The sequence below is a fragment of the Labrus bergylta genome, chromosome 17 (assembly GCF_963930695.1).
Source record: "Labrus bergylta chromosome 17, fLabBer1.1, whole genome shotgun sequence".
Taxonomy (NCBI): Eukaryota; Metazoa; Chordata; class Actinopteri; order Labriformes; family Labridae; genus Labrus; species Labrus bergylta.
This window is the reverse complement of record NC_089211.1, coordinates 23,643,799-23,715,887: the sequence shown is the minus strand read 5'-3', so window position 1 is coordinate 23,715,887 and position 72,089 is coordinate 23,643,799. Positions and strand designations below refer to the sequence as shown.

Here is a 72,089-nt window from a genome sequence, read left to right as displayed (position 1 = left end):
CGATGAGGACCTTTTACTGTCCCCAGATCTCGAGCTTCCGGTTCAGTCAGCATCATAGCCAGGTCTGTGTGGTGATTTCTGCAGTATTCCCGGGCATCCGTCCAAGTCATTGCTTTTTGAATTAAGACAAATGTTCTCTGGCCTGGAGGACTTGCAGCTACATAAAAGATAAAGGATGGCAAATGTGAGAAGATGGCAGTGTTTAAAAAAAAAACAATTCAGATCTGTACAGATAAGTGGAAATGTTTAAGGGTTTTGGTGAACTTGGCCACAAAAACATTGGCAGCCACATAAATAAACTTGCCTGCCTTGCATTAGTAAGTATTTAAGGATTGTAAGGATACACTTTATTGTCCCCTGATGTTAATTGGTCTTGGACAACAGTGCCACACAAAATTGGACAATGTAGTTGTCCAAGTTAGACAATTTCCAAGACTGGAGTTCCCTTGCATTTTCTGGTAATGAAAAACAAGAAACTGCTCAATATTGGGCGCCAAGGACTTTTTTGTTGTTTTTTGTTTTCTTGTTGTTTTGGTCGAAAAAGAGATATAGTTTGATTTCTAAAGAGACTTATTTAAAGGTCCAATATGTAAGATATCTACTGAAGAATTGAATGATAAAGTGACCTTACTATATGATCAGACATTAAGGACACATGCTATGTTGAAGTGCTGGCTTCTCTGACAACAATGCAGCAGCCAGTATGTCCTCCTTCTAACTTTAGATTCTGCTCCTGAATGCTCTGGATTTGTTTGGACCAGAGAAGTAGGAGGTTTTCAGGTACCCCCAAATGGCCGTTATGAACGCCTCACAGGTTTCCAGGCAAACGGCAAACTGACATGTATTGCATCGCTGAAGAAGCAAGCGAACTGGTTCAGATATAAGTGATTCTACCCAACCTTTTTTACATATAAGCTGCACAATCAGAAACATGACGAATCTATGATAAATATTGGAGAAGAAGAGATAAAGGAGATGAAAGTGAAGCTTCAGTGTACGCAACATGAAAACCTGCATGCATATTGACTCTAGGGAGGAGGCAGCACTCTTCTATGTTTTGAATTTGGACTGCAGTACCAGTTTCAAATGCTAGGTGTCAGATTTACATATTGCTCCTTTAACATTAGCAGTTTGTCATAATGGGCGCAAAACATGGAGGGAAGAAAGTCTCCATAAACATTTTAAACATAAATTCATTTGATAACGTGTTCAGTGTGCCTGGTGTCAGTCTCCACCTGTCAGTCGTACTGGTTAACTTCTCTGTAAGTACATAAACTTCCTGGTTAGTCTTTAAAATTTTGCCAGTCAGGTGATCTGAGGTTTCTCTCTCTTTTGTTTTGTCTCAAGTTTCCCACAGGGGGCATCTCTCGAGGACCCAGACCCTCCCACTTTCAGTGGCCGTGAATTGGTTTTGTTCTTACGTCATCTTCCTCTAATTTGATTACACAACTGACGCTGTCTGTCATGCTCACATTGTTTTCTATTAACTTTATTAACACACTACTAATTCCCCATTCAGACAGACAGATATGACAACTGTAGACAGATGTTAAATGTTACTTTTGATTCTTTCAGTCTTTTCTTCTGTTTATGATACTTTTCTCATAGATTATTTTAAGTTTGGCTGCTTCATGAGGAACATGTGTGTTATGAATTGCAGTCTGTTTTTCAGTTGCTAAATGTATCTTACCGTTGTAACAAACAAAATAAAATTCCCGGTTGCAGTCTTCATCATCCAACGATGTATCTGAATTCATTACCACACAGTTCTCTTGTCCATAAAGGCTATTTGGCTCAGATTGTCTCCAGTTGTGGTTATCTCTTTCAGTGAATTCACCAGTACTTGACCATCTCCAGGAGTTTCTTTCGTTGCCACCAATTCCCTTCCAGGACAATGGGTCATCATGGAGTCCAATCCATGTGAATGTGGATTCTGTTCCTTTGAGCCTGTTATTGTCCGCCATGCTTTCAATGGTAGCCAGGTCAGTGTATTTCTCTCTGCAGTACTGTTGAGCGTCGGTCCAGTTCATCTTTAAGTCGATGTAGTGGAATTCACGGAGGGCATACAGGATGGGTGTGCAAAATCCTGGGGAACATGCTAAAGAGAATAATTGGCTGTTAAACATTATAATGCCTGTAACTTTTGATCAGAAAAATGTGTAAATGCATTTTTCTTTAAGGCTCAGCTATAATTGATCAGTATTGATCATTTGGACCTAAAGAAGCTAATGAGAACATCAACATAAGTCAGGCAAAGTGGGAGTCAGGCAGGGGGGGAGTCAGGCAAAGTCATTGACTGATTATACTTTTATTTCACATTTTAAAGCGTTGGAGTTTTTTTTTTATAGTACAAGCCACAATTTACATGAATACAGGACGAAAAAAGAAAATTATGTCCACTGGGGGCGCCGAAATCAACACAAAAACAAAGGTCCTTAAAGGAGCTTTAAGTTTTATATTTGATACATTGATTAAAAAATATAAGAAACCCAAAATAACCAGTCACTGACGGTTAAATTTAGTCACTTGAACATTTTAAACACACACTGCACACAAAGTTCGGACGGCTAAATATATATTTCTTTGTCTCGATTTTGTGGTTAGTGTGTCGATGTTGTCTGGAGGTGTGGAACTGCGCCCACTCAGGGCATCAAAAAGGTTACACTTGGGTGTGTGGATACAGGAGAACATTTTGAATATTTGCAGAGGAGATACCCACACAGTAATTCAACCATCATGTCACATGAAAAGTGAGATGAAAGATATTTTTTGTACATTGTGCAATGACAAACACATTTTGTTCGATTCTTTTCTATGCACTGATTAGATTAAAGATTTTACTGACACTGGGCCGGCCGCTACTGGGCTGGTTGAGGGGTTAGGTGCCTTGCTCAAGGGCACCACGGCAGTGCTCAGGAAGTGGACTCCTCTACGGCTACTAGATCAATTTTCCAGCTTTAGTGTCCTCCTCTGGCATTTAAAAAAAGAACATGATGGTCTACCATCAGCTCTGTGTTACTCTTTTGAATTATTTAAATAAAGATTAGTGACGGACACGTCGCTCATCAAAACTGGAAACCAAAATCACATCAACACAGAAAGATTTGAAGTTGAAACTCTTACCAAAGAAGGATAGAAGCAAGGGCAATCTGTAATCCATTGCTGATTTCTCTGAAAAAAATAAAATAATAATTGAGTAACAAATCTGAGTCTATCTTACAATGACATCATTAAAAACACTAAATCAAAAAAAATCCCACTTAATAAAATAACTTAACCAAATACTTCATAATCATTATGCAAGTGAATGCATTTGTACGGAAGCCCTAAAAGGAAAAGCCGTCGTCCTGTGATAATGAGATCATTTCAGCCGTTTACTCAAGTTCTCTATAAATTCACTTTATATCACAGGAAATCCAGCATTGTTATGCTGAGAGAAAGACACTAACAAGCCAAGGTTTCAAGAAAACAACAACAAGTTCACTCACTATCACGGGAAACAGAGTTAAATAACATGAGGCGATGCATGGCCACTTACGGCTTTTGAACATTTGGGTTTAAAAAAATGGCATTTTTAAAAGATATGTGAAGATGATGCCTTTTAGAAAGTTAAAACTAAAATACAGTAAAGGCCTTTGCACACTGAGTCCACTGCATCCATTTTTCAATTATTGAGAAAAATCAAAGTATGAGACCAAATGTCTCGTATTCATCACGCAGAGTGATCAAGCAGTGAAGATGATTTTGAATTTTAATAGTATAGAGGTATGAAAAGAGGTCACTCATAATCATATGCCTCCTAATCTATCTTCAAAGATAATGATATGTTTATAATAGATTTACTTACATGTCCAGTGTGAATGAAATCAAGCATTTGCACTCAGAAAATCAGAATCAGAAATCTGATTCTAAAATTAGAATTATCCTATTAAGTGACTATCGGTATTGGCTAATTTCTTTTGCAGATATGCTGATATTACTCGATTTATTCACCAGTCAAATAGCATTTTATGTTTGTATCACACTAGCAGTTCTCTTCCACCAGCAGAGGGCGCTATATGGATTACAACAAACATCACCCTCCAGAGTGCCAAGCAGTGATGCACTTGCATGCACAGTTACTTTCAAGTCGAGTGACCATCTTGTCTTCATTAAATATCTTTTCCACGTTGTTGATTACTACATTTGAGGGATCAAAGCTAAAGATGTCTGTGTTTTATCTATATCTCTACAAATTGAAGATAGATCTAATAAAGATATCGGCCAATATATCTATATCTGATTTCTTCTCTTCCTAATATAGATATCAGTATCTGCCTCAAAAATCTCATATCGGTCGGGCCCTACTTTGGACCAATCTGAACAAAATTCTAACTGCAAATAAAGTGAAGTTCCGAGTTCTTATCAAAACTGAAACACTTTATAACCTGCCAACAGCAGCATCCACAAGTCCACCTACATCATGCTTTTAAAGGAAAATGGTGGGCTTGGAGGAGAAGAGTTTTAAAAATTCTGTTTTTATTATTTATGTCCTCTACACTGTAACTATAACCACATACACACCCATTATAACACCAAAAAAACGTTATTGTTCAAAACCACTAAAATGTATTTCTTTAAATGACTGCAACACAAACAGTTGAAAGAGCTGAGAACAATGAAAACGTAAAGTGAGTGAAAGTGGATTTAAAGATTTCCCCCATCCGCTTTCATTGTACTTTCATTTACCAGAAAAAACGATTAAGATCAACTTAAAAAAGGTGAAAGGTCAACCATGTGATTATGGAGGTGAAACAGATTATGCATGTATAAGCATGGACACAAATGTTCAGGAGAAGAAAAAGATTACAAATGGAAAATAAAACAGAATAACTTGTGACAGTAAATAATGAACCTAATAAACAGCATCTGAATATATTCAATAACATATGTAGATCCTTAAACACAGAAAATGACTCATCATGGAACCATTACCTTCAGATAAGTACTTAATGATGTTTAAATTAGAAATCCTTTTTGAATGCCTACCAGGAGATTTGTCAAGGATGAAATCCCTCACATCCTCCAATGATCGTTTGAAAGTCATCTCCGAGAATCATCAAGTACTTAGCTGCACCTCTGCACATATTTGAATATGCAAATGAGCTATTTGCCTTGGGTCACCTTTATTGGCGACTGTCTCCATGTTATGTAGTCACACGGCTGGGCTAATAATTCATGACATGATTCCAATCAAATAGTTTCAACTTGGACAATATTTGAACAACTATCTTAAAAACTAAGAAATCCAGATCTGTGAGTACGAGGAAGTCTACAAAAATAGCCGATAATATCTGCCGACATGAGCGCATCACGTGGCTATTGTTGTACAAAGAAGTCTACAAAAATATGAAAATATTGGTTAGTTTCATAGGCAGGGTTGATGATTTTCAAAAACTAGCATGATTTTTAAAGTAGCATTCTCTCAGTGCTCCATCTGCACCCACCCTCCTCCCCTCTATGCTCCCTCAAAAGCCAAGGGAGATGGGGAAGGCGTGATTGGTTCATCATATCAAACATCGGTCGGGCCCTAGTTGTTTTAGCTGATAACATGGAGTGAGGGAAGAAACTGCATTTGTACATTTCTTCTTTATTTCTGCTGCCACCTGTTCAACAGTGAGCCATTGTTATGTTATTTACATATTGGATGGATTACTTCATTTTGCATTGAATTCAGATTTCCTAAAGAGATCAATGCAAAAAAAGCATGTGCTACGTAGAATGCAAATGAAGTGAAGTCAGGGTGTGACAGCTGTGCAAGGATTTATCCCTCGTTGAAGGCATTGGGGAAATGTGTGCTTGATTCAAGGACGTGGGATGTAGGGGTGTTGAAGGTGCTGCAGCACCCCCTCAAATCAGACACGTGGTTACAACAACCGGCTTATAAAAACGTTTACACCTTTGTTTGCCACTTTTTATGGGATATGTAGATGGAGCTCATCAATGCCTGCTTTAGTTTTCTGGTTACTATAATAGTCTGTGACTGCTGTGACGAAGCTCTAACACACATAAACACAAGAATTCAGTAAATGGATAAGTCTAAACTATCTTATTTTAAGCACACAGAACACTACAGTTCACACACAATCCTGTCTGATAATAGTTTTAAACACAACTTCTGAGAGAGTTAGTTCAATTCCCTCACTAAGCATTAAATAAACACCTAAAAAATAAATATTCTCAATCAAAACTTACAGTGTTTTTTTTACATTAAAAAGTCCCTTTTTTCCTTCAGAGGGCTCAGAGTAATCAATAAAATGGGAATGGAGCTCAGCGTAAGTTCAAGCAGGAAGACTGTTTTCATTCTCCCACACGTTGATTCTTTTTCCTTCATTCAACATCATTGCTCCATCTCCCTGCTCTGGTGATCAGCTGATTGAGGGTGTTTACTCTATAAGTAATAAAAAAAACAGATTCTGCCGCAACCTCTCTGAACCAATCATCCTGCTGCTGTGAACATTTTAAAAGCAGTTCTTTCTCTCCCACAGTCAGTCTGTCATTTTGGTGCGATCGCTGCAACCCTCCTTCCCAACAGTCACCTCCATACCAGCTCAGCAGAGTTGAGATACAGCCTCAGAAACCCACTCCGCATCACATCCTGCATTCTTCTATCACCACCAAAGTCTAGACTAATTAGGGGGGTATCCTATCCTGCTGTTGGCCTCGCTACCCCTCCAAGTGCATGAAGTCATCATGACAGAATCCAGTCGCCAAAGACATTTCATATTTATCTTTTCCTAAACTGTTAAAGGCTTTATATGTGATTCTTCACACTTAAATGTAGCAGAAATCAAGTATATCCTCTGAAAATAACTCTGTGAGTCATGACTGTCTACAATGGGTGTAACACCCGAGTCCCACTGTCTGTGATGTTTTCCTAGCTTTCCAAGTCCTATCTTCAGTTTGTTTACATTTTTGGCACGGCCGGCCGTTGTTTAATTGAGGGTCTAGAGAAAAGAAGAATGACATACTGTACTCACTGCTTAACTGCGTTTCTAGATCACCTGATCATTTCAGGTTAATTTACATGCAGTGTGAAGATACGAGTATAATAAAGATCGCTAGCATTAGCATGCTAACACAACAATGCACCGCGAGTTGTTTTGGTTTTAATGCTGGTGCTCAAGGGCGACATCTGCTGGATCAAAAAATCACAAAATCTGCCTTTAAATAAATATGAATAAACTCTTCAGTCTCTAATTGAACTATGTTTAGATGACAGCGTGAATGTCTCCATCGTGGTTGGCAGGTTGCTGTTATAGCAACTTTCCGGAATTAACCAAAAGGAATCGGGTATCAAAGTATTGCAGCATAATAATTTCAGTCAAACAGACCAGCACTGCACCCCAATTTCGACTTATCAACTTATTTTTGTTGCTCGTTTGCAGTCAGGCAATGGTACGGACCAAAACACAGAGCTTAAATGGAAACAGCGACAATTGCAGATGCTGGTCATGCAATTTATCTCCAGGATAGATAGTTATGATGGACAATTGGACAAAACTTTCTTTAAACAACCCCTGGAAATTTTGTTTGACATTCTTGCTGACCATAAGTTATTAAACTGAAGCAACAAAAAAAAAAAACCTTCATCACCTGCCATCAATTTGCAGGGCATTCGTTCTTGTCTTCATCTTCCTCTTCCTCTTGTTTTCTGGGTTGAATACTCCACCCCAGTTTTACGTTAGCCAGGTCCTTCTCAGACATCACTTCACCTAGCTGTGAACAAAGTTAGTAATTTGAGAATCTACTTTCATAAAGCACAACATAATACAATCTTGTTTTTCCGACCAAAAGTGACCATACGCAGGGTGGATGTCATAGACTGTAAATATTAAAATATGAAGCCTGAGGTTGGTCACCCATCTGTTACTGCAGGGGGTGTTGGAAGCTCATCGATGGCAGTCGTCGTGCAGGAAATGCTGTCTCAACCTAACTTTCACTCAACCTAACGACAGGCTGAGAGCTGAAGCTGAGGCGGGTTTTCAGCCCCTTGACAAACCATTGCACCAAACCCACCTGTCAATCAGGTCAGCTTCTCCCCTTATTGTGAATAACTCTTATCCTTCATGAAATCAAAACTGATGAGTTATAAACAAAGTCTTCCCCCGTAAGGTTTGTGCTGATTGAGACATGAGCTAATCAGACCTATTCAATCTTTTAACCAGGCTGTAAACATGTTATTTTCTGCTGTAAAAACTGGCTTTTTAAATGGGTGTGTATGTGACTTCAGGTGCCTCTGCTGCCAGCCTCAAGCAGATACTCGACTATGTACAGGATTCTACATCGGCTTAACTTTTCCAACACTGGAGGTTGCTGCTCGGTAGATGCACAATGTTACGTCTGTATCCTCTTTAACAAGTAACCGTGGTTGAGCATATCCTGCCTCATCATCAATTTGACAATAAATGGGACCATAGTTTGCAAAAATGTACATCATGCTTCATGAAACACGTTTTTTGTGATCAAGTCCACATTATGTTAAACATTAACATCACCACATTAAGTTCACTTGGGATTCCACACTTACAGAAAACTCCAAGAGGAGCTGTATATGTGAACGCAAACAGCCAAATATTTCTCCTGCCAGACCCTGAACTCTGAATATTCTAAATTCTCACACTTGCTCACCCCAACTTAATACAGAAAATTTACTAGGGGGCTGACAGGCTCTCCGTCTCCCCAGTTTTTGAAGGAGCTGTTTCTGTTGTCGGACCACCTCCATGGTTCTCGGTACATACCAATCCAAACTTGATGAGGACCTTTTACTGTCCCCAGATCTCGAGCTTCCGGTTCAGTCAGCATCATAGCCAGGTCTGTGTGGTGATTTCTGCAGTATTCCCGGGCATCCGTCCAAGTCATTGCTTTTTGAATTAAGACAAATGTTCTCTGGCCTGGAGGATTTGCAGCTACATAAAAGATAAAGGATGGCAAATGTGAGAAGATGGCAGTGTTTGTAAAAAAAACAATTCAGATCTGTACAGCTAAGTGGAAATGTTTAAGGGTTTTGGTGACCTTGGTCACAAAAACATTGGCAGCATTTGGAAACATTGCCTAAGTACTGCTGAAATGTGCCATATAAATAAACTTGCCTGCCTTGTATTAGTAAGTATTTAAGGATTGTAAGGATACACTTTATTGTCCCCTGATGGAAATTGGTCTTGGACAACAGTGCCACACAAAATTGGACAATGTAGTTGTCCAAATTAGACAATTTCCAAGACTGGAGTTCCCTTGCATTTTCTGGTAATGAAAAACAAGAAACTGCTCAATATTGGGCGCCAAGGACTTTTTTGTTGTTTTTTGTTTTCTTGTTGTTTTGGTTGAAAAAGAGATATAGTTTGATTTCTAAAGAGACTCATTTAAAGGTCCAATATGTAAGATATCTACTGAAGAATTGAATGATAAAGTGACCTTACTATATGATCAGACATTAAGGAACAATGCTATGTTGAAGTGCTGGCTTCTCTGACAACGATGCAGCAGCCAGTATGTCCTCCTTCTAATTTTAGATTCTGCTCCTGAATGCTCTGGATTTGTTTGGACCAGAGAAGTAGGAGGTTTTCAGGTACCCCCACACAGCCATTATGGACGCCTCACGGGTTGCCAGGCAAACGGTAAACCGACAGGTATTGCATCGCTGAAGAAGCAAGCGAACTGGTTCAGATATAAGTGATTCTACCCAACCTTTTTTACATACAAGCTGCACAATCAGAAACATGACGAATCTATGATAAATATTGGAGAAGAAGAGATAAAGGAGATAAAAGTGAAGCTTCAGTGTACGCAACATGACAACCTGCATGCATATTAACTGCATTAACATGCATATTGCAGTCTGTTTTTCAGTTGCTAAATGTATCTTACCGTTGTAACAAACAAAAGCAAATTCCCGGTTACAGTCTTCTTCATCCAACGATGTATCTGAATTCATTACCACACAGTTCTGTTGTCCATAAAGGCTATTTGGCTCAGATTGTCTCCAATAGTGGTTATTTCTTTCAGTGAATTCACCAGTACTTGACCATCTCCAGGAGTTTCTTTCATTGCCACCAATTCCCTTCCAGGACAATGGGTCATCATGGAGTCCAATCCATGCCTCTGAGGGTTCTATTCCTTTGAGCCTGTTATTGTCCACTTTGCTTTCAATGGTAGCCAGGTCGATGTATTTCTCTCTGCAGTACTGTTGAGCGTCGGCCCAGTTCATCTTTAAGTCGATGTAGTGGAATTCACGGAGGGCATACAGGATGGGTGTGCAAAATCCTGGGGAATATGCCAAAGAGAATATTTGGCTGTTAAACATTATAATGCCTGTAACTTTTGATCAGAAAAATATGTAAATGTTTTTTTTTTTTTTTAAGGCTCAGCTATAATATTGATGCCTCATTGGGACCTAAAGAAGCTAATGAGAACATCAACATAAACATTGATTATGTCCAATAGATTTTTCTAATGTCTGAAATCTCTGAAGGGAGGGAGGGTGTCAGACCAATTAGCTGATTACCCTTTTCTTTTACATTTTAAAGCGTTTGAGTCTTTTTATAGTAAAAAACACAATTTACACGAATACAGGACGAAATGAGCAAAGACATAAGAATTACTATTTTGTCCACTGGGGGCACCGAATTCAACATAAACACAAAGGTCCTTAAAGGAGCTAAACTAAAAAAACATCTCGTTGAAACTTTCTCTCTGCTTTGTAGTGATCATTTAGCCTCCTCTGGCATTTTCCTGCCACATAAAATAAAAAGAACATGATGGTCTAAAGTCCACCATCAGCTCTGTGTTACTCTTTTGAATTATTTAGATAAAGATTACTGGCTGACACATCGCTCATTAAAATTGGAAACCAAAATCACATCAAAACAGAAAGATTTGAAGTTGAAACTCTTAACAAAGAAGGATAGAAGCAAGGGCAATCTGTAATCCATTGCTGATTTCTCTGAACAAAATAAAATAATAATTAAGAAACAGATCTGAGTCTATCTTACAATGACATCATTAAAAACACTAAATAAATAAAAATCACTGTATATCACAGGAAAGCCAGCATTGTTATGTTGAGACAAAAACACTAACAAGCCAAGGTTTCAAGAAAACAACAACAAGTTCACTCACTATCACGGGAAACAGAGTTAAATAACATGAAGCGATGCATGGCCGCTTAGCGCTTTTGAACATTTGGGTTTAAAAAAAAGGCATTTTTAAAAGATATGTGAAGATGATGCCTTTTAGAAACTTAAAACTAAAATACAGTAGAGGCCTTTGCACACTGAGTCCACTGCGTCCATTTTTCAATTATTGAGAAAATTCAAAGTATGAGACCAAATTTCTCGTATTCATCACGCAGAGTGATCAAGAAGTGAAGATGATTTTGAATTTTAATAGTATAGAGGTATGAAAAGAGGTCACTCATAATCATATGCCTCCTAATCTATCGTCAAAGGTAATGATATGTTTATAGAAGATTTACTTACATGTCCAGTGTGAATGAAATCAAGCATTTGCACTCAGAATATCAACCAAATTTGGATGGCTCATGTTTACGAGGAAGAAATGGTCACCTCTCTCAGAGAATCCAGTTTTGTTCCATGGTTTGGTTACAGAATATTTCAATATCCAAATGAGCAACCTAACAAAGGTTGTAGGCCAACCTCTGCTCTTTGCTGTGCTGTGCTTGCCAACTATGAATACATGGAAATAGAAACAGTGATGGCACCCATTGGTTTGCTGAAACCTAAAGTTTGGCATTTTGCTGCCGCCATATTGGTTTTAGGGAGAAATAATGAATTTCAAATCCATCACTGTTGGTTGAACTGTAAGTAGATGTTTATCTTTACAGACTTTTTGTTGATTTTATAGACAAAATTACGTTGGCTGGGAAGTGCAAAAAATAATTACAAAGTGTGAAAACCTTTTGAAAAGCTTAATGCAAATTTACATTTTTGAAAACATTTTCACATTTTATAAAAGAGGATTACAAAAGCAAAACATAAAACCAATTAAAAACCAATATGGCGGCAGCAAAATGCCAAACTTTAGGTTTCAACAAAGTCAACAAACCAATGGGTGACATCACTGTTTTTATTTCCATGTATTCACAGTCGACAAGCACAGCACAGCAAAGAGCAGAGGTTGGCCTACATTTGTTTACATCCAGGACAAGGTGACCTTCATTAGGTTGTTCATTTGGATATTGAAATATTTTAAATCCCAACTTGTGAACAAAACTGGATCCTCTGAGAGAGGTGACCGACATCTCCTCGCAAACACGAGCCATTCCAAGTTTGGTTGATTTTCTGAGTGCAAATGCTTGATTTCATTCACACTGGACATGTAAGTAAATCTATTATAAACATATCATTATCTTTGACGATAGATTAGGAGGCATATGATTATGAGTAATGATAATGACCTCTTTTCCTTACCTCCATACTATTAATTTTACTATTTTTATCAATCTATTTTCTTACTTAATGCCATTGCACACTGAGTCTGTTTTTTTTGTCTCGTCTGAAATTGACACAAAAAAGATCTCATTCTGTGTCAATCATGATTGCACATAGACTCTGAAACTTTCGTCTGTCATTATTTGTTTCAGAACAGGTTGAACTGTCAGCTTCTGTTCATGATCAGTGTCTTTGTGGTAATTGGTGCTGTTCTTGTGTGATTCAGGTATAGAAAGCAACGTGTCAAGCTGGACCAATGACATCCTGAAATACACCTGGGAGTGATCGGGATAAATCCGCAGCTCCTTATCAACAGGTGAAACTCTTCTTTGTCAACAGGGGAAACTCTCCTTTATCAATAGGGGAAACTCTCCTTTATCAACAGGGGAAACTCTCCTTTATAAACAGGGGAAACTCTCCTTTATCAACAGGGGAAACTCTCCTTTATAAACAGGGGAAACTCTCCTTTATCAACAGGTGAAACTCTCCTTTATCAACAGGTCAAACTCTCCTTTATCAACAGGGGAAACTCTCCTTTATCAACAGGTGAAACTCTCCTTTATCAATAGGGGAAACTCTCCTTTATAAACAGGGGAAACTCTCCTTTATCAACAGGTGAAACTCTCCTTTATAAACAGGGGAAACTCTCCTTTATCAACAGGTGAAACTCTTCTTTATCAACAGGTCAAACTCTCCTTTATCAACAGGGGAAACTCTCGCTTTTGTCTTGTTTTCATGCTACATTTTGTCTCATACTGTGAATTTTCTCAATAATAGAAAAATAGACACAGCAGACTTTACTGTATTTTAGTTTTAAGTTTCTAAAAGGCATCGTCTACAAGTTCTTTGAAAATGCCTTTTTTTAAACACAAATGTTCAAAAGCCGTAAGTGGCCATTAACTCTGTTTCCCGTGATAGTGAGTGAACTTGTTGTTGTTTTCTTGAAACCTTGGCTTGTTAGTGTCTTTGTCTCGACATAATAATGCTGGATTTTTTGTGATATAAAGTGAATTTCTCGAGAACTTGAGTAAACGGCTGAAATGATCTCATTATCACAGGACGACGGCTTTTCCTTTTAGGGCTTCCGTACAAATGCATTCACTTGTATAATAATTTTGAAGTATTTGGTTAAGTTATTTTATTAAGTGGGATTTTTTTTTTGATTTAGTGTTTTTAATGCTGTCATTGTAAGATAGACTCAGATTTATTTCTCAATTATTATTTTATTTTTTTCAGAGAAATCAGCAATGGATTACAGATTGCCCTTGCTTCTATCCTTCTTTGGTAAGAGTTTCAACTTCAACTCTTTCTGCGTTGATGTGATTTTGGTTTCCAGTTTTTATGAGCGACGTGTCCGTCAGTAATCTTTATTCAAATAATTCAAAAGAGTAACACAGAGCTGATGATGGACTTTAGACCATCATGTTCTTTTTTTAAATGCCAGAGGAGGACACCAAAGCTGTAAAATTGATCTAGTAGCCGTAGAGGAGTCCACTTCCTGAGCACTGCCGTGGTGCCCTTGAGCAAGGCACCTAACCCATCAACCAGCCCAGTAGCGGCCAGCCCAGTGTCAGTAAAACCTTTAATCTAATCAGTACAATACATGGCAAAGAATCGAACAAAATGTGTTTGTCATTGCACAATGTACAAAAAATATCTTTTATCTCACTTTTCATGTGACATGATGGTTGAATTGCTGTGTGGGTATCTCCTCTGCAATTATTATATATATTATATATTATTATTACTGTTATATTTTTTAATCAATGTATCAAATATAAAACTTAAAGCTCCTTTAAGGACCTTTGTTTTTGTGTTGATTTCGGCGCCCCCAGTGGACATAATTTTCTAATTTCGTCCTGTATTCATGTAAATTGTGGCTTGTACTATAAAAAAAAAACTCCAACGCTTTAAAATGTGAAATAAAAGTCTAATCAGTCTAATTTGACCCCCCCCCCCCCCTTTACTGCCAAATCACAAATAGTCCGTGCTAGCCGCGGTCCGTGAGCGCCGCGCACTACGCCGTACTTAGCTGCCACGCTAGTCAATCATTGTGTTCACACAGCGCGCGCGCTGCGGTCCGTGTCCGGCACTCCGTTTCAAATACGCTGCGAGTCTATTTTCACCGGAGTACGCTACAGGCACGCGTCAAGCTGGACAGAATATGACTGCCCGGACAGGAAGTCAGACAAGGGAACGCACAGAGCATCCGGTCAATTTCAAAATAAAACACAACATAAGGACTCGCGATCATATTTTCCATCACTTTGTCAACATGACGTCAAAACAGGCACCGAATGAACAACAACTCATCTTCAGAAAGACAAAGCAACATGTTGTTTGCACGTTTTTGTCTTTATTCCTGTGGGATCTTGTAGTTCTCCTGTGATGTGTGTACAGCTGATCATGGCTCCGCTGTGCTGGCGTTCCAGAAACTGATCCAGTGTGAATGAGTGCGCGCCGTCCGGCGAAGCAAAACCGTGGCGCTGACGGACCACGGCAGGCACGGAGTATTTGTGAATTGGGGGTTAGAGATGTCAGACATTAGAAAGATCTATTGGACATAGTCAATGTTTATGTCGATGTTCTCATTAGCTTCTTTAGGTCCAAATGATCAATATTAATATTAATCAATATTATAGCTGAGCCTTAAAAAAAAAAAGCATTTACAAATTTTTCTGATCAAAAGTTACAGGCATTATAATGTTTAACAGCCAATTATTCTCTTTAGCATATTCCCCAGGATTTTGCACACCCATCCTGTATGCCCTCCGTGAATTCCACTACATCGACTTAAAGATGAACTGGGCCGACGCTCAACAGTACTGCAGAGAGAAATACACCGACCTGGCTACCATTGAAAGCATGGCGGACCATAACAGGCTCAAAGGAATAGAACCCTCACTGGCATGGATTGGGCTCCATGATGACCCATTGTCCTGGAAGGGAATTGGTGGCAACGAAAGAAACTCCTGGAGATGGTCAAGTACTGGTGAATTCACTGAAAGAGATAACCACAATTGGAGACAATCTGAGCCAAATAGCCTTTATGGACAACAGAACTGTGTGGTAATGAATTCAGATACATCGTTGGATGATGAAGACTGCAACCGGGAATTTTATTTTGTTTGTTACAATGGTAAGATACATTTAGCAACTGAAAAACAGACTGCAATTCATAACACACATGTTCCTCATGAAGCAGCCAAACTGAAAATACTCTATGAAAAAAGTATCATAAACAAAAGAAAAGACTGAAAGAATCAAAAGTAACATTTAACATCTGTCTACAGTTGTCATATCTGTCTGTCTGAATGAAGGTCAGCTTTTTATGTCACTGTACCAGAGTTTTTAACTTTCATACCAGTGATGCCTGGTGCATTATTCTCCAGGGGGGAATTAGTAGTGTGTTAATAAAGTTAATAGAAAAAAATGTTAGCATGACAGACAGCGTCAGTTGTCTAATCAAATTAGAGGAAAATTATGCAAGAACAAAACCAATTCACGGCCTTAATGTCTGATCATATAGTAAGGTCACTTTATCATTCAATTCTTCAGTAGATATCTTACATATTGGACCTTTAAATAAGTCTCTTTAGAAATCAAACTATATCTCTTTTTCAACCAAAACAACAAGAATACAAAAAACAACAAAAAAGTCCTTGGCGCCCAATATTGAGCAGTTTCTTGTTTTTCATTACCAGAAAATGCAAGGGAACTCCAGTCTTGGAAATTGTCTAACTTGAACAACTTGTTGTCTAACTTGTTGTCCAAGACCATTTTCCATCAGGGGACAATAAAGTGTATCCTTACAATCCTTAAATACTTACTAATGCAAGGCAGGCAAGTTTATTTATATAGCACATTTCAGCAGTACTTAGGCAATGTTTCCAAATGCTGTCAATGTATTTATGACCAAGGTCACCCAAACCCTTAACCATTTCCACTTATCTGTACATATCTGAATTGATTTTTTACAAACACTGCCATCTTCTCACATTTGCCATCCTTTATCATTTATGTAGCTGCAAATCCTCCAGGCCAGAGAACATTTGTCTTAATTCAAAAAGCAATGAATTGGACGGATGCCCGGGAATACTGCAGAAATCACCACACAGACCTGGCTATGATGCTGACTGAACCGGAAGCTCGAGATCTGGGGACAGTAAAAGGGCCTCATCAAGTTTGGATTGGTATGTACCGAGAACCATGGAGGTGGTCCGACAACAGAAACAGCTCCTTCAAAAACTGGAGAGACGGACAGCCAAATAACTACTTGGCTGTCCAATACTGTGTGTCCCTTTATTTGGATTACACATGGGTGGACGATAAATGTTCAACGCGGTTACCCTTCTGGTGCCAACTAGGTGACAAAATAAATTATTTTCATTAACACATTTCTGTTGTCTATCTTGCCAGTCAAAAATATTATTTTGTTGGTTTGTTTGCATGTTTCTCGGACGGACCAGTCCCCAAAAAGAAAATCTACAAGTTGAAGATGAAGATTAAGACTAATGTTGACCTCTCCAATCCCGCTTTAAACACCCAGCTCCTACAAAAGGTAAACTCCGCCACATTGTTGCTTTCCATTCAAAGTCTCTGTGATAAAAGCAAAACTGCAGATGTGAATACTTGTAGAAATACTTTGCCTCTCAGACAGACTGTATTAAACTTAATAATAGTTAATAGTCTCTGTGATGTCACGCATTGGTTTCTGAAGAGACCTTGAGAAGCTCATAATCGGTGTCGTCATATTAGAGAGGCTATCCCTCCCAAACTGTCGGTGCTTTCACACATGCACAAAACTCCTGAAAACGTCCTAAAGTTTTTGGAGCGAGCTGCATACCCGCATTTTCTTTCTGTCAGCCCCCTAGTAAATTTTCTTCATTAAGTTGGGGTGAGCAAGTGTGAGAATGCAGAATATTCAGAATTCAGGGTCTGGCAGGAGAAACTCCGGGTGAAGTCCGGGCGAAAAATTTGGCTGTTTGCATTCACATATACAGCTCCTCTTGGAGTTTTCTGTAAGTGTGGAAGCCCAAGTGAACTTCAAGTGTGAAATTATGTGGACTTGATACTTTAAAAAAATGCATCTAACGAGCAGCAACCTCCAGTGTTGGAAAAGTTAAGCCGATGTAGAAGTGGAAAATCCTGTACATAGTCGAGTGACTGCTTGAGGCTGGCAGCAGAGGCACCTGAAGTCGCATACACACCCATTTAAAAAGCCAGTTTATACAGCAGAAAATAACATGTTTACAGTCTGGTTAAAAGATTGAATAGGTCTGATTAGCTCATGTCTCAATCAGCACAAACCTTACGGGGGAAGACTTTGTTTATAACTCATCAGTTTTGATTTCATGAAGGATAAGAGTTATTCACAATAATGGGAGAAGCTGACCTGATTGACAGGTGGGTTTGGTGCAATGGTTTGTCATGGGGCTTAAAACCTGCCTCAGCTTCAGCTCTCAGCCTGTCGTTAGGTTGAGTGAAAGTTAGGTTGAGACAGCATTTCCTGCACGCCGACTGCCATCGATGAGCTTCCAACACCCCCTGCAGTAACAGATGGGTGATGTCCCTCAGGCGTCATATTTTAATATTTACAGTCTATGACATCCACCCTGCGTATGGTCACTTTTGGTCGGAAAAACAAGATTGTATTATGTTGTGCTTTATGAAAGAAGATTCTCAAATCACTAACTTTGTTCACAGCTAGGTGAAGTGATGTCTGAGAAGGACCTGGCTAACGTAAAACTGCGGTGGAGTATTCAACCCAGAAAACAAGAGGAAGAGGAAGATGAAGACAAGAAGGAATGCCCTGCAAATTGATGGCAGGTGATGAAGGTTTTTTTTTTTTTTTTTTTTTTAATTCTTGCTGACCGCAAGAATTTCAAACAAAATTTCCAGGCGTTGTTCAAAGAAAGTTTTGTCCAATTGTCCATCATAACTATCTATCCTGGAGATAAATTGCATGACGAGCATCTGCAATTGTTGCTGTTTCTATTTAAGTTCTGTGTTTTGGTCTGTACCTTTGCCTGCCTGCAAACAAGTAACAAAAATAAGTTGATGTCTCAAAATTGGGGTGCAGTGCTGGTCTGTTTGACTGAAATTATTTTGCTGCAATACTTTGATACCTTGAGTACTTTGAGTGGGTTTCTGAGGCTGTATCTGAACTCTGGGGGTTTCAGCAATCGCACTGAAATGACAGACTGACTGTGGGAGAGAAAGAACTGCTTTTAAAATGTTCACAGCAGCAGGATGATTGGTTCAGAGAGATTGCGGCAGAATCTGGTTGTTTTATTACTTAAAGAGTAAACACCCTCAATCAGCTGATCACCAGAGCAGGGAGATGGAGCAATGATGTTGAATGAAGGAAAAAGAATCAACGTGTGGGAGAATAAAAACAGTCTTCCTGCTTGAACTTACGCTGAGCTCCATTCCCATTTTATTGATTACTCTGAGCCCTCTGAAGGAAAAAAGGACTTTTTAATGTAAAAAAAAACACTTTAGGTTTTGATTGAGAATATTTATTTTTTAGGTGTTTATTCAATGCTTAGTGAGGGAATTGAACTAACTCTTGAAGTGTCTGATGTAAACAGGACAGAGATAATATAAGTTTACAATGGGTGCGTCTGGAGATAGTATCTGAAGGAGATTTAGGAGTCCCCTTAGGTGGAATGTTTAAACTGAGGTGTTGTATAGGAGTATTGCCATATATGGTTGTGTAACTTGATGTTTTTATGACCCATGACGGAAAACAGATGTTTAGATGCATATAAGCAATTGTCTCTGTGTGTTCGACAGAGATCATTATTGGCTTCTTGATCCTCCTGGTCAGACGTGACCAGTGATTCTGTTTCTTGCTTAAATAAAATTATACTCTTTGAAAGCAAGTCAGTCTCAACGGCGAATTTCTTCATCATCAAACATATCAACAACAAGGAAATCCACATCAATTTTGGCGTCACGGAACAGGATCAGTTGGGGCCTTCTGCAGGGGACCACAGCTTGTTTATTATTTCCATCACTTCGTAAGTGTTTCTTTCTTTTTGCTGCACATATTGCGGAGCTGTTTCTGTCGTCTATCGGCAATTTTGGCCGCACTGTCAAAGAACTGAAGTGCAATGATGTGTTGATGTTGGAGTAATTCTCCGTCTAAATTGGGGTTTATTGAGTTAAAAAGTATATAAATAAAGGGGAATAAAATAAAGAAGAGATAAATAAGAGAAGAAGAGATGAATAAAGTTGAAAGGTAATGATAGCATAAGCGCAACTAGTAACGAGACCAGTTAGCTAAATAACCGTGCAAGTTTAACAAGGACAGGGCCCTTATCCTCTTAACAGTAAGTCATGTGTAAATTAGACACTGAAGTGAAAGTTGGCTTTAAGAAGTAGTCAAATTTGAGTAAAAATAAAACAAAGGGGATCCCTGGCCAGGGTATTTGAATAGATGATAAACGTATAATGTAGGAAAATAAAAGAGAGGAAATAAAGATGAGAAGTGTAAAGATGAGAAGTAAAAAGATGAAAAGTGAAGATAAGGAATAAAGATAAGAGTTTTGAGAAAAGTGGGAAAAAAGCACTGAGTAAAGGAAAAAGTGTGCATTGAAGCATGCAGTGTGAAGTAATTTGTGAAAAGACAATTTGTTAAAAGTCTGACCAAAGTAAAAGATTTGATAGAGGAAAATTATAAATGAGTCGACTTCAAAATCTGAACTGAAATGTGTGTGCACTCGCTGAGGCGCAGCTGTTCTTGGAATGTGTGTGCGTTCAAGCTCTATACAGCCTGAAGTGTTTGTGTGGCTGCTGAAAGGCTCTGTCTCTGTCTGTGTCTTGTCTCTTGTGTTGTGATTTGGATGGTTTTGAGAGGTCTGTGTGGTGTGGAGATGTGTATTTGATCCGGAAATGTTCTTGTATATGTGTGATTGATAAATAGAATAGATGTATTATTAAATAGGCATATATAGCAGGTGATTGGTTAAAAGGCGATTTAGTAACTTATAAGAGGGGACATTTTTGCTTCATCAGTGTTAAAACTCTATGAGCCCTTTGTCTAAGGGGACGTTTATATATCCGATTTGATAAAAAATATGAGCCTTTGTTTCAGAGGACTTTTACTTATCTGATCTTCATCAGTGTTAAAAACCTATGAGCCCTTTGTTTCAGGGGACTTTATATATTAAATTTGATAAAAATCTATGAGCCCCTCAGAGGATGTTTGTTTAATCTGATAAATACACATGAGCCTAATAAAGGACGTTTATACATAGCATAAGTGTATATAGTATCTGTTTTTAACAGAAGTGGAGAGACCAGCGAGGATAGTCTGTACCCATTCAGGTGGCAAGATTCGAGAAAAGAACAGAAAAATTCCTGATAAAGTTTAGAACTGCCGGCTAATTGGAGTGTGAACTTTTCTTTCTGTCTGTTTGAGCGTATGTGTGTGACCACATTATGCTGCGAATTTTGTCTGTTCAAAAAGAACATATAGTTTGGTTTAAAATAGGTGAAGAAGTTGGTTTTGACTATTAGAGAATAAATTTTTCTATTTGGCTGTTGACTGGGAGGATACTGTGCTGATTTCTGTGTGTGCGTAGACTCTGTGCACAGGGGTGGAGCAGTGATCTTAAAAGTGTGTGTGTTCTGTGCTAGTATATTACCACCCTCTAGGAAATCAACACATTCTGTTTCATTTAATGTCCAATAACTAAGTTTAGCTGAAACATCATATAACAAGACAAAGTTACAAAAGATAATTAGACACTAACTTTATGAACATCCATTGTGAGTAACCGAGTTAGCTCTAGAAATCAGATTCAAAACGGTTCTTTGTGATGCCATTATTTTGCTTTTCTTATTGCCTTACGCCTCAGTCTCTTTTTCCGGTCTTCACATAAAATGTGCTTTTATTTAGAAGAACTGCAAAGGGGACTTCTGCTACATTGTAAAGTTATGGGAGTAAATACATACAGCTAAAATAACAACCAAGAGGAGAAAATGTTACACTTATGTTGGTTTGTGAGGTGGATTTATCTTAAAAACCTCTGTTTGGGTGACTTACTCTCTTTCAGAAGGATGCTACATGCAGCATGTTTCCATGTGTGAGCTCTGAGCTCTGACTCAGTGATGAGTGACAGGAGGATTAAATGCAAATGTAACCTTACTGTGCTTCAACTGTAATCAAATAGATATGATTGGCTTAGTTGTCACTTAATAAATCTTACTTGACCGATAAGTTTCCTTTTAATGACTCCACTAGTAAAAAGTGTACATTTTAGTGAAAGTAGGGGTGTCACAGCACCCACAGCACCCACGGGTGAGATGCGCTTGTCTGTGCATTAAATGCACTAGGTTTGGACCATAGGGTTTGGAGACGATGTTAACCCTTTGACAGCCAGGTTAGACTGGAAGCCCTTGCTAAAATTAGGAGGCGGGTCCAAGAGGCGTTGCCTCACATAGAAAGCCAATTAGCTTACTCCTCCTGTTAAGGGGAGTGGAGAGGTAGCCCCCTCTCCTCCTTCTTCTCTCTGTGGGACACAGAGGGAAGGAAAACACACCCCCAGTAGGGAGACAGCCTTTAAATTTTATAGATAAAATATATATATATAGATAAAGATTACAGATAATGTGTGCATATTTCACTGAATTGTTATTGCATTGTGTATATGGATTCAGAGTGATTAAACTTTTGTTTTGTTTTCTTTCTGTTTTCTCTGTTTCTCTCTACTATGCTGTGTGAGAGCTAAAGGGAAGACAGACAGATGGATTGTGTCTGAACTGGATCAGTCCAAAAAGGCAGATGAGGAGAGACCCGGCGGGTACTTCACAAGCACTGGAAGCTTGCGGATGACAGCATGTAGGGATCCTGAATCCAGCTTGATCAAGGCCAGTGCGGTTTTATCCACAAACTCTTTCAACAAACACCTGAACTTTTCTATCTGTGTATACACATTTTTTATAGTCAACATCTTTGATACATGCTTAGTCTGTTTTCGCATAGAGGCTTACATTGTTTCTTCTATGTATCACATTACAATTATATAGGAGGAAGTCTTGGCAACAGACTGACTAATTGAAGCATTTGGTCAATAATGGAGTATTTTTGATTTGATTGATCATTTATGGAAAAGTTGATTTGATTCAAATGCAGTTGAGTGCTGTGAATGTTGGTTTCATTGTCTGAGTATGGTCTAGCTTGACCTGGGCTATTTTGAGATGGAACATTGACATTATTTCCATAATTTTAAAGATAAATAAGTGTGATTAGATGCATTAGGTGATAAAGAAGTGCTTTTGCTTTTATAGTAAGAAGGCTTTGGTCTCCTTTGGGGTTGGCAAATTCATTCACTTTAAAGTGTGGTAACAGTACTTTCTAAATAGTTTGACTTATAATACGAGGAACAAAGAGGGTCATTGTAATGTCAAAGATGGACACCAAAATTACAAAATCAATCACTCCTGTTGATGTAGTACAGAAGACTAATCCTCTTGTTAAAGATATTCCAAAAATATCAGAAAAATGGAGTAAGCGTTGGCCTGACATTGACCAGCCTTGGCCAGTAGAGGGGACTTTGAACCCGGATGTGATCAAAACAATACAGGTACTTGTGTCTATATACAAGGTAAAGCAGAAGAAGGGGAAAAAGGGAAAAAGGCGTATGGAGAAAAGACAAACTGAGCTTGGAGTTCTGCAGTTGTTTGAAAATGAAGGACAGAAACTGTTAGAAGCTGCAAATGAAAAAAGAGGCCGCGGTATGCAAGAAATACAGAAAAATGATAAGGCAGTGGGTAAGTTAATGGAGAAGGTTAACACACCCTTCTCACATACTGCCTTAGTAAAGAAGCCCCCGCCTTATGAGAAGGAAGTGAAGTTTACTGATGTTTACCCCCAGCTCCCAGTGATTATACAGAAGGGCAACTATCACATCACAGACGAGGATGAACAAATAATCGAGAAGGGAAAGGCTACAACAACCATAGAAATGTACCCAAGCTCCGACAGCAAACATAAAAAGACCCGTTTGAGAAGTTGGAGCGGTCAGCAGTTCAGACGACTGGACATAGAGGATGACAGTGAGAGTGATTTGGATGAAGCTGTTGGTGGATATGACCCAGCAGTAAGACGGATGTTGGCTAAAGCGGAGAAAAAAGGAGACAAGCCAATAAGAAGAGTGGATCCAGGAAAGGACGACACAGATGTGAGCAATGATGATGAAGACTCAGAGAGAGAAGGTCCTTCATATCTTCACCCATTAGCAGCCGGTTTAGGGGTGGAAGATGATGGATGCAGCGCTTTAAGAGAGGTGGAGAGAACTATAGATAGATGCCTTGTGAAAATGAATGAATCTACCTGTCCAGCAACCCAGCATGTCTTGGAAAGGCAACTAGAGGAACTGAAAAAAACACGGAAGAAAATACAGAAGAAGTCTCAAAGGTCTGACACTTTGGGGTATGAATTACGTCCAAGAAAAGAAAAGAGATTCAATAAAATGTGTCCAGTAATTGTGCGAGGTCAAAATTTAGAGTATAAACCTTGGCAAAGTACAGACATGTCAAACATACTTGAAAAGTTACCCACTCTTCAAGATGGAGCGCATCCTTGGATTTCGAAGTTGGAAGAGGTTTTGGTGGGAACACAGCCTGCCATGGGAGACATTAAGAGACTCTTGGCTAGCCTCATTGGGGTCCCAGCGATGGAAGAAATCCTGCAGGCGGCAGGCCTTAATAGATATGTGGCAACTGCAGTATATGATCCGGAATTGTTGGCTGCCAGTAGAGGTCGGATGTGGAGAGCATTGAGAGATACATTTCCAACCAACGTACACCCTGATAATATTCTCATTGAACCATTGGGCCCACAGGAAAACCCAAGAGCTTATGTGTCAAGGGCTCATCAAGTGTGGAGAAATGTCACAGGAAATGACCCAGATTTGAATCAAAAGGAGCAATCAATTTTGAGAGCTAAGATACAGAAGGGATTGCCCCTACCAGTGCGGAGCAAGCTGGCGGAGGTGGTTGGTCTTGGAAGCATGGCAAAAGGTGTGTATACAGATCACATAGCACATCAAGTTGATCTGTATCGGAAAAAAGAGCATGACCAGAAGGAACAGGACCAGGAAACTCTTAGAAAGCTTAACCAACTACAGCTGGTGGATAATAAGAAGAAGGAGAAGAAACAAGCTGTGGTTATGCAGAGTCAGCCTCAATCAACTCAATTACCACCACAACCGCAACATGACCAGATCCAGTATCAGCCACCCCAGCCGTTATCCATGATCCCCAATGCTCCTTTTCCGCAACCAGGGTTTGGCCAACCACAGATATGGAGAGGAAGAGGTCAAGGAAGTTTAGGAAGAGGAAGAGGAGGAAATTTTCAACAATCTTGGGGAGCATGTCATAATTGTGGTCAGATAGGCCACTTTGCTCGTAACTGTGATAAAACAGGAGGAGGTTTCAGAAGAGGCTTCAGAGGAGGCTTCAGAGGAGACATCAGAGGAAAACCAAGGGAACTCATGGGACCGGTGAACCCTTACAGGGGCCCGGAGCCAGGGTTCTAGGGGTGCCCAGAAGACTCGAAAGGGGGGTGTCAGCTGGTAGTGTCAGGGCCAGAGCAAGATCCAACAATAGTGGTGAAAGTCAATGATCAACCATTGGAAGTAATGGCGGATTGCGGAGCAGCTTTTACCTGTGTTCGGCCTGAAGATGCTATACATCTCCCCATGTCTGACCAATTGGTACAGACGATCGGGTTTGAGGGTGTGAAACAGCTGATTCCTCTCACAAAACCAATTGAGCTCTGCTATAAACATCGGAAAATCACAATACCTATATTGGTGTCAAAACATACGCCCATTGCACTCTTGGGAAGAGATGCTTTATGCAAACTGAATTGTACAATACGGTGTACACCAGACGGCTGTCTGGTGGATGTGCCGAGTGATGTTTATCACCAACTATTTATGACACCGGAGACTGACACTTCTTCAGTGTACTGGATTGGAAATCTTAGTCCAGAGCTATTGGAGCCGGCCAAGCTGTGGGAGAAGTTCATTGTAGCAAATATGCCTAATGCTAAGCTCCCTGAGTATTCACACCACTGCACACTTAAATATTTTAAGAACGCTGGTCAAATAAATCCGGAGGAGTGGTTGAGTAGTCAACCTAAACAGGTTCACCTTAACTCATGTTGCATGATTTTGGGGCCACAAGGAGCAGCGATGAAGATAAACAGTGATGATTATCTTAACAAGGAGCACGACATCAAGGAAAGTGTTCCACATGTGACTTTGCTGGTTGCTGAAGGATTTGAACAGAAGCATATAGGGGCAATGATGGCAGAAGCTGAGAAAATACAGTTTGCACTAACAAAGGAGAATCCTGCTATCTGGATGAGTGAAGATCAGCAGTTCATGAAAATCATGATCTCAGCTCAAGGACAAGGACGACCACAAGTGGTGATAATGACTCATGAGTCAATTTTCAGTGCTAAATTAGACTCAGATAGTATGACAGAGGGGATGTTACAACAAGTTCCAGAATGTTTGTGGTCACGGCATAGTACTGATATTGGCCTTGTGAAGTCAGCCCAACCGGTGAGAGTTGAACTTCGACCAGGAAGCAAACCTCCTTGGAAGAACCAATATCCACTAAAAGAGGAGGCAATTCAAGGGATTGAACCACAAATTGAAGGTCTGTTGCAAGCAGGTGTGTTGGAGAAATGTTCAGATCCACAGAGTAACACACCTATATTGCCTTTAAAGAAGCCAGATGAATCATATCGCTTGGTACATGATTTAAGAGAGGTAAATGAAGTGGTGGCTGACTTTTCGGCGGATGTGCCCGATCCTCATACTATGTTGGCCCAAATTCCCCCAGACGCTACACATTTCACAGTGTTAGATTTGTGTGGAGAATTTTTTAGTGTTCCACTAAGTGAAGAAAGTCAAGGGTTGTTTGGATTTACATATAAAGGACAGGCTTTCAAATATAAGAGGCTCCCTCAAGGATTCAAACATAGCCCTCATATTTTCAATAAAGTGTTGAAGGATGATTTGGCAGGGTTAAATCAGATTTTGAAAAGTACTGTTATTCAGTATGTAGATGACATTGTCATCTGTTCACCAGATAAGGAAACGTGCCAAAAAGATTCAATTAAATTGTTGCAGTTATTGGCAGAAAAAGGACAAGGCTTCTCGGAAGAAGTTGCAATTCTGTCAGGAGAAGGTGGTGTATCTGGGTCAAACAATAACTCAGGGACACAGAGGCATCTCTGACAACCATTTGGAAGCCATTCGAAAGGCGCCGAAGCCCAGAACAGTCAGAGAGATGATGACATTTCTTGGAATTGCGGGATATTCTTCAGCATGGGTGGAGGACTATGCCACTCTAACAGGGCCTTTGAGGGCTATGATCAAAGAAACCGGGAATGCTCAACTCCATTGCAATCTCACCTGGACGCAGGAAAGTCTTGTGGCATTTGAGACGATTAAACAGAGGTTACAGGAAGCACCAGCGCTAGCATTGCCAGATTATTCTAAGAACTTTTTGTTGTATGTGTCTACATCCACTGGGGGTAAATATGCATGTGCAGTTCTTTGTCAGCCCACAGGTACGGGGACAAGTCCTCAACCTGTTTCTTATTATTCTACTGGCTATTCTGAAGTGGAGATGGGGTTACCACTGTGCTACAGAGCAATGGCGGGAGTTTATCTAATGTATGATAAAGCATCATCAGTAACTATGGGTTACCCTGTAACAATTCTTACCCACCATAGTCTCAGAAATCTTCTGAACTTTGGTAAATATACTTTGACTATGCCTAGGCTTAGAGACTATCATAGGCTTTTAGAGCAGGAAGATGTCACCTTGGTAAGGTGTGTCACAGTAAATCCAGCTGAGAACTTGCCGACTCCAGAGGATGGGGAGCCACATGATTGTGTTCAGGAAGCGGAGAGATATTCGAAGCTCCGGTCGGATTTCCACTGCAAGAGTCGGATGTGGAGTATTGGACTGATGGGTCCTGCTATCGTGTGGATGATGCATTGAGTGCTGGTTATGCAGTAGTCAAAGCCCAGGGGACGGAGTTTGTTGTTGAAAAAGCAGAAGAAATACCACAACCTGCATCTGCACAGCTTGCTGAGCTAGTGGGGCTGACTGAAGCATGTCTGTTGGCTGAAGGCAAGCGGGTGACGATATATACAGATTCGGCATATGCACATAATGTGTGCCACCTATTTGGATCGGTGTGGAAGAATCGGGGGTTTAAGAAAACAGATGGTTCTCCGATACAGCATCATGCCCAGATAATGAAATTGTTGCATGCGATGATGAAGCCGAAGGAAATCTCAGTGACTAAGTGTGCAGCACACAAAAAGGACATGTCAAGGGTCACACAAGGTAACAAAGTAGCTGATGAGGCTGCAAAGACGATAACAGGAGCAAACAAATTGGGCAAAGTTCTTCTGATCACCCATGAAGTGGACTTGGAGGATAACATTACGCTCAGGGATGTTGTCTCAATGCAAGAAGCTGCTTCTGCGATGGATAAACAATTATGGAGAGACAGAGGAGCCACTCAAGATTCCACTGGCCTGTGGAGAAATCATGAAGGACTGCTGGTAGCGCCCCCAGACCTGCTGGGTCTGATGATCCAGGAGGCACATGGTTTAGCCCATGTTGCAAGGGGGGAGGTTAGGAGAAAGATCACGAAAGAATATGGTTTTTGGGCACCGTACTTGCTTGAACAGATTGATTATGTCATAGGCAGGTGTACTATCTGTCTAAAAAACAACGTTCGTAGGGGTGTGATGGTTCCTCCCGGTTACATTCCAACGCCAACAGGTCCTATGCGTGAGTTAGTTGTGGATTTTGTTGACATGATAAGACCGGTAGGAGGTAAAAGATACATGTTAGTTGTTGTGGACAGATTTTCAAGGTGGCCCGAGGCCTGTCCAACCAAGCGGAAAGATGCTCAGTCTGTTGCCAAGTTTTTGTGTCGTGAGGTTACAAGCAGGTGGGGACTCCCAAATCGCATATCCTCAGATAATGGGAAAGAGTTCGTGGATAAAACAGTAAGACTATTTCTGCAAAAATTGGGAATTAAACAACGTCTAGGAGCTGTTTATCATCCGCAAAGCCAAGGTGCTTGTGAAAAAATGAATGGTGTGTTAAAAAACCGCATTGTTAAAATCTGCCAACACACAGGTTTGAATTGGGTGGAAGCGCTTCCACTGGCGTTAATGGTGTGTCGTTCAAGTGGGCTCCGTGATTTGCACATGACACCCCATGAGTTGGCAATGGGCAGACGGATGCCGACACCTTGTTTGCGTACAAGTGGCAAGGGTCCAAGTTTAGCCCTTTTAGAAGATGAAATGCGAGTGTATGTTAATTACATGGCTGCTTTACATAAGAGAATATACACATATGTCTCTGATAGGCAAAAACGAGAGGAGGTGCAAGAGAGACTCGATGAGCGAAAGACGAATGCAGTGCAACCTGGAGACAAGGTATTCGTGAAGGTGTTTAGGAGGAAGTGGTTTAATGAACGCCGCGAAGGACCATTTGAAGTAGTCCGCAGTACGGGAACTGCAGTCCAGGTTAAAGGGTCTCCTACCTGGTATCATTTATCACATTGTGTTAAAGCGCCAACAGAAGAGGTTCCACGATCACAGAACCGAGATGTTGAAAGCGCAAGAGAGCCAACAGAAGCTGCGGAAGCAGCAGAGGTTCGTGCAGACCCCCAAGGTCACGATCCGGAAGAAGGGACTGACCATGTTGGGGCTATGCATGATGATTTTGATTACACTTTTGATGATGTCAGGGATGACTTGTCAGTCCGTGAGCAAGAAAGACGATTTGGTGACATTGATTTACAACATGTCCCAGAAACAACAGAGTCTATTTCTCAAGAGCATGAGTCAAAGACTCCAGAGGGCTGTGATGCCTCTACAGGAAAATTCACAGACCCAGTTGGACCAAGGAGTCCAAGGCCAACCCGAAGAAAGGTTAGACCAAAACGTTACGAGGACTAGAGTAGAAGTGATTTTGGGAAAGTCAGTTCAGCTCCCATGTCAGTGTACAAAGGAAAATAATGGGAAAGGAAAATTCCGAGTCAAGTGGGAAGATAGCCATGGTAAGGTTATTGATTTATTGGAGACATCACCACTAGAAAAGTATGTGTTGCTTAATGATCGAAGAAGGTCAAAGATTGAGGGAGACTGTAGTCTTTATTTACGTAGATCTCAGATTGAAGATCAAGGTGACTATAAGTGTACATATTATGACCCAAAATTAGTAAATATGGGAGAGCATAGTGTCCAATTGGGGTTAGGTTACAGAAACAGTATTGTGACTTTAGTGGTACTAAATGAAACTAGAATTGCAAAACCCCTGGTTGTTGAAGTAGGAAAACTGTCAACTACCATATCAACTCTCCCGCTGATTGAGAAAATAAAGCAGACATCCACCTTTTCAAAACTGAAGGTTACTGACGTCACAGAGATATTGCGTCTAAATACAGCTGAGCCTCAAATGATTTCTACAACTCAATTTCCTGTAAACATTGTGATTAAAGCTACGTTAGGGAATTCAGAACGCCTTCCATGTAAATGTGGAAAATGGAATAATGATGGTAATAATCCCCCTAATTGGAAAAATGCTCGTGGTGAAGAAATAGTGCTAACAGGACCTGAAATTAATAGTGTGCCTCGTGATCAAAGAAAGTATATTTTGTATAATCACATAAGGTTGTTTAGGGTTGAAGACGACTGTACACTTGTCCTAATCAATGTAACAGGGGAAGATCAGGGAGAATATACATGCACTTATTTGGATCCAGAGTTTAAATTTGTACCACATCACAATTATTGGGTAAAAGGGTATAGAACTTGTAAGATAATGCTTGTGGTAGAAGGCCTAGATCCTATTGAAGTAGTTACGGTGGCTAAAGAGGTTCAAAAGCAACTAGTCACTCCAAGGGTGACTGATGAACAGATGATGTCTACTACTGTAGCTCAGAGAATAACTAGTAGTATTAACGTATCAACTTTGGTTACTACTCTAGCTGCGAGTAATTTTACAAGTGAGGTTGTAAAGATGGGATCTACTATCAACGAAACAATGATGAGTTCTTCGGTGTCTACAAAGTCTGTAGGTATGATGTTGACATCTATTGCTACATCTACATTAGTTAAGGCAGCTGAAACAATTCAGATGACTATGTCGAATCTGATTGGTGATTTTGTAGATGCTGACGGAACATCAGAAGTCATGACTAAACATCTTCATGCATTAGAGAAGCGTGAAACCCAATGGAAAGCTTATGGGTTTGATTCCTCGGTGTTGCAAATTGCAGACCCGTGGGCAAGTAGAAATATGTGGTACCAACAGTTGACTCACTCTGTTAGATTGGCTAGTAATTTGAGTGGTCCATGTGTCGTGAGAGTTCCAGCACCAGGCACATGGCCTTCAATTCTAGAGACGGTACCAGAACCTTTAACTTCTAAATGTCAAAATTATGCGCTATCGTGGTTGGTATTTAAGCAACAAGCACCATATGATTATTGGATGGCCGTGTCGGTGCATCTATTTACACCTCAACGGAATTGTGCTTGGTTGAAGAACTTATCATATATAAATCTCCTTGATCAGTATGAAGATATTACAACAGCAGTCCCTGATCCTATGGAAGTGACACCTGTGAAGGTTAAATCTTGTTTTTGTTCAAATGGTACTCATGGTGGAGATGGTATGTTTATGGGAATATCAGAATGTGATAACTATATGATGCAATTTGGACGACGTGATCAAAGGGCTATTGATGACATGTATATAGTGACCTTTCATGCACCACATCGCCGACTGAGTAAAACTCTAAGTGTAAAGAATCAAACTTTACCGGGTAATTTTACCATAGGAACATTTAAAGATATCTGGTGGATTTGTGGCGATAAGGCATACTTATTTTTACCTTATGGTTGGATTGGATGTTGTTATATGGCACAGTTGAAACTTCCGTATGATGTTTTTGTTATTCAGAAGGGACAAGGGTCTGATGAGGATAACTCTACGACAATCTCTAGCAGTAGAAAGAAAAGAGATTTGGCACAATTTCACAACTTGGAGTCTTATCATTGGAGGATAAGTTTGGGAGAGAAATGGGGAATAGGATTGTTTCCATGCTATGGTGTTACATACTTAGCTGATCATATTGATAATATTACATATACCCTGCAAGGTTTTGCAAACGAGACCATAAAAGGGTTTGAATATTTGTCAAATACTCAGAGGAGTCATCGATTGACGTTGCTGAAACATGACATGGCTCTTGATTACATTTTGGCCAAACAAGGTGGCCTCTGTGTAGCTTTGAATCTAACTGGAGAAGCCTGTTACACTTTGATTCCTGATGCTACTGACAATATGACTAGTGTCATAGATGCTTTGAAACTAATTAGGGATTCATTTGGTCCATCAGAAAGAGCGGGATGGTCTGCGAATACCTGGTTACAAGACCAATTAGGACCAGTAGGAGCTATAGTGGTTCAGATTTTGGTGGCTACCCTTCTATCACTGTGTGTGATGTTTTGTTTTTGTACGCTGTTGTTGACCTTTGCTAAGGCTATGATATTGAGATGGGTAGGAGTTGTGATGCCAGGAGAAAACATTCAGATGCCGCTACTGAGTGGTAATGACCTAAGTGAAGGTGAGGAGGTCATAGAGATTGGAGAGAAATATCCATTTTTGAATATCTGAATTCAACATTGACTCACTATTATTTTGAACTGGAAGTGAATTGATAAAAGGGGGGAATTGAATATTTTAATCATGTATATTAATCATGTATATGTTAATCATGTAGTGGAATAATGTGAAAGTATGATACAAAAATGAATATCTTTGATGGTTTTGTATGTACAAAGATACTGGTTGTTGATTTTTCTTCCCAGGATGATATTTGGGAGACCAATGTGAAGGTGGCTGATTGTCCAGAGATTCTTCCAGATTAATGGAGTTGAAACAACCAAACTTAAGAAAATGGAGGATGGAAATGGACAACGGAAACCTGAATGAAGACATCATGATGAGGGGTTTCGATTGAAAAATCATTGAAGGGTTTATTACAATGTAACTTGTATTGTTGATAAATATTTTTGTATGTTTTACTTTATAGTAGATATTTTTAGCAAGACATATTTTTCTGGAACTGTATGAGATGCATATATTGGGACCTCAGGTGTTTTCTTTCTTTATCGATCCTTAGGGAAAGTGGTGTTAGGTAGGGAGAGGTCCATTGGAAGGTGCGATGGGTCGACCAGCCTAACTTTGGACAATTTTTAGATTTTATTTCTGAGGTTTTGAATGTGTGCATTTATATATCATCCTGAAAAGTTTTCATAACCCTTTTTCTTTTTAATTGGTTTGGAGTACTATAGGTGGTTGCCTGGGGCAGAGGAACCGTGAGAGAGTTTTCCTGTCTAGATTGTTTGATGGATAATAAAGAAAGATAGCTGCCTGATGGGTTTTTCGCTCTCACACTCCACAAATAAAATTTTACTATATTACTAAGGTTAAGCATGAACAGAAGTGATTCGTATGAGGCTAATTAACATCATAATTGTATAATTTATCTCGTTTGCGAGACTATAGTCTCGCTAGGGGGGACTATGAAGTGTCTGATGTAACCAGGACAGAGATAATATAAGTTTACAATGGGTGCGTCTGGAGATAGTATCTGAAGGAGATTTAGGAGTCCCCTTAGGTGGAATGTTTAAACTGAGGTGTTGTATAGGAGTATTGCCATATATGGTTGTGTAACTTGATGTTTTTATGACCCATGACAGAAAACAGATGTTTAGATGCATATAAGCAATTGTCTCTGTGTGTTCGACAGAGATCATTATTGGCTTCTTGATCCTCCTGGTCAGACGTGACCAGTGATTCTGTTTCTTGCTTAAATAAAATTATACTCTTTGAAAGCAAGTCAGTCTCAACGGCGAATTTCTTCATCATCAAACATATCAACAACAAGGAAATCCACATCACTCTCTCAGAAGTTGTGTTTAAAACTATTATCAGACAGGATTGTGTGTGAACTGTAGTGTTCTGTGTGCTTAAAATAAGATAGTTTAGACATATCCATTTACTGAATTCTTGTGTTTATGTGTGTTAGAGCTTCGTCACAGCAGTCACAGACTATTATAGTAACCAGAAAACTAAAGCAGGCATTGATGAGCTCCAGCTACATATCCCATAAAAAGTGGCAAACAAAGGTGTAAACGTTTTTATAAGCCGGTTGTTGTAACCACGTGCCTGATTTGAGGGGGTGCTGCAGCACCTTCAACACCCCTACATCTTACGTCCTTGAATCAAGCACACATTTCCCCAATGCCTTCAACGAGGGATAAATCCTTGCACAGCTGTCACACCCTGACTTCACTTCATTTGCATCCTACATAGCACATGCTTCTTTTGCATTGATCTCTTTAGGAAATCTGAATTGAAGGCAAAATGAAGTAATCCATCCAATATGTAAAAAACATAACAATGGCTCACTGTTGAACAGGTGGCAGCAGAAATAAAGAAGAAATGTACAAATGCAGTTTCTTGCCTCACTCCATGTTATCAGCTAAAACAACTAGGGCCCGACCGATGTTTGATATGATGAACCAATCACGCCTTCCCCGTCTCCCTTGGCTTTTGAGGGAGCATAGAGGGGAGGAGGGTGGGTGCAGACGGAGCACTGAGAGAATGCTACTTTAAAAATCATGCTAGTTTTTTGAAAATCATCAACCCTGCCTTTAAAACTAACCAATATTTTCATATTTTTGTAGACTTCTTTGTACAACGATAGCCACGTGATGCGCTCATGTCGGCAGATATTATCGGCTATTTTTGTAGACTTCCTCGTACTCACAGATCTGGAATTCTTAGTTTTTAAGATAGTTGTTCAAATATTGTCCAAGTTGAAACTATTTGATTGGAATCATGTCATGAATTATTAGCACAGCTGTGTGACTACATAACATGGAGACAGTCGCCAATAAAGGTGACCCAAGGCAAATAGCTCATTTGCATATTCAAATATGTGCAGAGGTGCAGCTAAGTACTTGATGATTCTCGGAGATGACTTTCAAACAATCATTGGAGGATGTGAGGGATTTCATCCTTGACAAATCTCCTAGTAGACATTCAAAAAGGATTTCTAATTTAAACATCATTAAGTACTTATCTGAAGGTAATGGTTCCATGATGAGTCATTTTCTGTGTTTAAGGATCTACACATGTTATTGAATATATTCAGATGCTGTTTATTAGGTTCATTATTTACTGTCACAAGTTATTCTGTTTTATTTTCCATTTGTAATCTTTTTCTTCTCCTGAACATTTGTGTCCATGCTTATACATGCATAATCTGTTTCACCTCCATAATCACATGATTGACCTTTCACCTTTTTTAAGTTGATCTTAATCGTTTTTTCTGGTAAATGAAAGTACAATGAAAGCGGATGGGGGAAATCTTTAAATCCACTTTCGCTCACTTTACGTTTTCATTGTTCTCAGCTCTGTCAACTATTTGTGTTGCAGTCATTTAAAGAAATACATTTTAGTGGTTTTGAACAATAACGTTTTTTTGGTGTTATAATGGGTGTGTATGTGGTTATAGTTACAGTGTAGAGGACGTAAATAATAAAAACAGAATTTGTAAAACTCTTCTCCCCCAAGCCCACCATTTTCCTTTAAAAGCATGATGTAGGTGGACTTGTGGATGCTGCTGTTGGCGGGTTATAAAGTGTTTCAGTTTTGATAATAACTCGGAACTTCACTTTATTTGCAGTAAGAATTTTGTTCAGATTGGTCCAAAGTAGGGCCCGACCGATATGGGATTTTTGAGGAAGATACTGATATCTATATTAGGAAGAGAAGAAATCAGATATAGATATATTGGCCGATATCTTTATTAGATCTATCTTCAATTTGTAGAGATATAGATAAAACACAGACATCTTTAGCTTTGATCCCTCAAATGTAGTAATCAACAACGTGGAAAAGATATTTAATGAAGACAAGATGGTCACTCGACTTGAAAGTAACTGTGCATGCAAGTGCATCACTGCTTGGCACTCTGGAGGGTGATGTTTGTTGTAATCCATATAGCGCCCTCTGCTGGTGGAAGAGAACTGCTAGTGTGAAACAAACATAAAATGCTATTTGACTGGTGAATAAATCGAGTAATATCAGCATATCTGCAAAATAAATTAGCCAATACCGATAGTCACTTAATAGGATAATATCTGCCGAAATTATCAGTTGGCTGATTAATCGGTCGGATGATACATTTCTTGATTTAAACAGCACGGTATGTAAAACAAGGGATGCTGGGTCTTTGTTATATAGCAATGAGTTAGGTCTTTTACCTTCTTTCTTTAAAGTGTCTCGAGATAACACTTGTTATGAATTGGCCCTACACAAATAAAGATTGATTGATTGAAACATTTCCCTCCATGTTTGTTCAAACTTCATCAAAGTTTGTGAAAATGAAATAAAACCTGAAATAGACAGAATTTTGAGAAGAGTTTTTCCAGTTTTGTGATTTATGTTTTTAATGTTGTGAGCATTTAAAGTTGACCAGCCAATAAAAAAAAATAATAAAAAAAAGTTTTGGATTTGTGTTTATTTGTTATTGCCTCATGTTGTGAGAAGGTGAGAAATATTCCTGTCTTCAGTGTGGTTCAGTTGGTGGAGAAATTGATAGGTCCAGCAATTTGAACAACCCAAAAGTAACAAGTTCACTTCACCAACAAAGCAAGAATTACACAGTTTTTGAGTACTTAAGGCAGGGGTGTCAAAGTTCTATTGGGTCAGGGGCCGACCTCAAGTGGACTAATTTTTCAGACATCACTATAACTCAACTCATGGATATATAGGCTAATGTATGATTAGAAAAAAAGACAAAAAAAGGTACTTGTATAGAAAACTGCATGTTAACGCATAAAATGTAAAAGTACATTAAGCAGAGGGGTTAACTCTGTCATTGCAAACTGGATGTTAGCACATGGAAATATTTAAATGTACCACATTACAGAAGAAAATATCAATAATTATGTTTTGTTTGAGATTATTATATTATGTTTTAATATTGCTGTTCAAGGTTATAGAAACTTTGACACAGGTTATTCTAGCTGCCCTGGGATCAGTGCATTAGAGAGAGAGAGAGAGAGACTTTAGATGTGTGTGTGTGTCAGGCCACAGCACAGTTTGCACTCGTTAAGGTTCATTACAGATAAAACCTGCTCACATGCATAAGTTATCACAAACACACAGAGTGTCTTTGATGCAAGACTGAAGTAATTTTCGGGTATTTTAGTATTAGGCATTATAAGATGAAAACATGTTTCCAAACCAACAGACTTGAATTTATCTTTCAGCGTTGAGCACTGCAGTCTGATCAGCCTGTCTGATGAAAGCTGGTGATAAAGTCGCAACAGCAGGCTAATGCATTTAGAAGTGATGTCGCGCTGAAAACTTTTAGGTGATCAACACAACACGTTCACCTCTGGGTGACCTAAAAATTAACCATCTGTAATTGAAATCAGTTAATATTCATTTTAATTTACTGTTTTTACAAAAAACAGAGGTCAAATAAGTCGGGAGATGCATCAGGCTCACCGCCGGTGTCCACAACCTACACTCAGTCTGGATGTGAGGAGACGGTCTGGGCCGTTACACATGATGGAGAGGATTGTTTTTCATTTGCACGAGCTGCTCTTTGTGGCTCACTCCATAGGAAGCATTGTTATCATTAGTAAAACTTTTGTTTTACATCAATCAAGACAGGAGGAACTGGTAAGAAGTGTGGACAGAACTGAAGACCGTCAGGATCGTTAAGTCCCGTAGCTTTGATAAAATTCTGGAAGTTCCCAAGCTTTTTTCGGCTCGTGACCCCACTTTGACTTCACAAAACTCTGGCGACCCCAAACATTCAAAACACAAACAACACAGCTTTTTGCTAAAATAATTTGCTTTTTTATTGTGTTGCAAGTAAACGTTCATTTCAGACCATATGTAGGCTTTTTCATGTGGATATAAAGGCCAGAGGAAGAAAGGGAGGGATGACATTCTGCACAATGGATGACAGAAAAACTGAAAATGTATCAAATTTAATATATGTTACTATACATTATGTTTTTTATTAATCAATAATACTAATTACAGGGGAACCCATTTGAATTCCATGTGAGATTGACTGAATTAAAGTAGATTTGAAGATTTCCTCCAGCCGCATTCATTGTACTTTTTATTTTCCCGGAAAAAAAAAAGTGAAAGGTCAGTGAACATGTGTACAGATATGACAACTGTAGACAGATGTTGAATGTTACTTTTGATTCTTTCAGTCTTTTCTTTTGTTTATGATACTTTTCTCATAGATTATTTTAAGTGTGGCTACTTCATGAGGAACATGTGTGTTATGAATTGCAGTCTGTTTTTCAGTTGCTAAATGTATCTTACCGTTGTAACAAACAAAATAAAATTCCCGGTTGCAGTCTTCATCCCCCAATGAATTATTTGAATTCTTTACCACACAGTTCTGTTGTCCATAAAGGCTATTTGGCTGATATTTTTTCCAATTGTGTTTATCTCTTTCAGTGAATTCACCAGTACTTGACCATCTCCAGGAGTTTCTTTCGTTGCCACCAATTCCCTTCCAGGACAATGGGTCATCATGGAGCCCAATCCATGTGAATGAGGGATTCTATTCCTTTGAGCCTGTTATTGTCCGCCATGCTTTCAATGGTAGCCAGGTCAGTGTATTTCTCTCTGCAGTACTGTTGAGCGTCGGTCCAGTTCATCTTTAAGTTAATGTAGTGGAATTCACGGAGGGCATACAGGATGGGTGTGCAAAATCCTGGGGAATATGCTAAAGAGAATAATTGGCTGTTAAACATTATAATGCCTGTAACTTTTGATCAGAAAAATGTGTAATAATAATATTGATGCCTCATTGGGACCTAAAGAAGCTATAGTGGAAGCTTTTTATAGTAAAAAACACAATTTACACGAATACAGGACGAAATGAGCAAAGACAAAAGAATCACTATTTTGTCCACTGGGGGCACCGAATTCAACACACACACAAAGGTCCTTAAAGGAGCTTTAAGTTTTATCATTGATACATTGATTAAAAAATATAACAGAAGAGTGGGCGAAAGAAACCCAAAATAACCAGTCACTAACAGTGAAATCTAGTCACGTAAACATTTAAAATACACAGATTAATTTCCAGATTTCGTCCCCACCAGGACTTGAAACAGCAACCTTCTGGTTCCTGACCCAAGTCCCTACAGACCGATCTACTGTCACCCCATCTACTCATTCTATCTAAACTAAAAAAACATAACTATTTAAAGCACAGCTTGTTGAAACTTTCTCTCTGCTTTGTAGTGATCATTTAGCCTCCTCTGGCATTTTCCAGCCACATAAAATAAAAAGAACATGATGGTCTAAAGTCCACCATCAGCTCTGTGTTACTCTTTTGAATTATTTAGATAAAGATTACTGCTGACACATCGCTCATCAAAACTGGAAACCAAAATCACATCAACACAGAAAGATTTGAAGTTGGAACTCTTACCAAAGAAGGATAGAAGCAAGGGCAATCTGTAATCCATTGCAGATTTCTCTGAAAAAAATAAAATAATAATTGAGAAACAGATCTGAGTCTATCTTACAATGACATCATTAAAAACACTAAATAAAAAAAAAATCACTGTATATCACAGGAAATCCAGCATTATTATGCCGAGACAAAGACACTAACAAGCCAAGGTTTCAAGAAAACAACAACAAGTTCACTCACTATCACGGGAAACAGAGTTAAATAACATGAAGCGATGCATGGCCGCTTAGCGCTTTTGAACATTTGGGTTTAAAAAAGGCATTTTTAAAAGATATGTGAAGATGATGCCTTTTTGAAACTTAAAACTAAAATACAGTAAAGGCCTTTGCACACTGAGTCCACTGCGTCCATTTTTCAATTATTGAGAAAATTCAAAGTATGAGACCAAATGTCTCGTATTCATCACGCAGAGTGATCAAGAAGTGAAGATGATTTAGAATTTTAATAGTATAGAGGTATGGAAAGAGGTCACTCATAACCATACGCCTCCTAATCTATCGTCAAAGGTAATGATATGTTTATAGAAGATTTACTTACATGTCCACTGTGAATGAAATTAAGCATTTGCACGCAGAAAATCAACCAAATTTGGATGGCTCATGTTTACGAGGAAGAAATGGTCACCTCTCTCAGAGAATCCAGTTTTGTTCCATGGTTTGGTTATAGAATATTTCAATATCCAAATGAGCAACCTAACAAAGGTTGTAGGACAACCTCTGCTCTTTGCTGTGCTGTGCTTGCCAACTATGAATACATGGAAATAGAAACAATAATGGCACCCATTGGTTTGCTGAAACCTAAAGTTTGGCATTTTGCTGCCGCCATATTGGTTTTAGGGAGAAATAATGAATTTCAAATCCATCACTGTTGGTTGAACTGTAAGTAGATGTTTATCTTTACAGACTTTTTGGTTGATTTTATAGACAAAATTACGTTGGCTGGGAAGTGCAAAAAATACTTACAAAGTGTGAAAAACTTTTGAAAAGCTTAATGCAAATTTACATTTTTGAAAACATTTTCACATTTTATAAAAGAGGATTACAAAAGCAAAACATAAAACCAATTAAAAACCAATATGGCGACAGCAACATGGCAAACTTCAGGTTTCAACAAAGTCACCAAACCAGTGGGTGTCATCACTGTTTCTATTTCCATGTATTCACAGTCGACAAGCACAGCACAGCAAAGAGCAGAGGTTGGCCTACATTTGTTTACATCCAGGACAAGGTGACCTTCGTTAGGTTGCTCATTTGGATATTGAAATATTCTATAACCAAACTTGTGAACAAAACTGGATCCTCTGAGAGAGGTGACCGACATCTCCTCGCAAACACGAGCCATTCCAAGTTTGGTTGATTTTCTGAGTGCAAATGCTTGATTTCATTCACACTGGACATGTAAGTAAATCTATTATAAACATATCATTACCTTTGACGATAGATTAGGAGGCATATGATTATGAGTGACCTCTTTCCATACCTCTATACTATTAAAATTCTAAATCATCTTCACTGCTTGATCACTCTGCGTGATGAATACGAGACATTTAGTCTCATACTTTGAATTTTCTCAATAATAGAACAATGGACGCAGTGGACTCAGTGTGCAAAGGCCTTTACTGTATTTTAGTTTTAAGTTTCTAAAAGGCATCATCTTCACATATCTTTTAAAAATGCCTTTTTTTAAACACAAATGTTCAAAAGCCGTAAGTGGCCATGCATCGCCTCATGTTATTTAACTCTGTTTCCCGTGATAGTGAGTGAACTTGTTGTTGTTTTCTTGAAACCTTGGCTTGTTAGTGTCTTTGTCTCGGCATAATAATGCTGGATTTCCTGTGATATAAAGTGAATTTCTCGAGAACTTGAGTAAACAGCTGAAATGATCTCATTATCACAGGACGACAGCTTTTCCTTTTAGGGCTTCCATACAAATGCATTCACTTGTATAATGATTATGAAGTATTTGGTTAAGTTATTTTATTAAGTGGGATTTTTTTTGATTTAGTGTTTTTAATGATGTCATTGTAAGATAGACTCAGATTTGTTTCTCAATTATTATTTTATTTTTTTCAGAGAAATCAGCAATGGATTACAGATTGCCCTTGCTTCTATCCTTCTTTGGTAAGAGTTTCAACTTCAAATCTTTCTGTGTTGATGTGATTTTGGTTTCCAGTTTTGATGAGCGATGTGTCCGTCACTAATCTTTATTTAAATAATTCAAAAGAGTAACACAGAGCTGATGGTAGACCATCATGTTCTTTTTTAAAATGCCAGAGGAGGACACTAAAGCTGGAAAATTGATCTAGTAGCCGTAGAGGAGTCCACTTCCTGAGCACTGCCGTGGTGCCCTTGAGCAAGGCACCTAACCCCTCAACCAGCCCAGTAGCGGCCAGCCCAGTGTCAGTAAAATCTTTAATCTAATCAGTGCATAGAAAAGAATCGAACAAAATGTGTTTGTCATTGCACAATGTACAAAAAATATCTTTCATCTCACTTTTCATGTGACATGATGGTTGAATTACTGTGTGGGTATCTCCTCTGCAAATATTCAAAATGTTCTCCTGTATCCACACACCCAAGTGCAACCTTTTTGATGCCCTGAGTGGGCGCAGTTCCACACCTCCAGACAACATCGACACACTAACCACAAAATCGAGACAAAAAAATATATATTTAGCCGTCCGAACTTTGTGTGCAGTGTGTGTTTAAAATGTTCAAGTGACTAAATTTAACCGTCAGTGACTGGTTATTTTGGGTTTCTTATATTTTTTAATCAATGTATCAAATATAAAACTTAAAGCTCCTTTAAGGACCTTTGTTTTTGTGTTGATTTCGGCGCCCCCAGTGGACATCATTTTCTTTTTTCGTCCTGTATTCATGTAAATTGTGGCTTGTACTATAAAAAAAACTCCAACGCAAAATGTGAAATAAAAGTCTAATCAGTCAAAGACTTTGCCGTCAGCGCCGCGCACTACGCCGTACTTAGCTGCCACTCTAGTCAATCATTGTGTTCACACAGCGTGTGCTGCCGTCCATCTCCGGCGCGTGCCACATTAGAAAAATCTATTGGACATAGTCAATGTTTATGTCGATGTTCTCATTAGCTTCTTTAGGTCCAAATGATCAATATTAATATTAATCAATATTATAGCTGAGCCTTAAAGAAAAAAGCATTTACACATATTTCTGATCAAAAGTTACAGGCATTATAATGTTTAACAGCCAAATATTCTCTTTAGCATATTCCCCAGGATTTTGCACACCCATCCTGGATGCCCTCCGTGAATTCCACTACATCGACTTAAAGCTGAACTGGACCGACGCTCAACAGTACTGCAGAGAGAAATACACCGACCTGGCTACCATTGAAAGCATGGCGGACAATAACAGGCTCAAAGGAAAAGAACCCTCAATCACATGGATTGGGCTCCATGATGACCCATTGTCCTGGAAGGGAATTGGTGGGAACGAAAGAAACTCCTGGAGATGGTCAAGTACTGGTGAATTCACTGAAAGAGATAACCACAACTGGAGACAATCTGAGCCAAATAGCCTTTATGGACAAGAGAACTGTGTGGTAATGAATTCAGATACATCGTTGGATGATGAAGACTGCAACCGGGAATTTGATTTTGTTTGTTACAACGGTAAGATACATTTAGCAACTGAAAAACAGACTGCAATTCATAACGCACATGTTCCTCATGAAGCAGCCACACTTAAAATAATCTATGAGAAAAGTATCATAAACAAAAGAAAAGACTGAAAGAATCAAAAGTAACATTCAACATCTGTCTACAGTTGTCATATCTGTCTGTCTGAATGAAGGTCAGCTTTTTATGTCACTGTACCAGAGTTTTTAACTTTCATACCAGTGATGCCTGGTGCATTATTCTCCAGGGGGGAATTAGTAGTGTGTTAATAAAGTTAATAGAAAACAATGTGAGCATGACAGACAGCGTCAGTTGTCTAATCAAATTAGAGGAAGATGACGTAAGAACAAAACCAATTCACGGCCACTGAAAGTGGGAGGGTCTGGGTCCTCGAGAGATTCTCCCTGTGGGAAACTTGAGACAAAACAAAAGAGAGAGAAGCCTCAGATCACCTGACTGGCAAAATTTTAAAGACTAACCAGGAAGTTTATGTACTTACAGAGAAGTTAACCAGTACGAATGACAGGTGGAGACTGACACCAGGCACACTGAACACGTTATCAAATGAATTTATGTTTAAAATGTTTATGGAGACTTTCTTCCCTCCATGTTTTGCGCCCATTATAACAAACTGCTAATGTTAAAGGAGCAATATGTAAATCTGACACCTAGCATTTAAAACTGGTACTGCAGTCCGAATTCAAAACATAGAAGAGTGCTGCCTCCTCCCTAGAGTCAATATGCATGCAGGTTGTCATGTTGCGTACACTGAAGCTTCACTTTCATCTCCTTTATCTCTTCTTCTCCAATATTTATCATAGATTCGTCATGTTTCTGATTGTGCAGCTTGTATGTAAAAAAGGTTGGGTAGAATCACTTATATCTGAACCAGTTCGCTTGCTTCTTCAGCGATGCAATACCTGTCGGTTTACCGTTTGCCTGGCAACCTGAGAGGCCTCTATAATGGCTGTATGGGGGTACCTGAAAACCTCCTACTTCTCTGGTCCAAACAAATCCAGAGCATTCAGGAGCAGAATCTAAAGTTAGAAGGAGGACATACTGGCTGCTGCATTGTTGTCAGAGAAGCTAGCACTTCAACATAGCATGTGTCCTTAATGTCTGATCATATAGTAAGGTCATTTTATCATTCAATTCTTCAGTAGATATCTTACATATTGGACCTTTAAATAAATCTCTGTAGAAATCAAACTATATCTCTTTTTTCGACCAAAACAACAAGAATACAAAAAACAACAAAAAAGTCCTTGGCGCCCAATATTGAGCAGTTTCTTGTTTTTCATTACCAGAAAATGCAAGGGAACTCCAGTCTTGGAAATTGTCTAACTTGGACAACTACATTGTCCAATTTTGTGTGGCACTGTTGTCCAAGACCAATTAACATCAGGGGACAATAAAGTGTATCCTTACAATCCTTAAATACTTACTAATGCAAGGCAGGCCAGTTTATTTATATAGCACATTTCAGCAGTACTTAGGCAATGTTTCCAAATGCTGCCAATGTTTTTGTGACCAAGGTCACCCAAACCCTTAACCATTTCCACTTATCTGTACAGATCTGAATTGATTTTTTACAAACACTGCCATCTTCTCACATTTGCCATCCTTTATCTTTTATGTAGCTGCAAATCCTCCAGGCCAGAGAACATTTGTCTTAATTCAAAAAGCAATGAATTGGACGGATGCCCGGGAATACTGCAGAAATCACCACACAGACCTGGCTATGATGCTGACTGAACTGGAAGCTCGAGATCTGTGGACAGTAAAAGGTCCTCATAACGTTTGGATTGGGATGTACCGAGAACCATGGAGGTGGTCCGACAACAGAAACAGCTCCTTCAAAAACTGGGGACACGCAGAGCCAAATAACTACGCGTCTGTCCAGTACTGTGTGTCCCTTAATCTGGATTACACATGGGGGGACGATGACTGTACAAAGATGCATTCCTTCTGGTGCCAACTAGGTGACAAAATAAATTATTTTCATTAACACATTTCTGTTGTCTATCTTGCCAGTCAAAAATATTATTTTGTTGGTTTGTTTGCATGTTTCTCGGACGGACCAGTCCCCAAAAAGAAAATCTACAAGTTGAAGATGAAGATTAAGACTAATGTTGACCTCTCCAATCCCGCTTTAAACACCCAGCTCCTACAAAAGATAAACTCCGCCCACAAAGCTGCTTTCCACTCAAAGTCTCTGTGATAAAAGCAAAACTGTAGATGTGAATACTTGTAGAAATCATTTGCGTCTCCAGAAGGTGCTTCATTTATGTAGCCTACATTTTCAGCGCTGAAATTGCACTTCCTGGTGTATTTTAAAAGTAACTGGCAATATTTGGAAGAAACAAATACGAGAGAGAATGGCTTATGTGACTTCATGATGTTTGAAATCATCAGAACAATGTTTTTACAGACAGACTGTATTAAACTTGGTAATAGTCTCTGTGATGTCACGTATTGGTTTCTGAAGAGACCATAAGAAGCTCATAATCGGTGTCGTCATATTAGAGAGGCTATCCCTCCCAAACTGTCGGTGCTTTCACACATGCACAAAACTCCTGAAAACGTCCTGAAGTTTTTTGAGTGAGCTGCATGTCTGAAAGCAAACAATACCCGCATTTTCTTTCTGTCAGCCCCCTGCTAAATTTTCTGCATTAAGTTGGGGTGAGCAAGTGTGAGAATGCAGAATATTCAGAGTTCAGGGTCTGGCAGGAGAAACTCCGGGTGAAGTCCGAGCGAAATATTTGGCTATTTGCGTTCACATATACAGCTCCTCTTGGAGTTTTCTGTAAGTGTGGAAGCCGAAGTGAACTTCAAGTGTGAAATAATGTGGACTTGATCCTTTAAAAGAAGAAAACAAACGTGTTTAATGAAGCATAATGTACATTCTTGCAAACTATGGTCCCATTTATAGACAAATTCATAATGAGGCAGGATATGCTCAACCACGGTTACTTGTTAAAGAGGATACAGACGTAACATTGTGCATCTACCGAGCAGCAACCTCCAGTGTTGGAAAAGTTAAGCCGATGTAGAAGTGAAAAATCCTGTACATAGTCGAGTATCGAGTAACAAAATGTCTCGATCAGCACAAACCTTACGGGGGAAGACTTTGTTTATAACTCATCAGTTTTGATTTCATGAAGGATAAGAGTTATTCACAATAAGGGGAGAAGCTGACCTGATTGACAAGTGGGTGTGGTGCAATGGTTAGTCAAGGGGCTGAAAACCCGCCTCAGCTTCAGCTCTCAGCCTGTCGTTAGGTTGAGTGAAAGTTAGGTTGAGACAGCATTTCCTGCACGCCGACTGCCATCGATGAGCTTCCAACACCCCTTGCAGTAACAGATGGGTGACGTCCCTCAGGCGTCATATTTTAATATTTACAGTCTATGACATCCACCCTGCATATGGTCACTTTTGGTCGGAAAAACAAGATTGTATTATGCTGTGCTTTATGAAAGTAGATTCTCAAATCACTAACTTTGTTCACAGCTAGGTGAAGTGATGTCTGAGAAGGACCTGGCTAACGTAAAACTGCAGTGGAGTATTCAACCCAGAAAACAAGAGGAAGAGGAAAATGAAGACAAGAACGAATGCCCTGCAAATTGATGGCAGGTGATGAAGGTTTTTTTTTTGTTTGAAATTCTTGCTGACCGCATGAATTTCAAACAAAATTTCCAGGGGTTGTTCAAAGAAAGTTTTGTCCAATTGTCCATCATAACTATCTATCCTAGAGATAAATTGCATGATGAGCATTTGCAATTGTCGCTGTTTCTATTTAAGTTCTGTGTTTTGGTCCGTACCTTTGCCTGACTGCAAACAAGTAACAAAAATAAGTTGATGTCTCAAAATTGGGGTGCAGTGCTGGTCTGTTTGACTGAAATTATTTTGCTGCAATACTTTGATACCTTGAGTACTTTGAGTGGGTTTCTGAGGCTGTATCTGAACTCTGGGGGTTTCAGCAATCGCACTGAAATGAGAAAGACTGTGGGAGAGAAAGAACTGGTTTTAAAATGTTCACAGCAGCAGGATGATTGGTTCAGAGAGGTTGCGGCAGAATCTGGTTGTTTTATTACTTAAAGAGTAAACACCCTCAATCAGCTGATCACCAGAGCAGGGAGATGGAGCAATGATGTTGAATGAAGGAAAACGAATCAACGTGTGGGAGAATAAAAACAGTCTTCCTGCTGAACTTACGCTGAGCTCCATTCCCATTTTATTGATTACTCTGAGCCCTCTGAAGGAAAAAAGGACTTTTTAATGTAAAAAAAAACACTTTATGTTTTGATTAAGAATATTTATTTTTTAGGTGTTTATTCAATGCTTAGTGAGGGAAGAAACTGCATTTGTACATTTCTTCTTTATTTCTGCTGCCACCTGTTCAACAGTGAGCCATACTTCATTTTGCCTATTTAAATTCAGATTTCCTGAAGAGATCAATGCAAAAAAGCATGTGCTATGTAGGATGCAAATAAAGTGAAGTCAGGGTGTGACAGTTGTGCAAGGATTCATCCCTCGTTGAAGGCATTGGGGAAATGTGTGCTTGATTCAAGGACGTGGGACGTAGGGGTGTTGAAGGTGCTGCAGCACCCCCTCAAATCAGACACGTGGTTACAACAACCGGCTTATAAAAACGTTTACACCTTTGTTTGCCACTTTTTATGGGATATGTAGATGGAGCTCATCAATGCCTGCTTTAGTTTTCTGGTTACAATAATAGTCTGTGACTGCTGTGACGAAGCTCTAACACACATAAACACAAGAATTCAGTAAATGGATATGTCTAAACGATCTTATTTTAAGCACACAGAACACTACAGTTCACACACAATCCTGTCTGATAATAGTTTTAAACACAACTTCTGAGAGAGTTAGTTCAATTCCCTCACTCCATGTTATCAGCTAAAACAACTAGGGCCCAACCGATGTTTGATATGATGAACCAATCACGCCTTCCCCGTCTCCCTTGGCTTTTGAGGGAGCATAGAGGGGAGGAGGGTGGGTGCAGATGGAGCACTGAGGGAATGCTACTTTAAAAATCATGCTAGTTTTTGAAAATCATCAACCCTGCCTTTAAAACTAAACAATATTTTCATATTTTTGTAGACTTCCTTGTACAACAATAGCCACGTGATGCGCTCATGTCGGCAGATATTATCGGCTATTTTTGTAGACTTCCTCGTACTCACAGATCTGAATTTCTTAGTTTTTAAGATAGTTGTTCAAATATTGTCCAAGTTGAAACTATTTGATTGGAATCATGTCATGAATTATTAGCCCAGCCGTGTGACTACATAACATGGAGACAGTCGCCAATAAAGGTGACCCAAGACAAATAACTCATTTGCATATTCAAATATGTGCAGAGGTGCAGCTAAGTACTTGATGATTCTCGGAGATGACTTTCAAACAATCATTGGAGGATATGAGGGATTTCATCCTTGACAAATCTCCTGGTAGGCATTCAAAAAGGATTTCTAATTTAAACATCATTAAGTACTTATCTGAAGGTAATGGTTCCATGATGAGTCATTTTCTGTGTTTAAGGATCTACACATGTTATTGAATATATTCAGATGCTGTTTATTAGGTTCATTATTTACTGTCACAAGTTATTCTGTTTTATTTTCCATTTGTAATCTTTTTCTTCTCCTGAACATTTGTGTCCATGCTTATACATGCATAATCTGTTTCAGCTCCATAATCACATGGTTGACCTTTCACCTTTTTTAAGTTGATCTTAATCGTTTTTTCTGGTAAATGAAAGTACAATGAAAGCGGATGGGGGAAATCTTTAAATCTACTTTCACTCACTTTACGTTTTCATTGTTCTCAGCTCTTTCAACTATTTGTTTAAATGACTATTTGCAGTCATTTAAAGAAATACATTTTAGTGGTTTTGAACAATAAAGTTTTTTTGGTGTTATAATGGGTGTGTATGTGGTTATAGTTACAGTGTAGAGGACGTAAATAATAAAAACTGAATTTTTAAAACTCTTCTCCCCCAAGCCCACCATTTTCCTTTAAAAGCATGATGTAGGTGGACTTGTGGATGCTGCTGTTGGCGGGTTATAAAGTGTTTCAGTTTTGATAATAACTCGGAACTTCACTTTATTTGCAGTAAGAATTTTGTTCAGATTGGTCCAAAGTAGGGCCCGACCGATATGGGATTTTTGAGGCAGATACTGATATCTGTATTAGGAAGAGAAGAAATCAGATATAGATATATCGGCCGATATCTTTATTAGATCTATCTTCAATTTGTAGAGATAAAGATAAAACACAGACATCTTTAGCTTTGATCCCTCAAATGTAGTAATCAACAACGTGGAAAAGATATTTAATGAAGACAAGATGGTCACTCGACTTGAAAGTAACTGTGCATGCAAGTGCATCACTGCTTGGCACTCTGGAGGGTGATGTTTGTTGTAATCCATATAGCGCCCTCTGCTGGTGAAAGAGAACTGCTAGTGTGATACAAACATAAAATGCTATTTGACTGGTGAATAAATCAAGTAATATCAGCATATCTGCAAAAGAAATTAGCCGATACCGATAGTCACTTAATAGGATAATATCTGCCGAAATTATCAGTTGGCTGATTAATCGGTCGGATGATACATTTCTTGATTTAAACAGCACGGTATGTAAAACAAGGGATGCTGGGTCTTTGTTATATAGCAATGAGTTAGGTCTTTTACCTTCTTTCTGTAAAGTGTCTCGAGATAACACTTGTTATGAATTGGCCCTACACAAATAAAGATTGATTGATTGAAACATTTCCCTCCATGTTTGTTCAAACTTCATCAAAGTTTGTGAAAATGAAATAAAACCTGAAATAGACAGAATTTTGAGAAGAGTTTTTCCAGTTTAGTGATTTATGTTTTTAATGTTGTGAGCATTTAAAGTTGACCAGCCAATAAAAAAAAATAATAAAAAAAAGTTTTGGATTTGTGTTTATTTGTTATTGCCTCACGTTGTGAGAAGGTGAGAAATATTCCTGTCTTCAGTGTGGTTCAGTTGGTGGAGAAATTGATTGGTCCAGCAATTTGAACAACCCAAAAGTAACAAATTCACTTCACCAACAACGCAAGATTTACACAGGTTTTGAGTACTTATTAAAGGCAAGTACAAGGGAAGGATATCATACCATTGAACCCACAGGGGCGCTGCAAGAACATTAAAACATCATAATCTTACAAATCAGTTTAACGTGTCTAGAAGGAACTTGTTAAATGTTCAAGCACAGAGCCAATAGCCACAGCTTGTATCTCAATTTCAGGAATGTTTTATGGATGGGAAAGCTTGACAAGTCAGAAGCAGTGATTAGTTTCGCCTGCGGGTGGTGCTCAAGGATTTAAAGATTTCAGCAGCAGCTTGCAGGGGGGCAGAGGCTGCAGAGAAGCCTAGGAGTAGATCTCAATCAGATCTACAAATCCATATTTTGATCCAACTTTTGAAGATTTGTTGGGAAGTAAAAGCACAATCGTTGAATCAGTTTCAATACGCCCCCTCCTGAATAACTTTGTAAACAAGACACCGATCCCTCTTAAGAAAGATTTCAAAAAGTAAATGGACAGAATATTGGCTTTATTATAAATCTACATTTGTACAGATCCATGAATCAGATTTTTATCGTAATCACAAAAAAGGAGAGACTGTGTTCAGAGCAGTTCACCTGCCTGAGCTCACCAAGGATTGTTTGTAATACAAAACTGGAGCATATTCAGTAACATGCACAACGTTTGTGATGTTGCAGCCGTGTGCTAGATGTGAAAGTTGCTGCCTCGGACGTGAGTTTTGACCCCCTATGGGAGGAAAAAGAACGAGGTCGAGAATATTTTCTTTAGAGAAGCATCGTGCAAACAGTCGCGTGTCCCAGAATACGCTCCAGGAAAAAAACAAACTGTTCAGAATTGTATACAATCATATAATTTAAAATCCCTAACCCCCGACAAAATAACTATAATAGAAGCAACTAAAGCACACAGCAGTCATTAGGTGTCAAACCCTCCCACCCATCCATCCAACATGTAACATGTATTTCAATACACCTCCTCGCTTTGCTTAGGAGTTGCACTCCTGAGTAGTATAGGGTCTCGACTCCAACGTTACCTTAGCTTCTCGCAGGTCTTTAAGCTAAGTGGAAGTTCAGAAACATACTGGGTTTTTGAAAAATTAAGTCAAGTTGTGAATTCCAAAGCCAAGAAACCCACTCACTTGTTGCCATTTTTATGAACTATGTAGGGAGTTGCACCGCTTCCCTGCAAAATTAATCCACTGAATTCATAATATTGAATGAATAATCATATGCCTCCTAATCTTTCGTCAAAGGTTATGATATGTTTATAGAAGATTTACTTTCATGTCCAGTGTGAATGAAATCAAGCATTTGCACTCAGAAAATCAACCAAACTTGGATGGCTCATGTTTACGAGGAAGAAATGGTCACCTCTCTCAGAGAATCCAGTTTTGTTCCATGGTTTGGTTATAGAATATTTCAATATCCAAATGAGCAATCTAACAAAGATTGTAGGCCAACCTCTGCTCTTTGCTGTGCTGTGCTTGCCAACTATGAATACATGGAAATAGAAACAGTGATGGCACCCATTGGTTTGCTGAAACCTAAAGTTTGGCATTTTGCTGCCGCCATATTGGTTTTAGGGAGAAATAATGAATTCAAATCCATCACTGTTTGTTCAACTGTAAGTAGATGTATATTTTTACAGACTTTTTGGTTGATTTTATAGACAAAATTACGTTGGCTGGGAAGTGCAAAAAATAATTACAAAGTGTGAAACACTTTTGAAAAGCTTTACATTTTCGAAAAGATTTTCACATTTTATAAAAGAGGATTACAAAAGTAAAGTTGTGATGGCTTCAAACAGAATCAATTAGGTAAGCCGTTGCTAAGCGGGTTTAACACGCTATCAAACAAAAAACAAAAGGCAGCCGCGGATCCAAAGTCAACTTATGAACTACATTTATTAATAGAAAACTTTTCAGCAAAAATAAAATAAAATAAATTAAACAAACAGATCGCTATATAACATATATCCTAAGCGGCCTTTGCAGTCAAAAAACTGTTCCGCTTCCCCACTCTCACTCTCCCCCCAGGTGTCTTTAATCAACTTAAATTACACTGCCGATACGCCACGGCTCCGCCCCATAGAGGGAGAAATAATGCACAAATAACCCCAAATCAATTAACAAAATGTAAAACCAAAATAAGCCAGAATAAACAATAATATAAACAAACAATTCTAAATTCATTAATGTTTGGCTCTTTATGATTTTTTTCACTGTAAATAATTCATATGGCCATTTGGCCACAACATACCAGCCCCTAATTGTTTACACTAAAGCAAAACAATTACCTATCATACATTCAATGGGGCCAAAAGACAGGAATTAGAAATACTTTACATACATTATCAACATACATTCAAACAATTCAATAGTCCATAATAGTTCATAATAGCTCATGTGATAATTCAACTTTAGGATTGTAAGTTTAGAGTTCCAAGATATGCACAAAGCATGTATGTATATATGTAAGGGGGCTTGAGCTTGAGAGTCATAGGGGTGTGTGCGTTTATGTTTGTATACATTTCTCGGGGGGCCAGAGGTTACCAGCACATAGCCCCCTTTTAATTAATTAACTGCCTCCAAGAGCAGGCAGAGCTTGTCAATAGGTCTCTGTAAGATGCTGCTCTTGGTTTTCACCAAGACGCTCCGGACGAGCCCTTTGGACCCCTGGAATGTCTTTACAACATGGCCCAGGAGCCAAGAGCTCCTCGGTGCTGTGTTGTCCACTATGATGACAAGGTCGTTCAGGCAAAGGTTCCTTTTGGGGTGGAGCCATTTGTTTCGCTGTTGTAAGATTGGAAGATATTCTCTAATCCATCTCCGCCAGAAGAGATCTGCTAGGTACTGTCTCCATCTTCTCCGGGAGTACAGGTCTTCCTTCTGAAAGATTCCAGGCAGCATGATTGGTTTTGTTTTGAGTTGAAGGAGGTGGTTTGGTGTAAGGGGTTTAAGGTCGTTAGGATCACTTGACACTGTTGTTATCGGCCTATCGTTCATTATTGCTTCGACCTCACATAGTGCTGTTTGTAAAGTTTCATCATCCAATATTTGCTCCCTTAAGACAGAGTAAAGAATCTTTTTCACAGGTCGGATTAGCCTTTCCCACACTCCACCGTGATGGGCTCCAAATGGTGGGCTGAATATCCATTTTACGCCATCCTTCAGTAATGCATTTTCCACTTCGTGATGATCAAATTTTTTGAAAGTGTCTTTAAGCTCCTTCTGTGCCCCAACGAAATTTGTCCCATTGTCTGTGTGGATGCTTGTCACTGTTCCTCTGCGACACATGAATCAGTGTTCAATGAGTTTGCCACTTCTAAGTGTACAGCTCGACTCACCAGGCAAGTAAAGATAACACCCCAGCGTTTAACATTTGACCGGCCCCGCTTCACCTCTATTGGTCCAAAATAATCAATACCCACATGTATAAAGGGTGGTAGATCTGGAGACACTCTGTCCTCCGGAAGATCAGCCATTTTCTGCTCGCCAACCTTCGCTTGCATGCGGCGGCAGAGGACACAGTTCTTCATGATTTGTCTTGCAGATGAGTTTGCATGAGGCAACCAGAATCTTTGCTGTAGTCTGGAGAGCATGTGGCTTCCCCCTGAGTGCCCAGTCTGCAGATGGATATTATGCAGAAGTAGTTTGGATATGTGAGAGTATTTGGGTAGTATAATTGGATTCTTTAAGTCTATAGGCATTGCTAACTTGCCTATTCTCCCTCCAACTCTCAGCATGCCTTCATCCACCATTGGATCCAGTTTACAGATTGCGCTGCTCATTTTCACTTTCCTTCCGTTTTCCAAGCGTGTGAGTTCCTGTGAGAAAAAGTGTCTTTGCTCATAGAGAATGATTGACCTTTCCGCATTTTTCATGTCTCCTACAGACAGATGTTGTACTTCACAGATTATCTTTAAAAGGTTCATTTTGTCTTTCAGGGTTTTTGCAGATGTCCAGCTAGAGTTTAGGTCAGTTTTTGCAGATGTTTTTCTTTGATTTAATAAAAGTAGAAGTTCTCTGAACTTTAAGATCCAAGCAACATCTTTTTGTAGTCTGCTCCATGATGAGTAATACTCAATCAACTTGCTGGTTGGATTTTTCTCCACCATGCTTAGACTACTAACAGATGCCTGTTTTTTTATCTCTGGATCATCGGGAGGAATTTGTCTCAATTTCTTAGGGGTCTCTGGCCAAGCTGTTTCTTGCAGTTCCAGATACTTGGGATCCTTGAGCTATCTTGACTCTAGGAAGGGTTCAACATGCAGCCCACGTGATGTCACGTCTGCTGGGTTGTCTTTAGAGCCCACATGTCTCCATTGTTTTTCTTGAGATAGGTCATGGATCACTGAAAGTCTGTTGGCAACAAAAGTATGGAATCTCTTTGTATGATTATGAATATATCCTAGCACAGAGGTGCTGTCTGTCCAGAATATAGAGTCTTTGATTTCTACTTGTAGTTCTCTTTTCAACATCCTGTCCACCTTTACAGCAAGCGTCGCTGCTGTCAGCTCCAACCTGGGGATCGTAATCTGTTTGAGAGGAGTGACCCTGGATTTCCCCATAATGAATACGACATGGACTTGTCCAGCAACATTTGTAAACCTGAGGTAACTCACAGTGCCATAACCCATTTCGCTCACATCACAGAAGTGATGGAGTTCTGTGGCCCTGATTGGGCCAAAATTCTCAGGTTTTATACACCGGTCCACTTGAAATCTGCTGAGCTGATCCAAACCTGTAACCCAGATCTGCCATTGCTTAGCCAGTTTTCCTGGGATGATTTCATCCCATCCACATTTTAATTTGCAGAGTTCTTGGAGTATTTGCCTGGCCTTGAGAATGAAAGGGGCAAGGAATCCCAACGGATCATAGATTGAGCTAACCATGGAAAGAAAACCCCTTCTCGTGAGGGCTTTGTTCTTGATGGCGATTTTGAAGGTAAAGGAATCACTTTCAGTATTCCATTGGATCCCAAGAGCCCTTTCAACTGGCAGTTTCTCTCTGTCCAGGTTTAGTTCCTTGAGATTCTTTGCTCTCTGATGTTCAGGAATACTCATCAGAACTTGGCGGCTATTACAGACCCATTTGGTCAATGAGAAACCTCCCTGAGAGCAAGCTTCTTTGAGGTCTCTGATAAGCCTGATGGCTTGATCTACTGTGGCCACTGATTTGAGGCAGTCGTCAACAAATTGTGTTGGATTGATTCAGTTACCTCCTTTTCGTACTTGTAGTTGTTGTCTTCTGCTGTTTGTTTTAGAGCAAAATTGTCAATGCTAGGCGAAGAAACAGCGCCAAAGAGGTGAACCTTCATTCTATAGGCTTCCAAGGGTTTGTCGGTGTCTCCACTAGGCCACCACAGAAACCTGAGGAAGTCCCTATGGTTGTCATTAACCATTACCTGATAGAACATTGCCTCAATATCTGCCGTGAAAGCTATTTGTTCCTGGCGAAACCTGAGTAGAACTCCAATGAGAGTGTTTGCCAGGTCAGGACCTTGGAGGGGTTCTTTGTTCAAAGATGTGCCTTTGTAGGATGAAGCACAGTCAAACACAACTCTTAGTTTTCCTTTCTGACGATGGTAAACACCGTGATGAGGTATGTACCATACCTGTCCGTCTCTCCGATCTAGCTGTTCAGTTGGCACTTTCTCTGCAAATCCTTTCTTGAACACATCATCCATGAAACTTTTGTACTCCATTGCATAACCTTCATCCCTATTGAATCTCCTAAGAAGATTTAAGGTGCGCTGTTCTGCCATTTCATAATTGTCAGGCATTACAGTCTCTTTGTTGCGAAAAGGCAAAGGTAGGTGATAGTGTCCATCTTTTTGTACAACTGAGGTTGATGCTATCTTCATGAATCTTCTGTCCTCATCTGACATTTCAATTTTCTCTTCACAGGCCTTTTCAGGGAAGTCCTGATTATATTGTCTTATCAGGAGATCCTTTAGTTGACCAACTGATATTCGATTGGCCATTGCTACCACGGGTCCAGATTCCACAGCAGAACAAGAATAAAGTGGCCCATTTACCACCCATCCAAACACTGTCTTGACTGCATATGGTCCATTTCCTTGGCTATTTATTATGTCCCATGGTTCCATTGCTTTAGGCACATCAACTCCTATTAGAAGATCAATATCGGCATCAATTTCATTCAGTTGTATTCTGTTTAGATATGGCCATCTTTCGAGATCCTTAGAGGTAGGTATATTCTCCTTTGAGACAGGTATCTTACTTTGTGTGAACACTTTGGGTAGGTTAAGGTAGGTGCTGCCCTCCAAGTTACCTATCTCCAATCCAGTGAGTTCATAACTCTTTACAGGCCTTTCCTGCCCCATGGTTTTTAAGACAACCGTAGTTCTCCTTGCTTTAGGGTTCAGCTGCTTCATCAGATGCTCTGTGAAAAATGATGCAGAGCTGCCAGGATCGAGGAATGCATAAGTTGAGATGAATTTATTCCCTTTATCAACTTTTACTCTGACTGGGACAATGGCTAATGCACAGTCCCTACCAGCCCCAGTTACTTAATCAGCTGAAACAAGAGCACTGGTGACGGATGTTTCTTTTGTTTTGGTAGGGCTAGCATTGGGTTTGAGTTCTTGATATGTCGTTCCTATGCCTTCTATGTGTAAAATTGTTGGGTGATTCCTGTTACATGTTTGACATGTCAGTCTTCGTTTGCAGTTTTTGCTTATATGTCCTTTTATTAAACATCCAAAGCAGTGACCATTTGTTTTTAGGAAATCAACCTTTTTCTTGTGTGGAAGGACTTTAAATTTTACACAATCTGTTAGTACATGCTTGTCTTTACAGAAAGTGCATTGAGAAGCAGGACTGCCACCTGCTAGCTGCTGTTTGAATGTGCAGTGCTGTCCCATACCTGGGTGTGAAGCACTGCCTTGAAAGTCTGTTGTTAATATAGTAGCAAAGCTGCTACCTTGGCTCTTATGTGCTTTTAGGTTCACTGTTTGGTTTCTTGTTACCATCCTTTTGTTTGACATGTGGTGGTCTTGAATATCTCCAAACAATGGATCCAGAATTATATTTGCTTGTTTTTCCATGAATTCCAAAAGGTGTTGGAATCTAGCTCTCCTGTTTGTTCTTTGCAAAACATCATAGGCTGCCATTCGCCATCTTTCTCAAAGTTTATAAGGAAGTTTGGATGTGATTGACCTTAAAGTCGAGGGAATATCAAGCTCCTCCATGTGCTGCAAATCCTGCATAGCATTACAGCATCCTCTCAAGTACATTGCATATGCATTCAGCGCTCCTCCATCATCAGCTTTAATAAGCGTCCATTTCAATGCCTTTTCCAAATAAGCACAGGATATTTTGATTTCGTCCCCATAGTGCTCCTTTAATAGTTGTTTGGCTTTTATAAAACCTCTTTGTGCATCCATATGTAGACAGCTTCGGACAAGACTTTTAGGCTGGCCTGAGGTGTATTGCTCAAGAAAATAGAGCCTATCCTGGCTGCTATTGGTTTTATCCTCAATAAGGTGCTTAAATGCCTGCATAAAAGATTTATATGCCATAGGATCACCATCAAATATGGTTATCTTCATAGTCGGCAGCATGGCTAGTTTTTGTTGCATTATTATAAGTTCAGCAATGTCGTTCTGTCTTTGCCCTGTGTTAATGTTATCATGATTGTCGTGGCTACAGACTGAGTCATCCATACTGTGTAACCTGGAAGGCTTTGAATGTTTAATTGATTGTGAAGGTTTGTGAAAATCGTTTTGGTCCAGAGAAGATCTTTGATGATGCATTGTTTCAACAGTTTTCTCAAGGGGTGTTTTAGGCACTGCATCCATTCTCATAAACTCCACCGGTGAGACCTCGGGATTCATAAAGTCTATTTTCCTTTGTCTATTTTCATCCAGATATGCATTCATTCCATCCAATCGAGTTTCTTCCTCCACTCCAGGTCCTGGGTACATTTCATCCATTTTAGTGTTTTGGAGAATTTTTATTTTGGCAGCTGATGCTGCAATTTCTGCGTTGAGCTCCATGTTCTCCAATTCTGTCTTCAACTTTGCTTCTTTACACACTCACCAACAGGGTCCCCACTTGGACATGCTTTAAATCATCCTAAAATCAGGTCGAAATCAGTGTGTGTGTGTGTGTGTGTGTGTGTGTGTGTGTGTGTGTGTGTGTGTGTGTGTGTGTGTGTACACTAGCGTACCTATCTAACAGGGGATTTGGTCGTCTTTACACACTCAACAACAGGGTCCCCACTTGGACATGCTTGAAATCATCCTAAAATCATGTCAAAACCTGTGTGAGTGTGTGTGTGTGTGTGTGTGTGTGTGTGTGTGTGTGTGTGTGTGTGTGTGTGCATGTGTGTGTGAGAGACAGAGTAGTTCAGAAGTTCCCAAGCACTTTGACTTCACAAAACTCTGGCGACCCCAAACATTCAAAACACAAACAACACAGCTTTTTGCTAAAATAATTTGCTCTTTTATTGTGTTGCAAGTAAACGTTCATTTCAGACCACATTTAGATTTTTTCATGTGGCTATAAAGGCCAGAGGAAGAAAGGCAGGGATGACATTCGCCACAATGGACGACAGAAAGACTGAAAATTTTTATCAAATGTAATATATGTTAATATACAATATGTTTTTTATTAATCAATAATATTAATTACAGGGGAACCCATTTGAATTCCATGTGAGATTGAATGAATTAAAGTAGATTTGAAGATTTCCTCCAGCCGCATTCACTGTACTTTTATTTTCCCCCCTAAAAAAAGTGAAAGGTCAGTTAACATGTGTCACAAAAGATGTTGCATGTATAAGCACGGATACAAATATTCAGGAGAAGAAAACGATACAAATGGAAAAGAAAACTTAGAATAACTTGACAGTAAATAATGAACCTAATAAACAGCATCTGAATACATTCAATAACATATGTAGATCCTTAAACACAGAAAATGACTCATCATGGAACCATTACCTTCAGATAAGTACTTAATGATGTGGAAATTGGAAATCCTTTTTTAAAGCCTCCCACGAGATTTGTCAAGGATGAAATCCTTCACATCCTCCAATGATCGTTTGAAAGTCATCTCCGACAATCATCAAGTACTTATACTAATTTCTGCTGCCACCATGTTATTTACATATTGGATGGATTACTTCATTTTGCCTTGAATTCAGATTTCCGAAAGAGATCAATGCAAAAAAGCATGTACTATGTAGGATGCAAATGAAGTGAAGTCAGGGTGTGACAGCTGTGCAAGGATTTATCCCTCGTTGAAGGCATTGGGGAAATGCATGCTTGATTTAAGGACTCTGGACGTAGGGGTGTTGAAGGTGCTGCAGCACCCCCTCAAATCAGGCACGTCGTTACAACAACCGGCTTATAAAAACGTTTAAACCTTTGTTTGCCACTTTTTATGGGATATGTAAATGGTGCTTGTCAATGCCTGCTTTAGTTTTCTGTTTACTACGATAGTCTGTGACTGCTTTCTAATGAGCGAGCAGAGTGATACAACTCGCAGGTCGGATTTTTTCCATTGTTGCACACACATTAAGGTGTTTCTGAGGTTTTCAACATAATCAAAGAAATAGAAGAGAGCTTATCTGTGAGACCGAGCAGATTCACTTTATATATATATTTCTCTACAATTAGTAGATTGAGTAAAGTTGTAGATCAACCCCAAACTCTAAAATAAACACAAGCAATAAGTAAATGAGTATCTTATTTTAAGCACACAGAAAACTGCAGTTCACATACAATCCTGTCTGATAATAGTTTTAAACACTTCTGAGAGAGATAGTCAAATTCCCTAAAAAATAAATATTCTCAATCAAAACTTATAGTGTTTTTTTTACATTAAAAAATCCTTCAGAGGGCTCAGAGTAATCAATAAAATGGGAATGCAGCTCAGACAGTCAGTCTGTCATATAGGTGTGATTGCTGAAACCCCCAGAGTTCAGATACAGCCTCAGAAACCAACTCAAAGTACTCAAGGTATCAAAGTACGTGCCTGATTTGAGGGGGTGCTGCAGCACCTTCAACACCCCTACATCCCACGTCCTTGAATCAAGCACACATTTCCCCAATGCCTTTAACGAGGGATAAATCCTTGCACAGCTGTCACATCCTGACTTCACTTCATTTGCATCCTACATAGCACATGCTTCTTTTGCATTGATCTCTTTAGGAAATCTGAATTCAAGGCAAAATGAAGTAATCCATCCAATATGTAAATCACATAACAATGGCTCACTGTCGAACAGGTGGCAGCAGAAATAAAGAAGAAATGTACAAATGCAGTTTCTTCCCTCACTCCATGTTATCAGCTAAAACAACTAGGGCCCAACCGATGTTTGATATGATGAACCAATCACGCCTTCCCCGTCTCCCTTGGCTTTTGAGGGAGCATAGAGGGGAGGGGGGTGGGTGCAGACGAAGCACTGAGGGAATGCTACTTTAAAAATCATGCTAGTTTTTGAAAATCATCAACCCTGCCTTTAAAACTAAACAATATTTTCATATTTTTGTAGACTTCCTTGTACAACAATAGCCACGTGATGCGCTTATGTCGGCAGATATTATCGGCTATTTTTGTAGACTTCCTTGTACTCACAGATCTGGATAGTTGTTCAAATATTGTCCAAGTTGAAACTATTTGATTGGAATCATGTCATGAATTATTAGCCCAGCCGTGTGACTACATAACATGGAGACAGTCGCCAATAAATGTGACCCAAGGCAAATAGATCATTTGCATATCCAAATGTGTGCAGCTAAGTACTTGATGATTCTCGGAGATGACTTTCAAACGATCATTGGAGGATGTGAGGGATTTCATCCTTGACAAATCTCCTGGTAGGCATTCAAAAAGGATTTCTAATTTAAACATCATTAAGTACTTATCTGAAGGTAATGGTTCCATGATGAGTCATTTTCTGTGTTTAAGGATCTACATATGTTATTGAATATATTCAGATGCTGTTTATTAGGTTCATTATTTACTGTCACAAGTTATTCTAAGTTTTCTTTTCCATTTGTATTGTTTTCTTCTCCTGAATATTTGTGTCCGTGCTTATACATGCAAAATCTTTTGTGACACATGTTGATTGACCTTTCACCTTTTTTAAGTTCATTTATTTTTTAAATCTTTTTCTTCAGGAAAATAAAAAGTACAATGAATGCGGCTGGAGGAAATCTTCAAATCTACTTTAATTCAGTCAATCTCACATGGACTTCAAATGGGTTCCCCTGTAATTAATATTATTGATTAATAAAAAACAGATTGTATATTAACATATATTGAATTTGATACATTTTCAGTCTTTCTGTCATCCATTGTGCAGAATGTCATCCCTGCCTTTCTTCCTCTGGCCTTTATATCCACATGAAAAAGCCTAAATATGGTCTGAAATGAACATTTACTTGCAACACGATAAAAAAAGCAAATTATTTTAGCAAAAAGCTGTGTTGTTTGTGTTTTGAATGTCTGGGGTCGCCAGAGTTTTGTGAAGTCAAAGTGGGGTCACGAGCCGAAAAAAGCTTGGGAACTTCTGAACTACTCTCTCTCTCTCTCTCTCACACACACACACACACACACACACACACACACACACACTCACACAGGTTTTGACATGATTTTAGGATTATTAAAAGCATGTCCAAGAGGGGATCCTGTTGGTGAAAGTGTAAAGACGACCAAATCCCCTGTTAGATAGCTACGCTAGTGTACACACATACACACACACACACACACACTGGGAAGGATGGTTATAAATACAAAAAAAGAATTCTTAACCACAAGTAAATTATCTGTAAACAAAACAGAAGAAGTGAAAGAAAACAATCAATATAAAATACAAATGTTGCAAAAAAAGGACCCCAAGATTCTTCCCACCTATGTTTACATTTTAAATTGGTAGTTCCCAAGGTGGATAACCCCAGAAAATGATCCTGTAACCGGAGAAAACAAGCTTTGATATCTCTCAAGATGATGAAATGTCATCATGTCATCTATTGGCTAAACTAATGATAACACGTATCGTTCATAAAATCACCCCCCCTTACAGTGTGTGCCAGTGATGACAATAACTAATCAGACCTATTTGTTTTTTTATGTAACAAGCTTTAAATATGTTTATTTACTTTACTTTTGTAATCCTCTTTTATAAAATGTGAAAATGTTTTCAAAAAATGTAAATTTGCATTAAGCTTTTCAAAAGTTTTTCACACTTTGTAATTATTTTTTACACTTCCCAGCCAACGTAATTTTGTCTATAAAATCAACCAAAAAGTCTGTAAAGATAAACATCTACTTACAGTTCAACCAACAGTGATGGATTTGAAATTCATTATTTCTCCCTAAAACCAATATGGCGGCAGCAAAATGCCAAACTTTAGGTTTCAGCAAAGCAATGGGTGCCATCACTGTTTCTATTTCCATGTATTCATAGTTGGCAAGCACAGCACAGCAAAGAGCAGAGGTTGGCCTACAACCTTTGTTAGGTTGCTCATTTGGATATTGAAATATTCTATAACCAAACCATGGAACAAAACTGGATTCTCTGAGAGAGGTGACCATTTCTTCCTCGTAAACATGAGCCATCCAAATTTGGTTGATTTTCTGAGTGCAAATGCTTGATTTCATTCACACTGGACATGTAAGTAAATCTTCTATAAACATATCATTGCCTTTGACGATAGATTAGGAGGCATATGATTATGAGTTATTATAATGACCTCTTTTCATACCTCTATACTATTAAATGTACGATTTCCATCGATCGACTTTCTTACTTAATGCCATAGCACACTGAGTCTGTTTTCGAGCTGTGTCAATTATGATTGCACGTTGAGTCGGAACTCTCGCTCAGACCCCGATGTTTTTTTTTTTTCAAAAGTGAAAGAAATTCTAAATCATCTTCACTGCTTGATCACTCTGCGTGATGAATACGAGACATTTGGTCTCATACTTTGAATTTTCTCAATAATTGAAAAATGGACGCAGTGGACTCAGTGTGCAAAGGCCTTTACTGTATTTTAGTTTTAAGTTTCAAAAAGGCATCATCGACACATATCTTTTAAAAATGCCTTTTTTAAACCCAAATGTTCAAAAGCGCTAAGCGGCCATGCATCGCTTCATGTTATTTAACTCTGTTTCCCGTGATAGTGAGTGAACTTGTTGTTGTTTTCTTGAAACCTTGGCTTGTTAGTGTCTTTGTCTCAACATAACAATGCTGGATTTCCTGTGATATACAGTGATTTTTTTTTTATTTAGTGTTTTTAATGATGTCATTGTAAGATAGACTCAGATCTGTTTCTCAATTATTATTTTATTTTTTTCAGAGAAATCAGCAATGGATTACAGATTGCCCTTGCTTCTATCCTTCTTTGGTAAGAGTTTCAACTTCAAATCTTTCTGTGTTGATGTGATTTCGGTTTCCAATTTTAATGAGCGATGTCTCAGCCAGTAATCTTTATCTCAATAATTCAAAAGAGTAACACAGAGCTGATGGTGGACTTTAGATCATCATGTTCTTTTTATTTTATGTGGCTGGAAAATGCCAGAGGAGGCTAAATGATCGCTACAAAGCAGAGAGAAAGTTTCAACGAGCTGTGCTTTAAATAGTTATGTTTTTTTTAGTTTAGATAGAATGAGTAGATGGGGTGACAGTAGATCAGTCTGTAGGGACTTGGGTCAGGAACCAGAAGGTTGCTGCTTCAAGTCCTGGTGGGGACGAAATCTGGAAGTTGATCTGTGTATTTTAAATGTTTACGTGACTAGATTTAACTGTTAGTGACTGGTTATTTTGGGTTTCCTTCGCCCACTCTTCTGTTATATTTTTTAATCAATGTATCAATGATAAAACTTAAAGCTCCTTTAAGGACCTTTGTGTGTGTGTTGAATTCGGTGCCCCCAGTGGACAAAATAGTAATTCTTATGTCTTTGCTCATTTCGTCCTGTATTCATGTAAATTGTGTTTTTTACTATAAAAAGAATCAAACGCTTTAAAATGTAAAAGAAAAGGGTAATCAGCTAATTGGTCTGACACCCCCCCCCCTCCCTTCAGAGATTTCAGACATTAGAAAAATCTATTGGACATAACCAATGTTTATGTTGATGTTCTCATTAGCTTCTTTAGGTCCCAATGAGGCATCAATATTATAGCTGAGCTTTAAAAAAAAAAGCATTTACACATATTTCTGATCAAAAGTTACAGGCATTATAATGTTTAACAGCCAAATATTCTCTTTAGCATATTCCCCAGGATTTTGCACACCCATCCTGGATGCCCTCCGTGAATTCCACTACATCGACTTAAAGATGAACTGGACCGACGCTCAACAGTACTGCAGAGAGAAATACACCGACCTGGCTACCATTGAAAGCATGGCGGACAATAACAGGCTCAAAGGAATAAAACCCTCAGAGGCATGGATTGGGCTCCGTGATGACCCATTGTCCTGGAAGGGAATTGGTGGCAACGAAAGAAACTCCTGGAGATGGTCAAGTACTGGTGAATTCACTGAAAGAGATAACCACAACTGGAGACAATCTGAGCCAAATAACCTTTATGGACAAGAGAACTGTGTGGTAATGAATTCAGATACATCATTGGATGATGTAGACTGTAACCGGGAATTTTATTTTGTTTGTTACAACGGTAAGATACATTTAGCAACTGAAAAACAGACTGCAATTCATAACACACATGTTCCTCATGAAGCAGCCACACTTAAAATAATCTATGAGAAAAGTATCATAAACAAAAGAAAAGACTGAAAGAATCAAAAGTAACATTTAACATCTGTCTACAGTTGTCATATCTGTCTGTCTGAATGAAGGTCAGCTTTTTATGTCACTGTACCAGAGTTTTTAACTTTCATACCAGTGATGCCTGGTGCATTATTCTCCAGGGGGGAATTAGTAGTGTGTTAATAAAGTTAATAGAAAAAAATGTGAGCATGACAGACAGCGTCAGTTGTCTAATCAAATTAGAGGAAAATGACGTAAGAACAAAACCAATTCACGGCCACTGAAAGTGGGAGGGTCTGGGTCCTCGAGAGATGCCCCCTGTGGGAAACTTGAGACAAAACAAAAGAGAGAGAAGCCTCAGATCACCTGACTGGCAAAAGTTGGAAGACTAACCAGGAAGTTTACCAGTACGATTGACAGGTGGAGACTGACACCAGGCACACTGAACACGTTATCAAATGAATTTATGTTTAAAATTTTTAAGGAGATTTTCTTCCCTCCATGTTTTGCGCCCATTATAACAAACTGCTAATGTTAAAGGAGCAATATGTAAATCTGACACCTAGCATTTAAAACTGGTACTGCAGTCCAAATTCAAAACATAGAAGAGTGCTGCCTCCTCCCTAGAGTCAATATGCATGCAGGTTTTCATGTTGCGTACACTGAAGCTTCACTTTCATCTCCTTTATCTCTTCTTCTCCAATATTTATCATAGATTCGTCATGTTTCTGATTGTGCAGCTTATATGTAAAAAAGGTTGGGTAGAATCACTTATATCTGAACCAGTTCGCTTGCTTCTTCAGCGATGCAATACCTGTCGGTTTACCGTTTGCCTGGCAACCTGAGAGGCCTCTATAATGGCTGTATGGGGGTACCTGAAAACCTCCTACTTCTCTGGTCCAAACAAATCCAGAGCATTCAGGAGCAGAATCTAAAGTTAGAAGGAGGACATACTGGCTGCTGCATTGTTGTCAGAGAAGCCAGCACTTCAACATAGCATGTGTCCTTAATGTCTTATCATATAGTAAGGTCACTTTATCATTCAATTCTTCAGTAGATATCTTACATATTGGACCTTTAAATAAATCTCTTTAGAAATCAAACTATATCTCTTTTTCGACCAAAACAACAAGAATACAAAAAACAACAAAAAAGTCCTTGGCGCCCAATATTGAGCAGATTCTTGTTTTTCATTACCAGAAAATGCAAGGGAACTCCAGTCTTGGAAATTGTCTACATTGTCCAATTTTGTGTGGCACTGTTGTCCAAGACCAATTAACATCAGGGGACAATAAAGTGTATCCTTACAATCCTTAAATACTTACTTATGCAAGGCAGGGAAGTTTATTTATATGGCACATTTCAGCAGTACTTAGGCAATGTTTCCATGTGCTGCCAATGTATTTATGACCAAGTTCACCAAAACCCTTAACCATTTCCACTTATCTGTACATATCTGAATTGGTTTTTTTTACAAACACTGCCATCTTCTCACATTTGCCATCCTTTATCTTTAATGTAGCTGCAAATCCTCCAGGCCAGAGAACATTTGTCTTAATTCAAAAAGCAATGAATTGGACGGATGCCCGGGAATACTGCAGAAATCACCACACAGACCTGGCTATGATGCTGACTGAACTGGAAGCTTGAGATCTGTGGACAGTAAAAGGTCCTCATCGAGTTTGGATTGGTATGTACCGAGAACCATGGAGGTGGTCCGACAACAGAAACAGCTCCTTCAAAAACTGGAGAGACGGACAGCCAAATAACTACTTGGCTGTTCAGTACTGTGTGTTCCTTAATCTGGATTACACATGGGGGGACGATGACTGTACAAAGATGCGTTCCTTCTGGTGCCAAACAGGTGACAAAATAAATTATTTTCATAGACACATTTCTGTTGTCTATCTTGCCAGTCAAAAATATTATTTTGTTGGTTTGTTTGCATGTTTCTCGGACGGACCAGTCCCCAAAAAGAAAATCTACAAGTTGAAGATGAAGATTAAGACTAATGTTGACCTCTCCAATCCCGCTTTAAACACCCAGCTCCTACAAAAGGTAAACTCCGCCCACAAAGCTGCTTTCCATTCAAAGTCTCTGTGATAAAAGCACAACTGCAGATGTGAATACTTGTAGAAATACTTTGCCTCTCCAGAAGGTGCTTCATTTATGTAGCCTACATTTTCAGCGCTGAAATTGCACTTCCTGGTGTATTTTAAAAGTAACTGGCAATATTTGGAAGAAACAAATACTAGAGAGAATGGCTTATGTGACTTCATGATGTATGAAATCATCAGAACAATGTTTTTACAGACAGACTGTATTAAACTTGGTAATAGTCTCTGTGATGTCACGTATTGGTTTCTTAAGAGACCAGAAGAAGCTCATAATTGGTGTCGTCATATTAGAGAGGCTATCCCTCCCAAACTGTCGGTGCTTTCACACATGCACAAAACTCCTGAAAACGTCCTGAAGTTTTTTGAGCGAGCTGCATGTGTGAAAGCAAACAATACCCGCATTTTCTTTCTGTCAGCCCCCTACTAAATTTTCTGCATTAAGTTGGGGTGAGCAAGTGTGAGAATGCAGAATATTCAGAGTTCAGGGTCTGGCAGGAGAAACTCCGGGTGAAGCCCGAGCGAAATATTTGGCTGTTTGCGTTCACATATACAGCTCCTCTTGGAGTTTTCTGTAAGTGTGGAAGCCCAAGTGAACTTCAAGTGTGAAATTATGTGGACTTGATCCTTTAAAAAAATAATAAAACGTGTTTAATGAAGCATGATGTACATTCTTGCAAACTATGGTCCCATTTATAGACAAATTCATGATGAGGCAGGATATGCTCAACCACGGTTACTTGTTAAAGAGGATACAGATGTAACATTGTGCATCTACCGAGCAGCAACCTCCAGTGTTGGAAAAGTTAAGCCGATGTAGAAGTGAAAAATCCTGTACATAGTCGAGTATCAAGTAACAAAATGTCTCGATCAGCACAAACCTTACGGGGGAAGACTTTGTTTATAACTCATCAGTTTTTGATTTTATGAAGGATAAGAGTTATTCACAATAAGGGGAGAAGCTGACCTGATTGACAGGTGGGTTTGGTGCAATGGTTAGTCAAGGGGCTTAAAACCCGCCTCAGCTTCAGCTCTCAGCCTGTCGTTAGGTTGAGTGAAAGTTAGGTTGAGACAGCATTTCCTGCACGACGACTGCCATCGATGAGCTTCCAACACCCCCTGCAGTAACAGATGGGTGACCAACCTCAGGCTTCATATTTTAATATTTACAGTCTATGACATCCACCCTGCATATGGTCACTTTTGGTCGGAAAAACAAGATTGTATTATGTTGTGCTTTATGAAAGTAGATTCTCAAATTACTAACTTTGTTCACAGCTAGGTGAAGTGATGTCTGAGAAGGACCTGGCTAACGTAAAACTGGGGTGGAGTATTCAACCCAGAAAACAAGAGGAAGAGGAAGATGAAGACAAGAAGGAATGCTCTGCAAATTGATGGCAGGTGATGAAGGGTTTTTTTTTTTGTTGCTTCAGTTTAATAACTTATGGTCAGCAAGAATGTCAAACAAAATTTCCAGGGGTTGTTCAAAGAAAGTTTTGTCCAATTGTCCATCATAACTATCTATCCTGGAGATAAATTGCATGACGAGCATCTGCAATTGTCGCTGTTTCTATTTAAGTTCTGTGTTTTGGTCCGTACCATTGCCTGACTGCAAACGAGCAACAAAAATAAGTTGATAAGTCGAAATTGGGGTGCAGTGCTGGTCTGTTTGACTGAAATTATTGTGCTGCAATACTTTGATACCCGATTCCTTTTGGTTAATTCCGGAAAGTTGCTATAACAGCAACCTGCCAACCACGATGGAGACATTCACGCTGTCATCTAAACATAGTTCAATTAGAGACTGAAGAGTTTATTCATATTTATTTAAAGGCAGATTTTGTGATTTTTTGATCCAGCAGATGTCGCCCTTGAGCACCAGCATTAAAACCAAAACAACTCGCGGTGCATTGTTGTGTTAGCATGCTAATGCTAGCGATCTTTATTATACTCGTATCTTCACACTGCATGTAAATTAACCTGAAATGAGCGTGATCTAGAAACGCAGTTAAGCAGTGAGTACAGTATGTTATTCTTCTTTTCTCTAGTCCCTCAATTAAACAACTTTTATAAGTGAGGGGATGAGCCGGCCAGCCGTGCCAGCGATGTAAACAAACTGAAGATAGGACTTGGAAAGCTAGGAAAACATCACAGACAGTGGGACTCGGGTGTTACACCCATTGTAGACAGTCATGACTCACAGAGTTATTTTCAGAGGATATACTTGATTTCTGCTACATTTAAGTGTGAAAATATAAATCATAAAGCATATAAAGCCTTTAACAGTTTAGGAAAAGATAAATATGAAATGTCTTTGGCGACTGGACTCTGTCATGATGACTTTGTGCACTTGGAGGGGTAGCGAGGCCAATAGCAGGATAGGATGCCCCCCTGAGGGGTCTAGACATTGGTGGTGATAGAAGAATGCAGGAGTGGGTTTCTGAGGCTGTATCTGAACTCTGCTGAGCTGGTATGGAGGTGACTGTTGGGAAGGAGGGTTGCAGCGATCACACTGAAATGACAGACTGACTGTGGGAGAGAAAGAACTGCTTTTAAAATGTTTACAGCAGCAGGATGATTGGTTCAGAGAGGTTGCGGCAGAATCTGGTTGTTTTATTACTTAAAGAGTAAACACCCTCAATCAGCTGATCACCAGAGCAGGGAGATGGAGCAATGATGTTGAATGAAGGAAAAAGAATCAACGTGTGGGAGAATAAAAACAGTCTTCCTGCTTGAACTTACGCTGAGCTCCATTCCCATTTTATTGATTACTCTGAGCCCTCTGAAGGAAAAAAGGGACTTTTTAATGTAAGAAAAACACTTTAAGTTTTGATTGAGAATATTTATTTTTTAGGTGTTTATTTAATGCTTAGTGAGGGAATTGAACTAACTCTCTCAGAAGTTGTGTTTAAAACTATTATCAGACAGGATTGTGTGTGAACTGTAGTGTTCTGTGTGCTTAAAATAAGATAGTTTAGACATATCCATTTACTGAATTCTTGTGTTTATGTGTGTTAGAGCTTCGTCACAGCAGTCACAGACTATTATAGTAACCAGAAAACTAAAGCAGGCATTGATGAGCTCCATCTACATATCCCATAAAAAGTGGCAAACAAAGGTGTAAACGTTTTTATAAGCCGGTTGTTGTAACCACGTGCCTGATTTGAGGGGGTGCTGCAGCACCTTCAACACCCCTACATCTTACGTCCTTGAATCAAGCACACATTTCCCCAATGCCTTCAACGAGGGATAAATCCTTGCACAGCTGTCACACCCTGACTTCACTTCATTTGCATCCTACATAGCACATGCTTTTTTTGCATTGATCTCTTTAGGAAATCTGAATTGAAGGCAAAATGAAGTAATCCATCCAATATGTAAATAACATAACAATGGCTCACTGTTGAACAGGTGGCAGCAGAAATAAAGAAGAAATGTACAAATGCAGTTTCTTCCCTCACTCCATGTTATCAGCTAAAACAACTAGGGCCCGACCGATGTTTGATATGATGAACCAATCACGCCTTCCCCGTCTCCCTTGGCTTTTGAGGGAGCATAGAGGGGAGGGGGGTGGGTGCAGACGGAGCACTGAGAGAATGCTACTTTAAAAATCATGCTAGTTTTTGAAAATCATCAACCCTGCCTATGAAACTAACCAATATTTTCATATTTTTGTAGACTTCTTTGTACAACGATAGCCACGTGATGCGCTCATGTCGGCAGATATTATCGGCTATTTTTGTAGACTTCCTCGTACTCACAGATCTGAATTTCTTTGTTTTTAAGATAGTTGTTCAAATATTGTCCAAGTTGAAACTATTTGATTGGAATCATGTCATGAATTATTAGCCCAGCCGTGTGACTACATAACATGGAGACAGTCGCCAATAAAGGTGACCCAAGGCAAATAGCTCATTTGCATATTCAAATATGTGCAGAGGTGCAGCTAAGTACTTGATGATTCTCGGAGATGACTTTCAAACAATCATTGGAGGATGTGAGGGATTTCATCCTTGACAAATCTCCTAGTAGGCATTCAAAAAGGATTTCTAATTTAAACATCATTAAGTACTTATCTGAAGGTAATGGTTCCATGATGAGTCATTTTCTGTGTTTAAGGATCTACACATGTTATTGAATATATTCAGATGCTGTTTATTAGGTTCATTATTTACTGTCACAAGTTATTCTGTTTTATTTTCCATTTGTAATCTTTTTCTTCTCCTGAACATTTGTGTCCATGCTTATACATGCATAATCTGTTTCACCTCCATAATCACATGATTGACCTTTCACCTTTTTTAAGTTGATCTTAATCGTTTTTTCTGGTAAATGAAAGTACAATGAAAACGGATGGGGGAAATCTTTAAATCCACTTTCACTCACTTTACGTTTTCATTGTTCTCAGCTCTTTCAACTATTTGTGTTGCAGTCATTTAAAGAAATACATTTTAGTGGTTTTGAACAATAACGTTTTTTTGGTGTTATAATGGGTGTGTATGTGGTTATAGTTACAGTGTAGAGGACATAAATAATAAAAACAGAATTTTTAAAACTCTTCTCCCCCAAGCCCACCATTTTCCTTTAAAAGCATGATGTAGGTGGACTTGTGGATGCTGCTGTTGGCGGGTTATAAAGTGTTTCAGTTTTGATAATAACTCGGAACTTCACTTTATTTGCAGTTAGAATTTTGTTCAGATTGGTCCAAAGTAGGGCCCGACCGATATGGGATTTTTGAGGCAGATACTGATATCTATATTAGGAAGAGAAGAAATCAGATATAGATATATTGGCCGATATCTTTATTAGATCTATCTTCAATTTGTAGAGATAAAGATAAAACACAGACATCTTTAGCTTTGATCCCTCAAATGTAGTAATCAACAACGTGGAAAAGATATTTAATGAAGACAAGATGGTCACTCGACTTGAAAGTAACTGTGCATGCAAGTGCATCACTGCTTGGCACTCTGGAGGGTGATGTTTGTTGTAATCCATATAGCGCCCTCTGCTGGTGGAAGAGAACTGCTAGTGTGAAACAAACATAAAATGCTATTTGACTGGTGAATAAATCAAGTAATATCAGCTATCTGCAAAATAAATTAGCCAATACCGATAGTCACTTAATAGGATAATATCTGCCGAAATTATCAGTTGGCTGATTAATCGGTCGGATGATACATTTCTTGATTTAAACAGCACGGTATGTAAAACAAGGGATGCTGGGTCTTCGTTATATAGCAATGAGTTAGGTCTTTTACCTTCTTTCTGTAAAGTGTCTCGAGATAACACTTGTTATGAATTGGCCCTACACAAATA

At 39.1% G+C, this 72,089-nt stretch overlaps 2 long non-coding RNA genes across 2 annotated transcripts; both read left to right on the top strand.

Annotated features, from left to right (window-relative positions):
- The first annotated feature begins 12,657 nt into the window (after positions 1-12,657).
- On the top strand, positions 12,658-15,605 carry LOC136183187 (uncharacterized). The gene is made up of 3 exons (XR_010669020.1): positions 12,658-12,804; positions 13,725-13,772; positions 15,220-15,605. It is a non-coding gene; the product is annotated as an uncharacterized lncRNA (long non-coding RNA).
- Positions 15,606-16,945: 1,340 nt separating this feature from the next.
- LOC136183188 (uncharacterized) lies at positions 16,946-19,375 on the top strand. Its single transcript, XR_010669021.1, has 2 exons — positions 16,946-17,049; positions 18,195-19,375. It is a non-coding gene; the product is annotated as an uncharacterized lncRNA (long non-coding RNA).
- Positions 19,376-72,089: the final 52,714 nt, after the last annotated feature.